The sequence below is a fragment of the Chenopodium album genome, chromosome 9 (genome assembly GCF_948465745.1).
Source record: "Chenopodium album chromosome 9, dcCheAlbu1.1, whole genome shotgun sequence".
Classification (NCBI taxonomy): Eukaryota; Viridiplantae; Streptophyta; class Magnoliopsida; order Caryophyllales; family Amaranthaceae; genus Chenopodium; species Chenopodium album.
The window spans coordinates 63,240,135-63,308,307 of NC_137842.1; the positions used below are offsets into that span (position 1 = coordinate 63,240,135).

Below are 68,173 nucleotides of genomic sequence, written 5' to 3' on the forward strand. Positions count from 1 at the left end.
TGTACCAAACCCCTATGGTGCTATAATAAAAAAAACGGAGGAAGTATTTAAGAAAAATAAGTCTTATATGATGTACTCCGTAACACACTTTAAAAGCAGTTGAAAGATATTTAGTAGTACTTCTCCGTCCCATAATACTTGAGACGCTGGGTAAACACATACTACTAGTTGGTCTATTAAAAACTGAAAAAAGGGTATACATAGCCCTTAGGGTCATATAAGTAGGGGTGAGCATTGCAACAAAAAAAAAAAATATAAGTAGGGGTGAGCATGGAAAGGGTACCTGTATTGTTAGTACCAACGGTTCGGGTACCCGATAATCAAAATCCCTAAAAATGATATCCATAACCCGGACCAATAAGTTCGGGTACCCGGATTTTCGGATTGGTTATCGGGTATCCAATAAGATATCCAATAATGATAATTAAACTTAATTATGTAGTTATTATGATATAATTTACCACTAATTAACAATAATATCATATGATTTTGACCAAATTATTAATAATATTACTAATCATTGATATTATAAAATAATTATAAAGTAAAATAAGAATTTAGATTTTAAAAAATAGATTTAAGTTGGGAAAAAAAGCAAAAAAATGCTTATTGGAACGAATCGGGTAACCGTTAATTTTAAAATGATACCCAATAACCATACCCGATAATTTGTTATCGGAACAGGTACCCAAAACGTTATGAATATCGGATCGGGTACCCTAATTTTCGGAATGGTTACGGATCGGTTTTTCGGGTAGTTTTGCTCGACCCTACATATAACCATTACATTTACACTTGAAAGTCGTAAAAAGGTTTTTTTTAAAAATCATAAATAAATAAACACTAATTACACTGATTTACGCGTATTTTTGTCATGAATTTCTAATTTTATACAATTTCCAAGTGCATATTTAATGCTTATATTAGGGGTGAGCAAAAAATACTGGTACCCTAAATAGGAGCCGGAACCTGTTAGGAACCGCAGTTCCGAAACCGGAACCTGTACAAGAGTTTCCGGTTCCGGTTCCGGGTAGCAAATTGGAGAACCAATTGTAACATGTTCCGGTTCAGGTTCTCAATTTTTTGGAACCGGAACCTGTAGGGTACCCTGTACCTGATAAAAGTATCACTTAATTTCAAATTATACACTAATTCTTACTCAATTTTTAAATAATAAATATCAAAATTACAAATATAAAAAAATATATATTGAATTTGTTAGACAACTACTATTAGTTTGTCTTATTTGCAAGTTGCAAACATTATAAATTAGTGACCAACCGGTTTTTTATTAAAAAAAATCCACAAAAAAGTTAGTGAGTATATTATAATACAGGGTACCCTGAATCGGAACCGAAACCTGTAGGTTCTGGTTCCGGTTCCCAATTTCCAGGATTCGTTCAACAGGTTCCGGTTCCCATTTTGAGGAACCTGTTGCAACAGATTTCGGTTCCGGTTCCTGGAATTTTTACAAGATACCCTGTTATGCTCACCCCTAGCTTATATATAGCCCTTATTTAATGCTTATATATAGCCCATAGTTAGGGGTGTTCAAACCCGGGTACCCGGAGATTCGGGTAGTTGTGAATTTGTCCTATGTCCTGACCCGAATATCTCGGGTACCCAGGTTCGGGGTACCCGAATTATTTGGGTCGGGACATAGGGTACCCGGATTTTATTTTATTTTTTTTTTTTTTTTTTTGTAAAAAAATAACTTTTTACTTAATTTTATGTATTTATCCTGCTGTAATTCAATGGAGAAAATAAATCAAGGAAACAAATACACTACGGATACCACGAATTCCATGAACAATGAAGAATATAGTCATAGACAAATGCAATACCACGAATTCAACGAAATAAACTACAGATTTAGTCCAATTACCACAATAATACTATCAATTGGATTACATAAATTCAAATCTACCACAAATTACAACAAAATTAAAAATACCACAGATTGAAGGCTTGAGTCGCTTGAACTCGCGTGAACTGAGGATTGAGTCGCTTGAACCCGCATGAACCCTAATTTGCAGTCACGAAGCACTACTATTACGGAGAGACAATGTCGATAATAGTCTTTCCCTTTCAAAAACCATCTGATCGCATTATAGTACTCCGTATTTCCTATTAATCTAACCATTTGATTGCATTACAGTTTACTTCGGAGCAGATCAGAAAGAGGAAGAGAGGAAGATCCGTGAAGACGAAGCAGATCAGAGAGAGGAAGAGAGATGAAGCAGAGAGAGGAAGAGAGAGAGCGGCAGAGGGGGGTGAGAAATGAAAACCCTAATGGGCTGGGCTAAAGTTTGAGGGTTTTTTTTTTTTTTTTTAAATATTAATTTATTTTCGGGAAACGGGTACCCGGGTATTACAAAATGCGGCCCATGTCCCGACCCGGATAACATGCATTTTTCCCGGGCCGGGTACCCGTCCCAAAAAAACAGTTTTTCCCCAAATTTCCCATCAGGTATTTACCGGGTCATCGGGAAATCGGGTCGGGACAATCGGGTCGGGTTTTTTTTTAACACCCCTACCCATAGGGCTACATATAGCATTACCATTAAAAATTTTGTTTATTGTACGGAGTATAAAAGATTCTCTTTTGAATTTTTATATTACAATAAAACAAGTGAGATGAGAGTGGGGTAGGTGAGGAGAGAGAAAACGTGGGAAAATATTTTTTATTAGTTGTCTCATTCCATATTTAGTAATTTGTCAAATATTGTTAGATGGGCGAAAATAAAAACTATGGCAAGTATTATGGGACGAAGGTAGTATAAGGATCTGTTCACATTTACTAAACTGAACTGAACTTATTAGAGGTGAACTGAATTGAACTAAGTAGAGATGAATAAATATTTTATGAGAGAAGGAAATTAGGAGCTGATGAACTTATCGAACTGATTGGAGTTGAACTGAACTGGTTAAAGCTGAACTGAACTGAACTGAACTGAAATTAAGCTGAAGTGAATAGACTCTAATTTAGTGGATTTTAAACTTTAAATAAGGAAAATAGGAGTACAACATTCCCCCCTAAAATATTACCAATTATAATATTATGTAGAGGTGAGCATAACACGGTACCTTGTTAAAAATACGGGAATCGGAACTGGAACCTGTTGCAATAGATTCCTCTAAATGAGAATCGAAACCGAAACCTGTTAATTTAGGGTACCATGTCTTTAATATAATCGGTACTTTTTCGCAAAATTATTTCAAAAAATTTTGAAGTGTTGAAAATTAACAATTTTTACAGCTTGCAAATACTCCCTCTGTTTTTTTAAAAACATTAAAAATATTTGTTTACCATATTTCATACATACTCCATATACGAAAAAAAAATATTTAAAATAAATAATTGGGCTTGAATTGATGTATGACTTGGGCTTTTATGATACTTTCATCAGGTTACAGACTTACAGGTTACCCTACAAGTTCTGGTTAAAAAAAAAAAATTGAGAACCTGAACGGGAACCTGTTGCAACAAGTTCTTTATTTTACTAGCGGAACCGGAACTTCTTGAATAGGTTTCGATTTCTTAAAAGATTTCGGTTTCGATTCAGTGTACTTGATTTTTTTCTCACCCCTATTATGATGTAAGCATTGTGACATTTACATTTTGAAAATAGAGGAAGTTTAATTTTTTAAAATGGTATTATGTACAACGTGTTTATATTCAATTCACGGGCGTAAAATGCATTGACTTGGTTGAGGATACCACTGCACGTATGTTTAATTTGATTATGGGATGGATCGGATGTGGAAACCACGTCTGTTTGATTATACCTAAACTATATATTCTGCGACAAGCTGACCTTATTATAAATAGTTGATCCAATTCTATCTACTAATTAAATTATATCCATCCGATCAAACACAATCTCTCATATAACAAGAGAATAAAAAATGAGTCGAGTCACAACACTCACAACGTGTATGGTGGTGTTATTGATAGCCATGGTAATAATACAGCCAATGCTTGCCACGGCCTTTCTCGGCGATTTAGCTGACGGTATTAGCTGTACGTTTACTGGTATATTCGGTGGTCGAAATTGCAGGAATCCACCACCATCAGCACCAGTTATTATACATCAACAACCACTAGAAGTAGGAGCAGTAGTATATGATCCATATGGCCCTGGAATTTATGCTGATGCAGTTTATCCAGGTGGACAAGTGGTCTACGGACGACAACCATAAATTGTATGAGAGGTTGTTATATACGCCGGGTGGCAGGTGCACGGTATACCCATGAACATTTTGTTCTCGTTTTGATTATTATTTTTATTTAATCATCAAATAATGAAGAGAAAAAATTAACTTTGGATTATTTGGGTGCACCGTACACCCGGTTGCGTAATATTTCATAATTGTATTGCTGCCTTTTTTTCCTGCTAAATTTATATTTCTGAATTTCACTTTATTTATCATCATGTAAAACTATTTACAAGTTTCTTGTTTCTTATTTTCATTCAACATTATGTACTCGTATGTTATAAATTAGTAGGATATTTTGTGAAAAACTACCTTTTAAACTTTGAATTTTGCGTAAAAACTACCCTAAAAACAAAATGTTGTAACTAACTACCTTATAAAGTATAAAATGTTGTAATTAACTACCTTATAAAGTATAAAATGTTGTAATTGACTACCTCCTACTGAAATAACACATTTGATTTTTATTTTCCGGTGTTGACCATGTCATGTGAGGGTCACATGACCCTTTAATGACTTAATTCCCCCCTTTCTCCCTAATTTTCCCGCTTTATACCAACTCTTTTCCTTAACGATACGATTATTCATATTTTATATTGTTTATTTGCAACCCCTTTAATAATTATATGGGCTGAATTGGTGTAAAGCGGGAAAATAGGGAAATTAAGTCATTAAAGGGTCACGTGACATGGTCAACGTCGGGAAATAAAAGTCAAATGTGTCATTCCGGTAGAAGGTAGTCAATTACAACGTTTTATATTTTCTAAGGTAGTTAATTACAACATTTTGTTTTTAGGGTAGTTTTTTTGCAAAATCTGGATTTTAAAAGGTAGTTTTTCACAAAAAATCCTATAAATTATAAAGCATATTACAAGTTTACGATGTCATTGACTATTAGCCTATTAGGCCCTTTTTGGTTGAAGGTATTTGGATGGAAAAGAAACGAAAGAAAATTGTTTTAATCATATTCCCATGTTTGGTTGAATAAATGACATAAAAATCTAAAGGAAAGGAAGAGAAGTGAGAGGAAAGTCTCTTAACAAAATTTTGGCTTTCCTTTCCTACCAAAATTGGAGGAATTTGACTGGAAAGAGAAAAACTAAAGTAATTTCCTTTCTCTTCCCTTCATTTCCTTTCATCAACCAAATATTATTGAAAAATAAAATCACCTTCCTCTCCCTTTTTTCCCTTTCTTTTCCCTTCCCATCCTTTCTCTTCTTTTCCTTTACTAATATTGAACCAAACAAAGCCTTACTTTATTTTTTGTCAATATGTTAATTTATTTGATGAATGATTACATTATATTTAGCATATAGTAAGTGTAAATAAAACGATAATGTGTACATACGAAAGAGGTTTTAAGGCCAATAACAAGTTAGAATAAGGCCGGAATATAATTAGCATCCCCAATCTCCTATATTAAATCATTGAAGCTACAGAAATCAGTACTTGTATCATTGATTCCTTGTAAACCTACCTCATGGTCTAAAACTCTATTTTTCCTTGACTTTAATTAATTCTTAGTTTTTCAATTTTCATCAATTTTCTTATTCCTTACTATTTCACAAATCATACAAGTCTCAAGTGACTCTCAATTGTACTAGGGGAAAACTTGATGTACGTACCCAAAGGATATGTACACTCCTTTTTCATTGGCTAAAATAAGACTTGTCAATCAAATTGGTCGAGTCGGGTTTGTGTCGGGTATGGTCACGATTCTTTGGATCAGGTCAATTCGAGTCACGGGTTAAGAAATGCTCAATCCTAATCCAAATCTTTGGGTTCACCTCTTAATTTTTCAACCGACCCGACCCGCTTTTTGTGGGTTTTGAAGTGTTTTTTTTTAACCCAAACCCATTTAAACCGCAAATTTTATTGCAAGCCAGGTCTACACATTTTTTTTCCCCTAGATTATTGGTTTAAAATTTTGAATAATAGTAATAAGTTTCAATTAGGTTCAATAAGTTCTAATAAATTCAATAAGGTCTAATAAGTTCTAATAAGTTCAATACGGAGTAAGGATCAGATTAAGAGCAAATTCAATGGTTGTAGCTAGGAACTTGCTTGTAATTTTAAATAGTCCCTAGCACTAGCTTGACCGCCATTGGAGCAAAAATATGCAATTAGCTTTGAAAAAACCACGTCAAAAAGAAAATGCTAAAGTCAATTAGTAATTAAGATAAAATAAATAATAAATTAATAATTTAAATAGTAATCTAATAGCTAGCCATTGGAGCTCAAACTAGCTAGAAAGATAATTAATAGCTTAAAAGTTTATAATTAACAATATTTCCAAACTTATTAGAGAGCCTGAATTGTCATTGGAGTTGCTCTAATAAGGTTCGGAAATATTGTTAATTATGTAGTATTAAATGACCCAAAAATAGGTTTCTTGCCAATAACTAGTTAACTACATGTAGAATTGCTAATTTTTTAGGAGTAATAGCTGACAAATTTTCTAAAATTTCTTATAAGCTTTTATAAATTCAGATAAGTTTTGGTCTAATAAGGAGAAAAATACAACCCTTAGTTAGTTTATTTGTTGAGTAATATTATTGAAACTAGTAATAGTAACAAGTAGTATTTTTAGAATTTCATTATTTTCCACTTTCCACATATTTATACAATTTATATATATTTCAATTAACCAACAGGATTAAATTGAAGAATTCTCTCTAAATGGTGATTAACAATAGTACAGTATTATTCCAACAATAAATTCCATAGTTTTTTTTTCCCTAAGCTTATACTTCCTCGTTTTTTTTCATCACTTTTGATATCACCAACTCTAGGCAATTTTTATAATGGAGAAAAAAAATAAAGAGAGCTCATGTGATATAAGAGAGATTAAAAATTAGCTAAAAAGGAAAGTGATGCATCTAAATTGAAACTTTCAATAATTATGAAAAACGATAACATTTAAAAAAAAAAACAGAAGAAGTAATTGTTATTGTTTGTCAATATAACTTAAACAAGTATTATGAAAGATGATATAACTTTCAGAACTAGTAGAGACTAAGATCTCAAAAACTCTTTAATTTTACTCTAATTTGATTATTTTCAAAGAAACATAACTGCCTAATTAATATTATCTTTTAATAGTACCAACAAGCTAAGCTAGGTCACACTAATTTACTAATTTAATCCCCACCCCACATTAATTAAATAAATAACATTACCTAATCTACCCTAGCCTTTTACTCGAGCCTGTTAAAGGACTAAGTTAACCAAAAGTTTAAGCTGATGGATGAAGCCTAAGATCGGTTTATATACTCTATCACGCCCTAACAATTAGTCTAAGGTGCACCCTTATGCACCTTAGATAGGTGTAACAACGCAGCCCAGAAGCCCAATTACACACAACCCAATTAAAAAAAACCCTAAAACTTAAAAACACGAAAAATGCAATACACCCACCCACACCCAATTTTTTATGGGGAACACGATTTAATATATAACAAGCAGAAAGAATGGCCTCACCCCACATATTATTAGGCATATCTGAACTGATAAGCATAACATTCATCATTTCTGTAAGTGTTTAATTTTTACATTTAGCTATTCCATTCTGTTCAGGAGAATAAGGGGCAGTGGTTTCATGAATAATCCCATTGGCTTCACAAAATTTTTTAAGTGGAGTCCCATCATACTCCCCACCCCTATCGGATCTTACCCTTTTTATTTTTAGGTCTAATTGTTTTTCGACTTCAGCCTTATAAATAAGAAATTTTTCCTCGGCTTCATCTTTTGAACCCAACAAAAAGACCCTAGTAAAACGAGAAAAGTCATCCACAAATATAATGTAGTAACATTTACCTCCCCTACTCACATAGTTCTTAAAGTCACCTAAGTCACTATGTATAAGTTCTAAAAGAGTAGAAGCACGAGCCACGAATTTTTTTAAATGATTTTTAGGGTGCTTAGCTTCTACACAAACTTCACATTTATCAAAAGAGGTATTGCTAAAATCAGGTATAAGACTAAGTTGTTTAAGCTTCTTTATAGATGCAACATTTACATGACCTAGTCTAACATGCCATAATGAAACAGACTCAACAATATAAACAGAAGTAGAAGTTTTATTATTGTCAGTTACAACATCAAGAACAAACAAACCACCATTACAAAATCCTTTACCAACAAAATCACCATTTCTAGTAAGTACAAGTTTATCAGATTCAAAAGTTAACTTGATACCAGCTTTGTTTAATAAAGCACCAGAAATGAGGTTTTTGCGAATATCAGGCACATGCAAAACATTATGCAAAGCAATGATTTTTCCAGAAGTAAGTTTTAGAAAAACCTTTCCTTTGCCAAGTACACTCATAGTGCTAGAGTTTCCCATGAAGACACATTCTCCTTCGGTCACTTTTTCATAGCTTTCGAACATCTCCTTGTTTGAGCAGATGTGACGGGTGGCACAGTATCTACGACCCATTCCATGACATTGCTTACAAGATTAACTTCGGAGACAACATCAACAATTATTTCTCCAGCAAGATTAGCTTGTGCTTGTGATTTGTTGTCTTTGGATTTTGCACCAGGTCCATGTCCATGTCTGCATTGTTTTGCTGCATGACTATATTTACCACAAGTAAAACAATTTCCTTTAAATTGTCTCTTACCTTTGAAGTGGTTATTATGCCTTCCACTATGGAGTTGTTTCGGACCCTTGCCTTTTGGTCCTTTGTTACCTGCATTCTTTGACTCAACAAGGCTAGCAGAATAGGAGGAATGATCAGTGGACTTCCCCTTTGTTTGGATTCGGTTTTGTTCTTCTATTTTGATGTGGAAAACAAGCTCTTGGAGGGTAAAGTCTTTTTGTTTGTGTTTCATAGAATGAACATAGGTTTCCCAAGAAGGAGGTAATTTTTCAAGAAGGCATTTGGCTTGGAAGAGTTCACATATTTTCATTCCCTCGGCAATAACATCAGCACATAAATGTTCATATTCGTGAACTTGATCAAGGACAGATTTATCACCAGACATACGAAAATTCAACCAATGACTACAAGCATACTTTTTTGTGGGAAATTCCCTGTTTCTCATGGTGAGAAACAAATTTGTTTCTCATAATGGCATTTTTGTGAATAAATCAACAACTTTTTCATTATTGTGGGCTCCACAATTGAATAAAGTTGAATAAAGTTGTTGGTTTATTTACGAAAATGCCATGTGAGAAACAAATTTTGTTTCTCACCATGAGAAACTGGGGCATCCTCCTTTTTTGTTCCAAAATCATCAGTACCATATTTAGACTTCAGAGCATCCCATATATCTTTTGCATTTTTTGACTTACTATAAATCATATATAAAGCTGCAGTCATATAATGCAATAACATCCCATGACATGTTTTATTATCCTTCTCAAAATCTCTAGTGGAATTAACAGGGGGTTTATCATTAAACAAACAACAATCAACACCAATTTGTTTTGTCAAAAAAAAAAAAAAAAACACCAATTTGACCCAATAAATATTCCATTTTGTCAGACCACATCTTATAGTTTTTGCCATCAAAGGGGTCTAACTTAGACATGTCGGGAAGGAAGGGGTTTGAAAGCATGGAATTATTAAGAGGGATAGCAGAAGGAATATTGGTACCATCCATAATAGCAAAATGACGGGAATATAAAAATAAAAATTCAACTTTAGAATGTAGGAACGAAAATTGATGATAATCGGAACAACTTATCTGAACCAAGTCGTGGCGTGAATAAACACTGCCCTAAAGTTGAATTTGCCCGTTACGTACACACGAACTCTTGGCAATCAACCTCCAGGGTTACACGACCTCTGCCTTGTTGGTGTAGTACAAAGAGACAGATTGAGAACACTATGATCAATGCCCAAAAACAAGAGATTTTATGTAGTATTTATTTTTGAGAAAGAAGAAGAGTAGTCTATATATTTTTAGTGTGTTAGAAATTATATACTACTTCCACTAAGTCTGATAAAAGGAAGGAAATAAGTCAACCATGCAAAGAATCAATTCTTTCCCATAATTATGCATATGATCTCAAGCAATATCAATTACCTGGCATAAATACGAGAATGACGATGGCAATTGTCCACTAATTGATACAATCATGCATGTGATATTGTAGACATCCATTTGTGTCTCCCCAAAACCAAACCCGGTGATGAGTGCCTTTCACGTCGAATCATAATCGAATGAAACGAAAGTGTGGAAAGGTCTAGTGTTGCGGAAAGTTTTATTTCTTTTCTCTTCTCCCTGTTTTTGAAAACTTTATTTTAAGAAAACAGCCAATCCAGTTTGGTTGGTCCATGATATGGGTTCAATAGTGGTGTAGTTGGATGGGGCTTGCAAAGACCTTTCCAACGATATATTATAATCCCAATTCCGATGAATGTTGAGGAAATTATGGCCAATTTACTAAACTGGGTCCGGTTTGAGCTTTATGTACGGCCCAATGATCTAGGGGAGGGCCTAATATAATTTATCATTCCTAATGCAATTAGGAATGTTTTTAGTCTTCTAGAACATTCTAGAAGGTTCTCATCATTTCTAATTCAATTAGGACTCTTCAGAGTTTTAATCAAGATCAAATAGCATTTTCGATGGAATTATATTATTTTATCTTCCAGTACGGGAAATTTATTAGATTTTTGAAAACGCGTTGAAAACCAGTTTGGCGTCCAACCCCAGGCCTTTGCGCCTGGAACCAGGATTGGCGCCAGGCGCCAGCCATTGGCGCTGGCGCCAACTAGCCAGGGCTGGCGCCAATGTGGTTTTTCGATCTTCAGACTCTGTTTTGTTAAATTATCTTTTTTGGATGATTTTCTCTATAAATATCGTATAAAAAACTCCGTTTTCGATCACCAACTCTCATCAAGATTTTCTTGATTATTCTCTCTCTCTCTCTTTTTCTAAACTAGCCTTTTCTCGAATACAAAATTCCGCATTCACAAGATCTAGAAACACCTAGCCATATTCGAAGTTGCCTTCGCCCTAGACGTGAAAGGTTTTAATTTCTGAGGGTTTGGTCCCAAATCTCTTTTTCAATTATTTAATTTAATTGTTTTGATTATTATTTTCCTTGAAGTTACTAACGCGTGTATTTTGTTATTAGAAAGAGGTACGAGGCATCCAAGTAAGTACTTTAATGGTTTTAATTGATTTTATGATGTAGATATCATGTTTATATTGTTATTATGATTCCTAGTATCATGTCTAGGGTAATTTTAATATTAAATATGATTGTTATGATGCCTTTTATTCTCTCCCTAATATTTATTCATGTTAGTATCATGTTAGGGCTAAAGATTTGATTTTTATTGTTTAGTGACATGCTAGGGTTTGTTATTAATCTTGTTTGTATCATGCCTAGGATCTTGCTATGTTTATTATGCCTTAATATTAACATGAACATGATAATTATTATAATTGTTATAATTTATGGTTATTATTTTGATGATGATTATTTTATTATGATGATTATAATTATTATTCATGATATTGATTATTTATTATGTTGCTTGATATTTATGTTATTGCTTGATCACACCTTTTATTGCATGTTTAAAGGGAATTGGTATTTGCAATCACGCTTAATAAGATATTTAATAATCTTGTTTAGGGTTAATTGTGATTATAATTCAAGTGATCGCCAATAATAGTTTATTTGTGCATTAAATTCAACCAACATAGATTAAACAGGTTTAGGTTAATCCTATTGATTGCATGTTAGTCAGAAAGCGCACATGAATACGATCAGAATAAAGTAGAGGCCTATTATTAGGGCAGGTTCAATCTCTTTTAGGTTGGATTTGTACCATCATCCCCGAACCCTTATTTGGTTCATGACCTTATGGAGTTGATGATCTCTTGGATCGTTAAGGGGTGTAACCTTCACCTCGTGAACGGTTTACAAGTTCCTAAAAAACTTGTTGGCGACTCTTTTGCTCTATCTTCTTCCCTTTTGGACGCCACCGTACTTTAGTGTATGATCACAGTGGGGTTCAAGCTAGTGGGATTTTAAAGGCTTGAAATTATTCCTTACAGATATCAATTAGTCAATCAAGCAATATTTAGTCTATCAATCATGCTACAAAATGGATAGATTAAATAAGGTAATTAGGAGATATTTTTGGTGGCCAGAGTCAACTAATTAATGCAAATTTGTAGTTGATCTTTTGAAGCAAAATAATATAGACTTGGAGTTATATAATGGGAGATAAGAAAATGTATTTAGACTTGAAGATTAATCATGGGAGATAGCTAATTATAATTAGTAACTCCAACACATTATGTACTCGTATGTTATAAATTATAAAGCATATTACAAGTTTACGATGTCATTGATTATTACTTTATTTTGGCCATTATTTAATTTACCTGATGAGCTGTCAACTCGGGTAAACGGGTCGGGTTTGAGTCGGGTTAGTGTGAGTCGGGTCAATACGGGTTAATGTCATAACATATGCGGGTCGGGTTCGGGTTGGGTTATGCTTGAGTCGGGTCACGCCGGGTCATGCATCTTATCGGGTTTGAGTCGGGTATAGGTCGGGTTTTATTCGGGTCGGATGAAAAATAGGTCGGGTACGGTTAAATTCGGGTCTTTACGGGTTTAAACGAGTTAGGGTCGTTCTCGGGTTCGAGTCGGGTTCGGTTCAAGTCAATTATTTACAGGTTATAATCAGGTCGGGTCATTCTCGGGTTCAAGTCGGGTTCGGTTCAAGTCAATAATTTGCGGGTTATAATCAAGTCGGGTCATTTCCAAGTCGGGTCATTCTCGGGTTCGAGTCGGGTTTGGTTCAAGTCAATAATTTGCAGAAAACATGTTTTGTCCCTGAAATTTGTCCCTAAAAACATGTTGTGAAACTAACCTCTTAAAATTCAAAGTGAAATATTGAAGGAATAGAGTTAGGATTCAATTTCCGTTCCAATACCAACATGAGATAACGACCTATACATATTGATTCAATAACAAGTCGGGTTGAATTTGGGTCGGGTCAATAACAAGTCAGGTTGATTCGGGTCGGGTTTGTAACAGGTCGGGTTGAAATTCGAGTCGGGTTTGTAGCAGGTCGGGTTGAATTCGGGTCGGGTTAGGAATATGTCGGGTTTTAACGGGTCAAAACAAGTTTGGGTCAATTTCGGTTTAGGTCGGGTTCGGTTCAGGTCAATAATTTACGGGTTACATTCGAATCGGGTCGTCTCTAGGTCAGTTAATGTTCGGGTTCGGGTCTCAAATACTCGGGTCTAAGGTTGTTTTCAGGTCAGGTTAGGTTGGGTTCGAGTCTCCATTTTTTTCGGGTTCAGATGGGTCAGTTAATAGGTCGGGTTAGGGTTCGGTATTTCGAGTCGGGTCAGCTTTTGACAGCTCTAAGATTACTATTAGCATATAATAAGTGTAAATCGATCGATAATGTGTACATACGAAAGAGGTTCTAAGGCTAATAGGAATTTAGAAAATGGAATATAATTAGCATCCCCAATCTCCTCTATTAAATCATTGAAGCTACACAAAATAGTACTCTAATCATTGATTTTTTGTAAACCTACCTCATGGTCCAAAACTCTAATTTTCCTGGATTTTTACTTAATTCTCAGTTTGTGTTCATCAATTTTCTTATTCCTTTCTATTTCACAAATCATACATGTACGGGATAGTGCTGACACCGTTAAGGTTTAGTTGTTAAATCACAGTATGCTGCTGATCATCTATTGATTAGCATATCGGATTAACATCCATAACGACCCTTTTATCGGTCACGTGGAAAGCTGCTCCATACCACGTAGGCACCTGCTGCCTACAAGGTCGGTTTTCCACCTATACTGATAGGTGGCACCAGCTTGGTTATCTTCCTATAAATACCCAAGCATACTTTCATTAAAAGGTACAATCTTTTCTCTCTCTCTCTCTCTCTCTCACTCTTTCATTCATTCTTCTCATCAGATTGCTAACTTTAACATCGCAGCGGTTATTCCTGGATAATCCCCTGGGTTAGCTAATTCGTGCTGATTGTGCAGGTTCTAAATTGGACGGTAAACCTTTATCAACCATAGGACTCACAGTACCGGAGCTCATCCGGAACTAAACATGGGCATCGTGCCGGGCTGTCGCAGGCTGTGCCTGGGTGGGGCTCGTGCCAGGCCGTGCCGTGCCGTGCTAAATTTTGGCACACCCCAGCCCATGGCACTGCACGGCCCACGTGCTTGGCGGGCCGTGCCGTGCCGGGCAACGGGCCAACCCGTAATATTTTTTATTTTTATTTTATTTTTAATATATATATATATATATATATATATATATATATATATATATATATATATATATATATATATATATATATATATATATATATATAATTCTCAATTTGCGTGTCGAAAATTGTTCGATTAAAGTTTTGACACGCATATGAGACATTTGCGTTATTTTTTTGCTAATTTCGAGGTTAATTTGGATCCTTAAGGACTAACATGACTCTCAAAACTTTGATCGAACAATTTTCGACACGCAAATCGAGACATTAAATGTTTAAAAGGGGTATTATAGTCTTTTCCTTAATTATTTTAACTTAGTGAAATAGTTTTTAACGATGTTAGTCATGGTTGGGAAAAAGACCAAACCACAGGTGTACCGTTGGAAACGCAAAATTAAATTTAAGAGTGTATCAATGGGAAAAATCAAAACCACGGGTGTACCAATGGGAATTTTCCTTTATTTATTAATTAAATAAGTTTGTATAAATGAAGGTGGGCATGGGTCGTGCCATGTGTCGGGCTGGTGGGCTGTGCCAGCATGCCAACCCACGGGCCGACGACCGTGCCGAATTTCAATTTTTTTGTTCACGGCACGGCCCACGGCCCACAAGTGGGCCGCCGTGCCCTACCCTGCTAGTGGTTGTGCCGTGCCGGAATCGTGTCGGGCCCGTGCCGGGACGACCCATGCCCACCTTTGTCCGGAACAATATCTTATGTGGGTACTAAAATAAGAAAAGTCGGTAAAACGTATCAAGCACCACATGCAAAATCAATTACGTATTTTGCAACTAGATGTATAACACTTAGGGGTGAGCAAAAATTCAGGGTACCCTTACTTGGAACCGGAACCTGTACGGAACCACAGGTTCTAGATACGGAACCTGTAAATCAGGTTCTGGCTCCGGGTGATAAAAATGGGAACCTGCTGCAACAAGTTTCGGTTCCGAGTAATAAAGTTTTGTACCTGGAACCTGTAGGGTATCCTGTTACTCTGTTAGTATAGGTTCCCTATAGCGATAGGGTACATGAAACCGGAACCTATTATTTAAGCCCAAGTATAAAAGCCCTATATCAAAATTGTATAAAAGTCGTCACCTACCTCTCTCCCTCCTCTTATTCATTTTTCATCTTACTCTTAATGGTTTAATTAATGATACATATTAATATAAGTATTTGTAATTTTATATTAAATATTCTAGTCAATCAAGTAACTATTAAGCTTACTTTGAAAGATAGGGTACCTTGTTCCGGAACCGGAACCGAAACCTGCAGGTTCCGGTTTAGGTTCTCAATCTTTAGGAACCTGTTGATGAGTAGGTTCCGGTTCCGATTCCTATTTTCAGGTCCCTGTCGCAACAAGTTGCGGTTCTTGGTCCTGAGATTTTTGCAGGGTATCCTGATACACTCACCCCTAATAACACTGCTACAACAAAAACCCTGCCAACACTTCCAACAAGACAAGATGCTAATTTGCTTACAAACCAGACAGATAAGTTTAATGCTTTGCTTAATTAGCTTCAAGAGTTAACGTGTTAAATTAAACTTGAATAATTTAATTAGTTATTAAAAGTTTAAAAGCCATCATGTAGAGCATGTTAATTATTCAGTGGCATACAAATATACACCTAACCCCATCCCCCTCGGCAACCCCACCAATCCACCACCACCTAAGTCCGACACTCTGGCGTCCCTCCTCCCACCAGCCTGGCCCAGATCCCCTCCCCAATCGCCGACTCCACCTTTTCCCGGCGACCTTTCCTCCAAAACCGGTGCCGGCGTGAAGGAAGGTCACCACTCCCCGGAATTTACCCATGATTCCTATCCCAACCCCCAAAAATTCGAAAACCACCCTTCTCCCTTAACTGTTACTTCCACAAAATCAGACAGTAAATCGACGCCGGTATTTTATAAACGGCCAAGATTAAACACTCCATTAAAATGCAAGGAGAACAACATGGTACGACTACGCATCTTGTCGTGGCGACTTCTCCAACGGTCAATAACGACTTTTTCCGAGTTGGGGAAAAGGAAGGGATGGTTTTTCGGGTGTGGGGGGCCGATTTTGATGGCTGGGTCGTGGTGAGGGAGGAATTATGGTGGTTTGGGGTGCGGGATGCTGGAGAATCGAAGGGATGTCGGCAGGCCATGGGGAGTGGGTAGGGTGCTCGTGAGCCCGTGAGGGTTATTGGCTGGGTTTCTTTTTTTTCAGTTTTTTTTTTAATTTTTTTCCACTTAATTTTTTTTTTCAATCAATTAAGTAGTGACATGTGTCTCTTTACCTGTAATAACAAGTTTGGTTATCGGTCAGGACCATTTTAAGCGAATACCCCCCAAAGTTAGGATTATTTAAAAATAATCCAAAGTTGGGATTATTTTGAGCGAACTGGCAAAAGTTGGGATTATTTTTGTCAATTTTATTATTATTTCACCTACCCCACTACCTTCATTTTTTAATATTTAATTTTGTTCAATTTCTCCTAAAACTCCACACATATAGAAATAGAGCAAGTATTTGAAAATGGAAGGAGTAGTTAATTTACTACTCCTCCATACTACTATACGTATAGCACTATAGCATACGATTACATAAAGTCGGATGAAAATAAGAAACATGGATGTAATTAAACAGTATTACATGAAAAGTAAAATGAAAAACTGAAATATAAAACTTAACAGAAAAAAGGCAACAATACAATTAGTTAATTATGGTTGTCCAACAACCACTTGATGATCAGCTGGAAAAACTACAGAACTATATTCATGATCAGTAGGATAACTTGTCCTACAGAACCATGTGTATAACCAGCAGGGTAACCTCCATAACCAGCAGGATAATCTGGCCTCCTGCTTGTATAATAACTGTAGTGGTGATCACGGTGTCGGATCGCAGTCATCACCAAAAGAAAAACCAAGTAAACCATCAAACGAATGGCCAATAATGCAGTTGTCGCGAACGGCCGTGACAAGCATTTACTGCTGACAAAATATGGCAAAAATGATTAAGAACACAGAAGAAATTAAACTAGCAGAATTCCATAAACTCCATTGATGAACTTCGAACTATTATAGTAAGGTTTATACGAAAAAGAAGAAGTTTGCAGAAGAAGAAAGATAGAGAGAGAAGTATTTACAGAGAGAATCTGTTATTGTAATTGAATGCAACTAACAACCAGAAAAGCTATTAATAGCTTTCATTACAAAAATAAGAATAGAAAATAAGTTTGTTATAACAAACTTTCTGACATGGCAACAAGTGCTGAGCTGGCATAGTCAGGTATCTATAATACCACTCTCAAGCTAGAGGGTGATAGAGTATCAATCAGACATAGCTTGGAACACATCTCCATATGATGAGCAAATGATAGAGGTTTACTAAACAAATCAGGTAACTGATCAGAACTTGGAACAAAGCAGAGTTTAATGAGGCCTTCAAGCACATTCTCTCTTGTAAAATGATAATCAATTTCGATATGTTTAGTCCATTCATGAAACATTGGATTTTTCCCAATGTGTATGGCAGCTTGATTATCACAGTTAAGCTTCACAGGCAACAAATCAGAAACACCAAGCTCCTGTAGTAACCTGACTAACCAGGTGATCTCTGAAGCAGCTGCAGACATAGCTCTGTATTCAGTTTTAGAGGATGATTTGGAGGTAGTTCTCTTCTTATACTTCCAGGAAATTGGAGAAGAACCAAACAGCATCAGAAAACCAGTTATAGATCTTTTGGTATTAGGACATGATGCCCAATCAGAGTCAGAATACCCCTGCAAAGTGAGCTGAGTAAAAGCATGGAGAAGAATGCCTTGGCCAACAGTGCCTACAACAAATCTCAGAACATGATGTAGAGCAGCCATGTGAGCAACCCTAGGCTGATGTAAGAATTGGCTTAATGTTTGAACAACATAGGACAAATCTGGCCTTGTGTGAGTGAGGAAATTCAATTTCCCAACTAGAAACCTATACAAGGCAGGATCTGGATAGAAAGGGCCAACATCATCAAGAAGTTTGAGGTTGACTGGAAGGGGAGACTTTGCTGTCTTGGATACATCCATAAAACAATCCTGAAGTAACTCTTTTGTGAACTTTTTTTGGGACAAAATAATCCCTTGAGAAGTATAAGTAACCTCAATTCCTAGAAAGTAATCGAGTCTTCCTAGATCCTTGATGCTAAAGACATTATGCAGATGGACTTTGAGCTCAAGGATTGTAGTGATATCATTGCGAGTTAAGATGATATCATCTACACAGACAGCTGCAATGGCAATATCAGAACCAGAAGTCTTCAATAATAGAGAGTAGTCATTCTTGGACTGCACAAAACCTTTGCCAATCAACTCAGATGTCAATCTTGCAAACCACTGTTTAGAGGCTTGCTTAAGCCCATAAAGAGATTTTTTGAGCTTGCAAACAAGACCATCTGGATTGGGAAAACCATCAGGGACTTTCATGTACACTTCCTCGGTCAAGGTGCCATGAAGAAAGGCATTATTAATGTCTAGTTGATGTAAATCCCAATGCTTGCAAGCAACCAAAGAGAGTAAACATCTGACTGTAGCCATTTTAACCACAGGAGAGAAAGTTTCCTCTAAATCAATCCCATATCTCTGAGTGAAACCCTTAGCCACAAGCCTAGCTTTGTACCTTTCAATACTCCCATCAGCTTTGAGCTTGATTTTGTACACCCATTTACAACCAATGGCCTTTTTACCCTTAGGTAATTTCACCAAATCCCAAGTATGATTATCCATGAGTGCTTTTATTTCTTAGTCCATAGTACTCACCCAGGCAGGATCTTGAGATGCTTCAAAATAGCTACATGGTTCAGTAACTGTAGTGCCAATTTGAGCAATAAGGGCCTTGTGAGGAGAAGAGAGATCATCAAAGATCACTAAATTGCACCAATGATGTGCCACACCAGTCACATAATCAATCATCCATGAGGGAGGCTTAACAAGTCTAGAAGACTGTCTGACTGGAACTGTATTGTTCTCAGAATCAAAATGTGAAACAGTATCAAATGTATCAGGGGTATGTGTTTGAGAAGGAGTAGTTTGAGGAGAATGAGGTTCAGGGGATGTACTAGGGCTGGTGTGAACTGGAGTGGAAATAGGAGTTGCATCAGGTGAATGCAATATAAATGGTTCAGGAACAGGACAATATGTGTCAAATGTGAGAGGTGTGATGGAAGGTAAGAACAATGGTTTAGGGGTGGAATTTGGTTTAGAAAAATGGAAAGGAAAGTGTTTTTCATGGAAGGTAACATCTCTAGAAACAAAGAATTTCTTGTTCTCTAGATCAAACAATTTGTAAGCCATTTGTCCTGGGGTTTAACCATCAAGAATGCAAGGAACAACCCTAGGTTAAAACTTAGATTTGTGAGTCTTAAGAGTTGAGGCATAGCATAGACATCTAAAAACTCTCAAATTATCTATAATAGGTTTTATCCCAAATAACCTTTCTTAGGGGCTAACAAAACCAACAGAACTCAAAGGCATTCTGTTAATAAGGTGTGTTGCAGCAAGTAAACACTCTCCCCAAAATTTTTCAGGGACCTTAGACTGAAAATATAAAGCTCTTGCAGTCTCTAAAAGATGTCTATGTTTTCTCTCTGCCACTCCATTTTGCTGAGGAGTATCAGGACAACTTTTTTGATGTATTATTCCATGTTTATGATAAAAAACTAACATATCACCTTCACAAAGCTCTTTAGCATTGTCAGACCTCACAGATTTTATACTAGTATTGAACTGATTCTATACTAATATAGCAAAATTCTCCATGATTCTAACTGCATCAGATTTATGTTTCATAAGAAAAGTCCATGTATTCCTTGTAAAACCATCAATAATGGTAAGAAACAAAGTAAAGCCATCATGTGTACTCAACTTGTAAGGACCCCAAGTATCTATATGCAGCAACTCAAAACTGACAGAGCTCTTAATATGACTCTTTGAAAAGGGAAGTCTTGTCTGCCTTGCCATAGGACATATCTAACAGATACTATCATGTTCTATATTACAAGAAAAATTATTCTTAACATGATGCAATTTAGTAAATGGAATATGACCTAGTCTCAAATGCCAGAGTTTGGCATCCTCTGAGCTAGAAACAGAAACCATACTAGATATAGGAGCTTTATTATGAAGTTGAGAATCATCACCTTCTGCAACAACATATAAACCAGACTCAAGCTTACCAAGAACCAGGGAAGAGTTCTTCATAGGATCCTGAATAACACAAGTATCTTGTGTGAACTTAATGTCACAACCAAGATCTGTGAACAACTTGTGTGTAGAAATCAAATTAAATTGAAAATCAGGGACATGTAACACATTTTTAAGCTCTATGCCATTCTGGAACTTAACAACTCCTATGTGTTCAACTACCACCTGTTTCCATTAGTCACAGTGATAGTGTTTGGATACTTAGTGTATTTTTTATAAGTATCTAACAAGTCCAAGGAAGAACACATATGGTCTGTTGCACCACTATCAATAATCCATCTAGTATTGAAACAAGTCAAGAGACAAGTACTTGCAACTAACATATGCAGAACTAGGGTGCAGAGAATCATGTTGCATAGCTATGGCACTACTATTGCTGTTGTTATTGCATGTATCCTGATCTCCCTTGTTCATAAGGCTAAGAAACTGATTGTACTACCCCATAGAAATATGTGCAGTCTCAAAAGAAGTGTCACCATCAGCAGCATCCTCATATCCATAAACAATAGCAACAACCTTTCTTCCTTTGTACTTGTTCTGTCCAAAATTTGCAGGATAACCATGTATCTTGAAGCATTTGTCTATAGTGTGTCCTGTCATCTTACAGTGATCACAAAATAGACTAGAATTCCTTCTCATGTTAGGCACAAAACCACCAGAATTTCCAGAAGAGAAATTGAGAGAAGGTCTCATCTGCCCTGAGTTCTGATATCTGACCTGACATGTGGGTCTAGGTTTAGAATAAGACTGATTATATCTTCTTCCATCAACTGCAAATGCCATATTATTACAGTTGTCCAACATAGTAGCCCGTCGTTGATGTTTTTCTTGCATCAAAAATCTATAAGCCATAGAAATATTAGGCAGAGGTTGCATCATCAGAATATTAGTTCTCACCCCAGCATACTTGCTATCTAGCTTCATCAACAACTGAACAAGTCTCTCTTCCTGTTGTTGTTTCATAATCTTATGAGATAATTGACATGAACAACCACTACATGTACAAACTGGTATACCACTAATTTCATCCCAAATAGCCTCGAGTTTAGTAAAAAACTCAGCAAAAGAACTAGATCCTTGAGACAACTCACTCAAAGACTGTTGCAAGCTATACAGTTGAGGACCAGAACACTGTGATTACCTTTCCTCAAGATCCTTCCAGATCTCCCTTGCATAAGTGAGATACAAAACACTCCTGGCTATGTTGTTATCAACATAATGTAAGATATAGCTTGTAATCAAGGCATTACAACGATCCCAAGCTGCAACCTCAGAACCAGAGACAGGTCTCAAAAGAGATCCACCAACAAAACACAATTTATTTTAGCAGAAAGAGCAATTATCATGCTTCTCTTCCACTCATTATATCCATCACCACAAAATTTGTCAGTAACTAGAGGATTAGCAAGGTTCTCTGAGGGATGAATAAAGTATACACTAGAAGGATCATTGGTGAGAACGAGAATTTGGTTCAGGCATTATGAATTAGGTTTCGCGAATCAAAGAAATCAATCAATCAATCGAAAGAGAATTAGACAAAATAGTTCAATCAACTTAGAAATTAAATCGCAATAGAATCAGATACTCAGTAAAGAAGATAAAACTTCAATCATTCGAAGAACAGAGAATCATCAACGACAATCAGATTATCAAGCAGAAAAATCGACGAATGCAGCAAAAATCGTGAAGAAATTCATAAAATCCGATCAACTGACCTTTTTAGAATCTGATACCATGACAAAATATGGCAAAAATGATTAAGAACACAGAAGAAACTAGCAGAATTCCATAAACTCCATTGATGAACTTCGAACTATTACAGTAAGCTAGGTTTATAGGAAGAAGAAGAAGTTTGCAGAAGAAGAAAGATAGAGAGAGAAGTATTTTGAGAGAGAATCTGTTATTGTAACTGAATGCAACTAACAACTAGAAAAGCTATTAATAGCTTTCATTACAAAAATAAGAATAGAAAATAAGTTTGTTATAACAAACTTTCTGACGTGGCAACAAGTGCTGAGCTGGCACAGTCAGGTATCTGTAATAGCTGCATTGCCATGGCTATCAACAATAGCACCACCAGTCCACCATACACTTTGTAACTTAACTCATTTTTTTAAATTTTGTTATTGAGAGATTGATCGTATGAAATTAATTAGTACAAATTGAATTGGATTAACCATTTAAAATAAGGTTAGCTGTTGTAGAATGTTAATAATTTAATTTAGATATAATCAAAGAGACGTGGTTTCTACTTACATCCATTTCATAATCAAATTAAACAGACGTGCAGTGTTTTTGTCGATCAAGTCAATGCATTAGGCATGCTTTCAATTTTCAAATAACATATTGCATTATCTTATGGGATCTCATTTGATTTATTACAATGGAAAATTTCTAAATATATACAAGTAGTGCGTATTACATTTGTATAATTTAAATAAATATGTGATTGAAGATATTAGCGATTAAATGAGAGTATTAGAGATCACATGCATGTGAAGAACTTTATTAAACACGAAAACATTATTTTTATTTACAATTTGACATTAGCAGTCCCAATTATGGTTTATCTTCTTTAAAAGGTCTCAACTATCGATAAATAATTATGAGTGGTCCTAAGATTCCTTCTCAAAATAGTCTCAATCAAATTATTAACCAATTTAACCGATTAATAGTGGCACTACGCATGCTTGTCCTGTTTTTGTTATTAGGCTTAGTTAAAATAAAAAAAAAATCCTCCACTTCTCTAAACTTCCACCCCTATGTTTAGGTCGTGTTCTTTATTTTTATCTTAAAACAATATTATTATTCGGTAAAACAACCACTAAATATTCAACACGTGACATTTTTACTTGTTTGTCGGGTCATAATATGCTAGGAACTTTAAGCAATGCCATCCCAAAGTTGGTATTATCATGAGTTAATTGATATAGTTGGGATTTGTAGACACCCAAATGTGTCTCCCCAAAACCAAACCCAGTGATGAGTACCTTTCACGTCGAATCATAATCGAATGAAGCGAAAGTGTGGAAAGTCTAGTGTTGCGGATAGTTTTAATTTCTTTTCTCTTCTCTCTGTTTTTGAAAACTTATTTTAAGAAAACAGTCAATCCAGTTTGGTTGGTCCATGATATGGGTCCAATAGTAGTGTAGTTGGATGGGGATTGACAAGAGCTTTCCAACGATATATTATAAGCCCAATTCCGATGAATATTGAGGAAGTTATGGCCAATTTACTAAACTGGGCCCGGTTTGAGCCTTATGCGAGGCCCAATGATCTAGGGGAGGGCCTAATACAATTTATCATTCCTAATGCAATTAGGAATGGTTTTAGTCTTCTAGAATCTTCTAGAAGGTTCTTTTCATTCTTAATTCAATTAGCATTGATAAATTGACTTTTGTTGACTTTTCAAAGTTTTAATTAAAATCAAAGAGCATTTTTGAGGAAAAGATACGATTTTATCCTTCAGTACGGCAAACTTATCTGGTTTTCGAAAACGCGTCAAAAACAGGCCTGGCGCCTGGAACCATGCTTGACGCCAGCCATTGGCGCCTGGTGCTAGCCATTGGCGCATGGCGCCAATTAGCTGGTGCTGGCGCCAGCTCTGTTTTGCGTGCGCCAACCTCATTTTGCGTGCGCCAAGTGCTCTATTTTGATATTTTATCTTTTTGGCTGATTTCTCTATAAATAATGACGTAAAAACTCCGTTTTCATTCACCAATTCACCTACAATCAGTTTTCATTCGCAATCATTAATTCTCTAATTCTCTCTTAATCATTCACCAATTCTCATCAAGTTTTCTTGATTATTTCATCCCTCTCTCTTTCTCTTTTCTAAACTTTGCTTTTACATACAAAATTCCGCATTTGCGAGATCTAGAAACACCTAGCCATATTCGAAGTTGCCTTCGCCCTAGACGTGAAAGGTTTAATTTCTGAGGGATTGGTCCCAAATCTCTATTTCAATTATTTAATTTAATTGTTTATATTATTATTTTCCTTGAAGTTACTAACGCGTGTATTTTGTTATTAGAAAGAGGTACGAGGCATCGAAGTTAGTGCTTTAATTGATTAATTGATATTATGATGTAGAAATCATGTTTAATTGTTATTATGATATTCCTAGTATCATGTCTAGGGTAATTTTAATATTAAATATGATTGTTACGATGCTTCTTCCTATGTTCTTTCTAATATTTATGATTGTTAGTATCATGTTAGGGTTAAAGATTTGATTTTTATTGTTTAGTGACATGCTAGGGTTTGTTATTAATCTTGTTAGTATCATGCCTAGGATCTTGCTATTATTATTATGGTTTAATATTAACATGAACATGATTATGATTATAATTGTTATGATTTATGATGATTATGAATATTATTATTATAATTTTATGATGATTATTTTAACATGATTATTATTATGATTATTATTTATTATTATCATGATTATTTCAATTATAATTTATTTTTATGATGATGATATTTATTATTTTATTATGTTGATTGATGCTTATTTATTTTTTATTTATTGCTTGATCACGCCTTTATGCATGTTTAAAGGGATTTTAATACTTGTAATCACGCTTATATAAGATAATTAATAATCTTGTTTGGGGTTAATTTGATTATAATTTCAAGTGATCGCCAATAATAGATTTGTTTGTGCATTAATATTCAACAAACATAGATAAACAGGTTTAGGGTTAATCCTACTGATTGCATGTTAGTCAGGAAGCGCACATGAATACGATCAGAATAAAGTAGAGGCCTATTATTAGGGCAAGTTCAATCTCTTTTAGGTTGGATTTGTACCTTCATCCCCGAACCCTTATTTGGTTCTAGACCTTATGGAGTTGACGATCTCTTGGATCGTTAAGGGGTGTAACCTTCACCTCGTGAACAGTTTACAAGTTTCTAAAACGGTTCAAGCTAGGGATTAACGCTTGAAATTTATTCCCCACAAGATCGTTTAAAGAAGATTGTCCATAGCTAGCTAGGACATGTGGTGTAAATTGTCCTTTTATTTATTACTAGTGTTTATGCACATGATGTGTGATTTTAATTAAATTTATAATTTTTAAAGGTCATCGGTAATAATTCTTCTTAAAGGACTGGCTATAGTGTGCGCGTTGGATTGTTGGAATCCCTAGTTTCAATAATAAAATATATATTAACCAGTTATCTTTTTCATGCGTGTGTACACATTATTAATCGATTTACGCTTATTTTATGCTAAAAATAATAATCTTATCATCATTCATGAAATAAATTAACAAAAAATAAATAGTAATCAATGAAATCATATTGTAAACTTGCCGTAATTAATATGCTGTATAGCAGTAAATTATAACATACATAATGTTAAATGAATATTAAAACATGTAAACAATATTACATGAAAAATAAAATGTAAATTCAAGAGAAAAATGGCAGCAATACAATTATGGTTGTCCAACAACCACTTGACCACCTGCGGGATAAACTCCGGCTGGATAAGCTACTTCGCCTGGATAAACTGCAGGAAAGTAGTGATCATATACCACTGGATTCACTACTTGTGGTTGTTGCTGTATAATTACCGGGGGTGGTGATGAATCTCTGTGGCAAGCTTGACCACCAAATATACCACTAAACGCACAGCTAATACCGTCGGCTAAGCCGGCCGTCACAAGCATTGGCTGCATTATTACCATGGCTATCAATAACACCACCATACACTTTCTCACTTGACTCATTTTCTTATTGTTCTTGTTATATCAACGATTGATTATATTGGATGAAGTTAATTAGTGGATCCAATTGAATTGGATCAACCATTTATATAATAAGGCCTGATAGTTTATGTAGAATATATAATCAAACAGACGTGGTTTCCACATCCATTTCATCATAATCAAATTAAACAGCTAGACGTGCAGTGGCTAATAAGCTAGCTATTCCTCATTTATCATAATTCATAATAATGCATGCTTTGAAATTTAATTTACAAGTATATTTGTGTGCCACTGAATAATTAAGATGGGTTTTTAATTAACTTTTTATAACTAATTAAATTATTCAATTTTAATTTAACACGTTAACTCTTGAAGCTAAGCGAAGGTTGGATGAACTTAAGTTACAAGATCAGAGTTGAAGCGTGCGAATTGAATGCCACAAATACAGGCACGTAAGAGACTGGTTAAGTTATACTCCATACTTGATTAAGGCCTTGTTCTTTATACTGCTCTGCTATTCTGAAATCTGTGTTGCTCTGCTCTGCCCTGCCCTGCTTAACAATAATACTTAATATTAAATTATTATAATAATAATAATTAATATTTAATAATAAAAATAATATTAATAATTAATATTTAAATAATAATTAATATTTAATATTTAATAATTATAATAATAAATCTATAACTATAACTAAAATAAAAACCGCTTACATTACTATTGTACACATGTCAATTTCTCATGAAAATATTTCCCTCCAAAATTGCTTATGACATCATTTTTATCATACTTTTCTCCAAAATTCAATATTGGGAAAATAATTTTTAATAAAATCCTCCACTTCTCTAAACCACTAATAGAAAAACGGCCATTTCCGACGGAAAAAATCCGTCGGAAAAACCCTGAAATCCGTCGGAACTGGTCGTCGGAAAAGCGTTTGTAGGAAAAACGACCTCTTCCGTTGTAAATACCGTCGAAAACACTTTTCCGACAAATTTTCCGCCGTAAGAGGTTTTCCAGCACCGGAAAAAATCCATCGGAAATTTTCGATCCGACGGGAATTCCGTCGGAAAATTATTTCACGAAATTAAAAAAAAAAATACGTCTCGCCACCACCGACACGACGTATCACCACCTCCAACCACCCAAAACGCCGCTGTCTACCCCACCCCACCCCCACCCAACTAACCGAACCACACCACCCAATACCCACCTTAACCGAAACACCACACCACATACCCTAACTGAACCAAACTTAACCCACCACCTTAACCCACTTCCTAGCCCTAACCTAGCTAACCACAACTATCACCTTAACCCACCCCACCTAACCCTAACCCTCCCAAACTAAACCTAGATCTAAAATCACCTACCACGGCCCACCTAAACCCTGATCTAAAACAACCCACCATGGCCCCCCCACTACTAGAATCCGGGCAAATAGCGACAATTTTTCTACGACAGCCAGCAAAACTGTCGTAATTTTTAAATTTTACCACGGTTTTTGTTTTTGTCGCAATATTACAACAGTTTTCTAGTCTGTCGCTGATTTACGACGGTTTTTGGCCAATAAACTGTCGTAATAGACATTAAAAATAATTGTAATTTTTTTTAATACTTGCGACAGCTTTAAACTGTCGCAGAGTACGACGGTTTTAGAAACCGTCGTAATCTGCGACAGTTTAAAGTTGTCGCAGAGTTGTTTTTACCCCAAATTAATCAAAGGCGGCTTTTTCACTTTCACTTCCATTCCACTAAAAAATTCCTTTGCTTGATATTCTTAAAGAAATACTCCATACTTCTTGTTAACTGCTTCAAGTTACCGAAAACCTCCAATTGCATGCACCACCACTTACTATTTGCCGTGCCGCCGCTCCACCGCCGCTCAATGTCTGCAGCACCACCACTTCGCTGAGCCACCATTACATTGAGGTAGGTTCGAATTTTATTTGTCATAGAGTAATTGAATTTTGATAATTTGTCAATCTAACCACATGAACCATTCGAAATATGAAGGAAACATAATTAAATTCATAGTTTTCATCTATTAAATTAATTTGCAATTTGAATTTAGGTGATTGAAAAAAAAAAAAATCAAAGTTCTAGTTTTAGGGATAAATTCAATCGATTGTTTGTATGTTAATATTTCAACCGAATTGCAGTAAGTTGAATCAAATTACCCTTAATTTTGTCGAATTTACATTTATTTCAATAGTAATAAAAATAATTTTAGCCAAATAATCTTACCTAAGTTCAATTTAGAACCCTAATCAGATAAAGAAAGAGGGGTAGGGGAAATTGATTACCACTGGATTATTGTGCTACATTAATTGTAAATAATTTGTAATATATTTTAGAAAATATTGATTCGCTTTGCTTTTCTTTTATAAAAGGGTTGGTTATGAGATCTTGTGATTGAAACTATGCAATGATAAAATCTGATTCTAGTAATGTATAAGACTAGTCATGGTTTTTACCATGCTTACAATGATGAGTAAGGAGTGTGTTTTTGTGGAATTGGTGTAGCTGATTGTGAAGAGAGAAGAGAAGGGAATCATAACATGTGGACTGTGGTACTGTTAAAGACGAGTGAGTTTTTTATTCTTTAATTTGTACATTGTTGTTGACGTATGACTTTTTTGCTAAATCATCTTGGAGGTTTGTGTCTCCAGATTTCCTCTTTCTGAAGCTTCCCTCACCTTCAGTGGTTAATTGAACTTGTATCCCCCATGAATGTGAATTGACTTCTCTATGTTTATAGACTCAGAGCTAAGGTGCATGATTAATCCAATGTTTCCCCTGCTAGAGTGATAATGCTTAATGGCTTATGATGCTAGAGTTTTTCTTACTGAGCACCTTATTTGTGCACTAACTTTGGCAAGTTCTCCTTTATCTGCTTCTGTAAAGGAGGCTTATGTCCTGCATTTGCATGCTTGTGCAACTCTTACATCACCTCAGGTTTCATTTTCAGTATCATGCCCTCTTTTTTCAGTTTTTTTTAAGACCTCCTTTATGTCAAAAACTTCTTTCTCTGTATGCACCAGTCCCTCCTCGTCTTGATCTGCAAGTAGATGTTCTATAGTCCGTGCTTTCGGAATTATAACTTTTGAGTGTTGTGTTTCCAACATTTTTCATCTTAGTATTACCATCTATTCAGGGCTCAAGCATCCCGAAGAATAAAAAACAAAGCTCTTCTTCAGAGGCAAAGAAGGAAAAGAAAAAGGTTTTACTTATATTGTTTTATTTTATATATTCTCTTTTATTTTTTTCTAACATTGGATGATGTAGTCAAGAAAAGCCTTTGTATTTATGGGGCTTTAACTTGTTTGCTTGCATCACGGTGGTTCTTTCTGAGGTATGGTCTGTAGTTGGATATATGTTAGAAGCATTGTTCCTAGCTCTTCTAGGGGCTCATCTCAAGAGTTGTGTTTCTCTAGATTTCCCTATTCTGACGTAATTAATGACTGGAGCTTTCTTCATTTGCTTTCCGAGTCTCCAAATGCTTCCTTATTATAGTACACTTTCCTGTAGTGACTGGATACTACTGAGAATTATTACATCTATTTCAGATTCTAGATGTTGTTAATTGAGTTTTCTCATTAGCAGCTTTAATAAAATGAAGTACTGAACTTCTATCTTGCATCCCGCAGTAATTTACTTCTATATCTGTTATGGAACTTAGTAATTAATGATCATGTCTCTGTCAAATTTACTAATTTCTCTTTATCAATAAGTTAATGTTTCTTGTTTGAAAGTAATAAACAGAAAACTTTGTGCCGGTTGCTTCATTTTAAAATTTTTGTTTTGTTTTAGTAATTAAATTTTTGAGGTAACACATTCTTTTTGCTAATTTAATTTTGCAGCAGAATAAAAGGAAGAAACCAGCAGAAATGGACAAGAAACTTGGTGTCAAGTGATTAAAACTTACTACTATCGTGAAATAAAAAATTATTGCTTCTGTCGCCATTATCTCATGGGAAGATGCCAAGAGGTGGTTATATATCGCTATGTGAGTTTTTTTTCTCCTGTTCAATTTTTATTTGAAATTAGATTGATAGATTATTTATTTTCACATTTGAATCATTAGCATGCAGCTACATGTTTTATTTTGTTTACTTGCATTTGGTGGGTTATATAATTTTTACTATCACAATTGATTTTAAGTTATATATTGTGTATCTTCTGTCTTGATCTGCAAGTGGATGCTCTATAGTCCATGCTTCCGGGCTTATAACTTTTCTATCAGTAACTGCTTATTTCTTAAGATCGTCATGATTTCCCTTAAATATCTGTTTAGGTTGTTTGTAAGATGTATATATACTATTATATTCTTTCACTAATTGTGGTTTGGGTTCTTGTTTTGGGCTAGAAACTTCTGCTGTAGACCCGTCCCAACCTTGTGAGCATGGGTATGAACTTAGATCAGATATGTACTAGATGTCTAGATGTGGCATTGACAGAAACTATTATGCACATGGCTGTTATGTGTCTTGAGAGCAGCCTTTTTTTTTTTTTTTTTTTTTTTTTGATAAGATTGAGAGCAGCCTTTTTGGTATCAGCTGTTCTTCTTCAATTAGATCAAAAAAGATATACTTATTTATATTTAATTAGATGAATTAATTGTGTATATTATTAACTACTAATATGTATGTATTTTACATTGTTTTGTAGTATTTAAAGCAAGTTTTCCTACATATTCTCAACAAATGATCGACGAGCTTAGGGAAAGGTGGATTTCATATGTTACGGATATTATCAACCAAATGACGACGACAATGATATATCTGAATTGTAGATCAATATAGTATTGGTATATCTAAGCATAATTTTTTTAAATCAACATTAATTAGAAATGTGTTTTGATATTTAACTCACGTATTTATTTGTATAGAACAAATTTTGGATGAATGATTCAATTTAATTGTGGTTGGATGTTTTAAATTATATATATGAAGCATATTTTGATGTCTTTCGTCGTATTTGGAAATATTTTTGTTAATTTTATTATACAGAAGTTTATATTGCACGCATACAAGATCATGAGTTTATTTTACATAGGAAATGTGGAATTTTTCTTACAGGATAAATTTACAAGATAAAATACAGGAATACAACATATACAGGTCTAAAAATGAAATACAAAAATAATGCAAATTATCAAAATACAGGATTAATACAAGATAAAATACGTACATGGGTAATTTGAATTATCAAATATATATATGGTTGGATTTTTTTTTTTTCAAAAAAAAGAAGCATTAAAGAATTGTTATCTAACTTAACCGTTCTCTATTGTAATGCATTATAGAACGGTTAAGTGGCCTAAACCGTTCTATTTTCCTTCCTTAGTGTACGATTTTAAGAAGGGAAAAGAGAACGGTTGTGAATAACAACCGTTCTCTATTTGTACATATATAAAACGCCTAAACGACCCGTTCTCTATACTTTATACATCGCTTAGCAGAAGAACGCCCCTAAGGCGATCTATAAAGCCTATAATAACAGTTCTCTAAGGCCTTTTTTGTAGTAGTGCTTTAACCCTAACATGATACTAACGATCATAAATATTAGGAAGAACATAAAAGGCATCATACTTTTAATCATACTTAATATTAAAGTTACCCTAGACATGATACTAGGAATATCATAATAACGACCTAAACATGATTTCTATATAACAACATCAATAAAAAACCATTATAATACTTACTTTGATGCCTCGTACCTCTTTCTAATAACAAAATACACGCGCTAGTAACTTCAAGGAAAATAATAAACAAAACAATTAAATTAAATAATTGAAATAAAGATTTGGGACCAAACCCTTAAACCTTTCACGTCTAGGGCGAAGGCAACTTCGAATATGGCTAGGTGTATCTAGATCTAATGAATGCGGAATTTTGTATTTGAGAAAAGGCTAGTTTAGAAAAGAGAGAGAGAGAGAGAGAAATGGTAGATTGTAGATGAATATTGGTGAGAATTGATGATAATTGATTAAAATTGGTGATTTGATGAAAATTGATGATGAAAATGGAGTTTTTACGAGATTATTTATAAAGAAAATCAACAAAAAAGATAAAACATCAAAACAGAGTTATGACGCATATAAAACAATGTTAGCGCCAACGCTGGCCATTGGCGCCAGACGCTGACCTTAGCGCCAGGCGCCAAGGCTAGCGCCAGGCGCTACAGCTGGCGTTTGGCGCTGACTCAGAAATTCACGCGTTTTCTTAAAATCAGATAGAAATTGTCGTACAAAAATGTTCTTTGATTTTAATTAAAACTCTGAAAAGTCAACAAAAGTCAATTTATCAATGCTAATTGAATTAGGAACGAAAAGAACCTTCCAGAAGAATCTAGAAGACTAAAACCATTCCTAATTGCATTAGAAATGATAAATCCATATTAGGCCCTCCTCTAGATCATTAGGCTGCATATAAGGCTCAAACCGGGCCCAGTTCAGTAATTTGGCCACAACTTCCTCAATATTCATCGGAATTGGACTTATAATATATCGTTGGAAAGCTCTTTTCAAGCCCCATCCAACTACACTATTATTGGACCCATATCATGGACCAACCAAACTGAATTGGCTGTTTTCTTAAAATAGGTTTTCAAAAACAGAGAGAAGAGAAAAGAAATTAAAACTATCCGCAACACTAAACTTTCCACACTTTCACTTCATTCGATTATGATTCGACGTGAAAGGTACTTATCACTGGGTTTGGTTTTGGGGAGACACAAATGGGTGTCTACAATGGTTGTCGTAGTTTGCGACGGTTTTTAGCTGTCGCAGATTAATTATTACGACAAAAAATAAAACTGTCGCTGAAATTAGTAAAACCGTCGTAAAAAAGGTTTACAACAGTCAAACTGTCGTAAAAATAAAATTTTACGACAACTGTGATTGCGACAAACGGTTTACGACAGTTGACTGTCGCAACTATTTTTTGCGACGGTTTTTACTATTTTGCGACAAATTTTGGCTGTCGCAAAATAGCTTATTTCTTGTAGTGCCCTAAACCCGACCCGCCCACCACGAAAAAAAATATAACATAACCAATTTTTTTTTTTTTTAAAAAAATCTACCACATCACAAAACCACTAGATCCCTATACCACGGCACCAAATCCACACCCACCGGCCAACAACCGAAAATATTAAAAAAAAAACAAATTAAAGACTCGAAAAACATACCTTGGTAACCGAAATTGGGTTTGAATTCTTGAATTTGGTATAAATTGCCCAAAATCGACCATGAAAAGATTAGATTTACACTTTTCATGGTTGAATTTGACAAAAAAAAAAACCATTAATTTCGACCATGAAAAACACCAAAGAGACAAGAAATGAGGAAAGAGCAGAAAGAAGGAGAAGATGATGGATAGGAAGAGAAGGAGTATGAGAGAGGAAGAGAAGAGGCGAAGGGAAAGAGAAATAGAAGGGGCAGAGGAGAGAGAAAGAGAAGGGGAGAAAGAGAGAAGGGGAGAAAGAGAAGGGGCGGAGGAGAGAGAGAGAGAAGAGGGGCGGATGAAATGAAGGGGAGAGAGAGAAGAGGGGCGAATGAAATGAAGGGGGAAATATATATATGTAACAGAATATATATATATATATATATATATATATATATATATATATATATATATATATATATATATATATATATATATATATATATATATATATATATATATATATATATATATATATATATATATATATATATATATATATATATAACGGAATATTTCGTCGGAAAGCCCATTTATTCCGACGGATTTTAACAATCTGTCGAAAATAACCGATGGAATTTCTTGTCTGTCGGAACCAGTCCGTCGAAAATCAGCCTATTTCTAGTAGTGAACTAACATCCATCCTCTATGTTTAGGTCGTGTTCTTTTCATCTAAAAAGATTATTATTATTCAAAATAATGGTAAACGGCCACTAAATATTCAACACGTGACATTTTACTTGTTTGCCGGGTCATAATATGCTAGGGACATTAAGAAATGTCATTCCAAAGTTGGTATTGTCATGAATTAATTGATATAGTTGGGATCGTTTAAAGAAGACTGTCCATAGCTCAAACAGGTGGTGTAAATTGTCCTTTATTTTTATTACTAGTGTTTTTGCACGCGTGATGTGTGATTTTAATTAATTTTATACTTCTTAAAGGCCATCAGTAATAATTTTTCTTAAAGGTCTGGCTATACCGTGCGCATTGAATTGGAATCCCTAGTTTTAATAAAATATTAACCTTGTTATCTTTTTTATGCGTGCGTGTGTACACATTATTGATCGATTTACGCTTATTTTATGCTAAAAATAATAATCTTATCATCATTCATCAAATAAATTAACAAAAAATAAATAGTATTCGATGAAATCATATTGTAAACTTGCCGTAATATAAAGGAAAAATTAGAAAAAAATAATCCCAACTTTCTTTAATTTTCATAGAATAATACCAACTTTCATTTATTTTGGAATAATCCGAACTTTGGGGGGTCTTCTTTTTCTTCAATCCCAAATTTCGGGTTCCGGTTTAGGTTCCCAATCTTTAGGAACCTGTTGAGTAGGTTCCGGTTCCGATTCCTATTTTCAGGTCCCTGTCGCAACAGGTTGCGGTTCTTGGTCCTGAGATTTTTGCAGGGTATCCTGCTACGCTCACCCCTAATAACACTGCTACAACAAAAACCCTGCCAACACTTCCAACAAGACAAGATGCTAATTTGCTTACAAACCAGACAAATAAGTTCAATGCTTTGCTTAATTAGCTTCTAGAGTTAACGTGTTAAATTAAACTTGAATAATTTAATTAGTTATTAAAAGTTTAAAAGCCATCATGTAGAGCATGTTAATTATTCAGTGGCATACAAATATACTTGTAAATTAAATTTCGAAGCATGCATTATTATGAATTATGATGGATGAGGAATAGCCGGTGTACGTCTAGCTGTTTAATTTGATTATGATGAAATGGATGTGGAAACCACGTCTGTTTGATTATATATTCTACATAAATTATCTGGCCTTATTATAAATGGTTGATCCAATTCAATTGGATCCACTAATTAACTTCATCCAATATAATCAATCTTTGATATAACAAGAACAATAAGAAAATGGAGTAAATACATATTGATATCCTATATCAACCAACAGCGTTGATATAAGGGCATTTTTGACTTATCACTCATTAAAGTGAGGACAAAACTGGAAAGTGAGTAACACCCCGTTGCAAGCCATCCGTTGCAAACCAATTGCAGACGTTAACTTTCCTAACGTCTGTTTAGCTGTTGCGGTCAATATCGTGGTTGACCTTTTGACAAACACTGCGTTTTACTCTCTTGCTCTCCAGTTCACTAATTTTCAAATTCGATTCTAGTGGCGATAACTTTGAAGTTGCTCTCCAGTTCACTAATTAACAAAATCGAAACCAAGGGCCGATTTTGGATCAGTTGGTGGTTAATTTCGGACTAAAAATGATTTTTTGTGTTAATTGGGTTCTAAAACTGTTTAATGGATGGTATTTAATTAGCTCATCTGTTAATTTGCATTTGGTCAGATTAGTTACTCATCCTGGACATTGGAAAAAGGCTTAATTACGGTACGAATTGCGGAAGATTTGCGCGAATTGGATGAAGTAGACATTTTGGTTCCAGGTAAATACTCCTATGTTGGTGGTGTGGGTAAAATCAACTGTAATTCCTATGGTGTTGGTAAAATGATGATTTGGCCATTCGTATCAATTAGAGGGTATAATATTGATTACATGAGTAAACAATTCTACAATGGTTTTCTAATATATTAATCAATACACTACAGGAAATTGTTATTGCCCAACTCTAACTCAGCAAATACTTGACATGTTTGATGTTTATTAAGGACTTTCTGTAAGAGCTGTGACGATGATACAGAGCAAGAGTGAGCACGAGTGGAGGTGATGACGTTAATCTCTCTCCTCATCCATTTGGGATCTCAACAAAAAGTGGAGGTGATGGCGTTAATCTCTCCGTCAACAATGTCCCGTTACAAGATTTAATTAAAAAATTCGATATATGGGGTCCACATCATCATCCCAACATTGAGCATGTGGAATTCAGCAAAAAGTTCCCAAATATTACAACAATGCCATTATATCAACATATTTTTGTTGATAGTGGATATCAATGGGGTGTGGCTCAAGAAAATGAGTCAAGTCACAAAGTGTATGGTGGTGTTATTGATAGCCATGGTAACAATTCAGCCAATGCTTGTCACGGCCTTTGTCGGCGGCTTAGCCGATAGTATTAGCTGTGATATATTTGGTGGTCGAGCTTGCCAGGGGGATCCACCACCAGCCCCAGTAATTGTACAGCAACAACCACAAGTGGTACCAGTAGTATATGATCCATATGGTCCTGCTTTTTATCCAGGTGGAGTTTATCCAGCCGGAGCTTATCCAGCAGGTGGTCAAGTGGTTGTTGGACAACCATAATTGTATTGCTGCCGTTTTCATTTCTCTTAAATTTATATTGGAGACTTTCATTTTATTTTTCATGCAATATTATTGTTTAGTGTTTACATGTTTTTATATTACGGCAAGTTTACAATATGATTTCATTGAATACTATTTATTTTTTGTTAATTTATTTGATGAATGATGATAAGATTATTATTTTTAGCATAAAATAAGCGTAAATCGATCAATAATGTGGACACACGCACGCATAAAAAAGATAACAAGGTTAATATTTTATTGAAACTAGGGATTTCAATGCGCACGGTATAGCCAGACCTTTAAGAAAAATTATTACCGATGGCCTTTAAAAAGTATAAAATTAATTAAAATCACACATCACGTGCATATAAACACTAGTAATAAAAAAAAGGACAATTTACACCACCTGTTTGAGCTATGGACAGTCTTCTTTAAACGATCCCAACTATATCAATTAATTCATGACAATACCAACTTTGGGATGACATTTCTTAATGTCCCTAGCATATTATGACCCAGCAAACAAGTAAAAATGTCACGTATTGAATATTTAGTGGTCGTTTACCATTATTTTGAATAATAATAATCTTTTTAGATGAAAAGAACACGACCTAAACATAGCGGATGGATGTTATTTCACTACTAGAAATAGTCTGATTTTCGACGGACTGGTTCCGACAGACAAGAAATTCCATCGGTTATTTTTGACAGATTGTTAAAATCCGTCGAAATAAATGGGCTTTTCGACGAAATATTCCGTTATATATATATTCTGTTACATATATATATATATCCCCCTTCATTTCATCCGCCCCTCTTATCTCTCTCCCCTTCATATCATCCGCCCCTCTTTTCTCTCTCTCTCCTCCGCCCTTTCTCTTTCTCCTCTTCTCTCTTTCTCCCCTTGTTGCCCTTGATGTTTTGATGATAACACAAGTCAAATAAGTGGACTAATGATTTATGTGAGTCTTGTGGTTTATTTATAAGTTGCGGGAAACACTCAAGGCAAAGGAACATGAGGAGCTAAAAATAAAAGAGAACAGTTGCAGAGTTCCTATGAAGGAACTAAAGCTTCGGAGCAGAAGCTAAGGAAAGAAGACTCGGAGCAGAGACTTCTTAGAGAAAATAAAGTCTGAAATATTTTCTATTTTAGGTTTTATGTAAGTGAAAATTAATTAGGGATTAATGCTTAGTGGAATGCGTTTAAAAAGATAAGTATTATTGGCTTGCTAAAAAATAGGATAGTTTGTTTGGAAAAATATTTTTTCTGATTCTATCTTTTAAAGTTGATATTTTTATTTTCAGAAAAATATCTTTGAAAAGCTAACTCCCTAATAAACTTGCGCAACTGACTGTTGATTCAGTCTTCACCACTTACGAATACACTGCTTCCTTGAGGCTCAACGTGCCCTGGTTTTTAGGACATGATTGAAATATTTGGAAGTGGTAGAGAGTAGTGGCGTTGATATGCAGCAATGGTGGCGTAAGTAGTGGGAGGTGTGGCGTTTTCACCAAGCAATGTTTTCTTATAAATATCGAAGTTATTTTCTGGATAACTTCACCTTGCTCAAATACTTTTATCTTTCTTTCTTGTTTTAAAAAAAGTCAAGAGTCGCATTCCACTTAAGTGTTTTTCTTAATTACTTTCACTAGAGTTTTATATTCGAGTTGTATTTTGGGAATTGGGAGTTTGAGTGAACTCTGAGAGAATTCAGTAGAGAAAGAGAGAGAAGAGAAGAGTGTCAAGTAGTGGGACTTGCTGCTGGGAACTTCAAGTTCATAGAGGAACTTGAAGATTGATTCTTTAGTTTGTAATAGGTTGTTTGCCCTGTTATAGTGAAGAATTTTTCCTAAAATCCCAAGTGGTCGTGGTTTTTCCTCTTGTTAGGGCCAAGAGGTTTTCCACGTAAAATCTCTCTGTGTTTACTTTGAGTTCCTGTAGCTTAGTTATATCAATTCCGCAAAAAGTTAGCTCAATTCTCACAAACTACAATTCACCCCCCTCTTGTAGTATTCTTCTAAAGTAACACCCCTTCTCTTTCTCTCTCCTCCGCCCCTTCTATTTCTCTTTCCCTTCGCCTTTTCTCTTCCTCTCTCCTCCTCCATCTCTTCCTATCCATCATCTTCTCCTTCTTTCTGCTCTTTCCTCATTTCTTGTCTCTTTGGTGTTTTTCATGGTCGAAATTAATGGTTTTTTTTTTTGTCAAATTCAACCATGAAAAGTGTAGATCTAAACTTTTCATGGTCGATTTTGGCCAATTTATACCAAATTCAAGAATTCTAACCCAATTTCGGTTACTAAGGTATGTTTTTCGAGTCTTTACTTTTTTTTTTTGTTTTTTTTTTTGTTTTTTTTTTATATTTTCGGTTGTTGGCCGGTGGGTGTGGAATTGGTGCCGTGGTATAGGGATCTAGTGCTTTTGTGATGTGGTGGCTTTTTTTTTTTAAAAAAAAACTTTTTTGGTTATGTTGTATTTTTTTCGTGGTGGGCGGGTCGGGTTTAGGGGGGTCGTGGTGGGTTGTTCTAGATCAGGGTTTAGGTGGGCCGTGGTAGGTGATTTTAGATCTAGGTTTAGTTTGGGAGGGTTAGGGTTAGGTGGGGTGGGTTAAGGTGATAGTTGTGGTTAGGTTAGGGCTAGGAAGTGGGTTAAGGTGGTGGGTTAAGTTTGGTTCAGTTAGGGTATGTGGTGTGGTGTTTCGGTTAAGGTGGGTATTAGATGGTGTGGTTCGGTTAGTTGGGTGGGGGTGGGGGTGGGGGTGGGGGTGGTTGGAGGTGGTGATACGTCGTGTCGGTGGTGGCGAGGCGTATTTTTTTTAAATTTCGTGAAATAATTTTCCGACGGAATTCCCGTCGGATCGGAAATTTCCGATGGATTTTTTCCGATGCTGGAAAACCTCTTACGTCGGAAAAGTGTTTTCGACGAAATTTACAACGGAAGAGGTCGTTTTTCCTACAAACGCTTTTCCGACGACTAGTTCCGACGGATTTCAGGGTTTTTCCGACGGATTTTTTCCGTCGGAAATGGCCGTTTTTCTATTAGTGGTTTAGAGAAGTGGAGGATTTTTTTTAACTAAGCCTAATAACGAAAACCAGACGACATGCATGCGTAGTGCCACTATTAATTAGTCAAATTGGTCAAAAATTTAATTGAGATTGTTCTAAAGTTACTCATAATTGTTTATCGATAGTTGAGACCTTTTAAACAAGATAAACCATGATTGGGACTGCTAATGTCAATAAGGGCCCCAAAATCCGAAACCCAAATACTGATATTTACAGTATTGTATTAATTCAATAAAAAAGAAATTAAATACTCTTATTGTCAGTTAATGAATTTATACCCTTAATAATCCACCCACATTAATATACTTCCTAGGAAATAGCTCCATTTTGGGGAAGTTTAATTTCCCAAATTAATTCTCTTAATGTAACCATATTCATTCGTATATTCTTCATTCCCCATCTTTGAAATCAATTTATTTCTATCTTTATATTTGATTTTCTGATTTTTCCTTCCCAAATTAATTCTCTAGAGATGATTTCCTCCATTAACGTTTTTCTTTGCAATCAGTTTTTAACTGGATTAAAATCAACGACTTTTCCTATAAATTATACTCCATATTACTAGTATTTCAATTGTTTTTCACATATCAATTTCATTAATCACTTTTTTGTATTTATTTCCATTATTTTTTCACCTTTTTTATGGGTTTTGACTTCGGACTTCGAAGATGAACTCAGAAACGAGTCTGCCATTATCCTAAAGTAGTAAAGTCATTGGTTAGTACTTTAATTTTTTTTTCCCAGAAATTTAAAGTTATTTAATATATGAATTATTCAATTTTACATGAGAAATTTCTGCAATATTAATCCATTCAAATTATAATACTGAATTTGATTTATGAATCATCAATATGTCAAATTAATATTTTGTTAATTAATCCTATTTTTGTTTTTATTATGATAAATGATCATGAATCATCAAATTGTATGTTAGTTGTTGCTGAATGCTCTTCATGAATTTTTAATAATTTTTTTTATATTTAAATTAAATATATATAAATCTATTATTCAATTGTACTGAATTTTTAATTTGTGCTATTAAAATTTATATGATGTTGTAGCCTTGTAGGTCTTGCTCATTCTACATTGTTGAATAATTAGTGCAATCGCCAATCGGGAATGTGGGGACTGAATTATAAATATTTGATGACTTTTGGATTATTTTGCTCTACTATTAGTCCTTAATAAAATTTCATATAATTAAATAAAGTATTTCGTAATTTTTTTTATTTTTGTATACCCAATTTTTTCCGTTAGTAAAGTCAATCGTTAGTCAATTAGGGCCCTGTTGAGGGTAAAAATACCCCATATACGTGGACCAGTCCCGTAGTGACACGTGGCCCAGTTATAGGGTGACACGTGTCACCACGGGAAGATGCCACGCATTCAGCTCAAGAGCACCCAAAGTTTCAGGCCAATCCCGTAGCGACACGTGGCCCAGTTAGAGGGTGACACGTGTCGTCACGAGAAGATGCCACGTGTTTAGGGCATATGTTCCCCTTAAATCAGCACGCAAAATGGGCCTAATAACGTCAGGGCCCAAATCCCGAGAGACATCAATGAAAGCCGCAAAACGGCGCCTCCAAAGTAACACGTGGCATTCACTGATTGCGCAGCCAATCACGTCACGTAAATCTAGGGTACAAACCCTAGAAAGGGGCACAAGTCCCACACCTATAAATAGCCCAATCATTTATGATGGGAGGGGTGGATTAAGACATTTACAAAAAACAGAGCATTAAATAGCTCCAACTTCTATCTACTTTCTCTCTCTAGCCTTTTCCGTTCCGATCACTAACTTGATCGTCGGAGGCGAATATTCCGTTAACCGGAATATTCGTTGTTTTGCAGGTTGGACCGTCTCGTTGCCAAGAGAGCGTGACCAGTATCCAAGGAAATCCAAAAAACACCCGAAACATTTGGCGCCGTCTGTGGGGATACTCGTACGTTATGGCGATAGACGGTCAGACACCTAATCCAGGCGAGGATGGACATGTAGAGGATATAATCCCTACAATCCATACCAGCGATCCGCTTATAGCCACATTTCAAGAAGCTGATGACCCTCCTGTTACCGCAGTCTCTCTTAAGGCCGCGCTTAACAAACTCAGAAAGGAGATTGAGAGCAATGGAGCCTCTACCTCTAGGCAGCCGCCCAGGAGAGAGGAACAGAGGGCTCCAAAGAAGACACACAGCAAAGCAGTTCATGCAACGGACGCTGGAAACACTCCCTTTCGAAGGCCGACTGGAAGGTCCCCAAGGGTACCACGGACAAATTTCTCTGATTTGTTGGCGAAAACACAGTCGGCTGGGGGGAGGGGTAGGCAGCCTCGAAGAGAGGAGCCTGAGCCGTCCAGACGATGGAAGGACGCAAGGGATTACCTTCGGCATAAGCAACGGGAGCGTGCCACCTACTCGGACACGGCCTCAACCCCAATTATGCCGGATGATTTTTCACATCATTCTCTCTCCCAACATACCAACACGGCCATCTCCAGCAGAAGTCAGGCGGTCCGCACCCCAACTCCTATTCCAGTTGTCCATACTCCAACTCCTATTCCAGTGCAATCACTTCAATATCAACCTCCTCAGGGGTTTAATGGCTTGATGCAGCCGAACCCCCAAGCCTTCGGACAATATGGGCCATACGGACAGGCTCCCTACCTGGCCGGACCGTCTGTGCAGCCAAAACCCATCGATTGGCAGATGCGTCTACTCACTCTGGGAGATAAGCCGCCTCCGTTTTCGCAAGATATTTTAACTGCCCCTCAGCCGCTAAAGATGAAGAGTGTACTTGTGGGAGCCTATGATGGCACGGGCAACCTAGAAGAACACACCACCTCGTACAGGAACCTGATGTACCTGCAAAGTGTAGATGATGCTACTTGGTGTAAATGCTTTCCGGCCACTTTGAAAGGTGTGGCGCAGGATTGGTTCAACAGTTTGCCAGCCGGATGTATCAATTGTTTTACTACTCTTAGTTTGCTGTTTGTGGGAAACTTTTCATACAACATACCGCCTCTAAAGACTAGCCTTAACTTGGCGACAATCGTCCAAGGGAAGAATGAAGGCCTACGCTCGTACGTTCAACGATTTAACCAAGAAAAAGCCCAAATTCATAATCTGCCGGACGAAATGGCTTACTCTGAATTTCTCCGGGGATTAAGGCACAATGGTTTTAAATTTGACTTGGTAAGAAAAAAGATTCAGACATACGCAGGTGTCTTGTAGGAAGCCGAAGCTTATATTGAAGCGGCGGACTTTTGTTCGCTCACGAAATCAGAAGCGCCGGCCAAGGGGGCTGAGAAAAAACTTTCTCAGCAAGACTCGGCCGGCCAAAAGAAAGAAGGAAAAAAGAGAAAGGAAGTCTGGGTGGCTGATGCCCTGCCATAGAAGTCCAAGAAGGTCAGGACGTACGAGCCTCAATTTGAATTCAACAAGGATTGTTATTCTATCTTGATGGAAATCAAGGATAAGTTTGAATTTGAAAAGCCACAGCCGCTGAGAGGCCCGGCTCAGTACAGGAACAAGAACAAGTACTGTCATTACCACTAGGACGTGGGACATGACACAAATGATTGTATCAACTTGAAGAGATTGCTGGACAAGCTAGCCGAGAAGGGCATGCTGAATTCTTATGTGATGAAGTCCAAATTCACTTACACACGGACAAACAACACGTCCGAGCAAAGACAGAAGAATGATAAGAATAAGGACAAGGAAGATGATGGGAATAGCACTGATTCAAGCTTTGTGGCCGTAATATCAGGGGGATTTGCCTCAGGCGGCCCAACTATGAAGGGGATCAAGCAGGACGCCCGGAACTTGGGAAAGGTGATGCAAATGGACTCAGTAAAGGACGAACCCTTCCCCGAAGTAATCATCAGTGAGGCCGATCGGGGGGAGGTCAAAGCCTTACACAATGATCCCATGGTATTCATTATGAAGATAGCCAATTTGAAGGTTGGACGAATATTGATTGACACGGGCAGCGCGGCTGATATCATCAGCCTGGCCACCTTGAAGAATCTAAGCTTCCCAGAGGATGCTCTCCAGGACATCACTCACCCGTTGGTCGGATTTGGGGGGAATATCATCCACCCGGTGGGGCGGATAGATTTACCCGTCCGCTTTGGGCAAAAAGGGGAAGGAAGAGACATGGTTGTCCGCTTCTTGGTTGTGAAAGAGCTGACTGGATATAATGTCATACTCGGCCGTCCTACACTGAATGCAGCCAAAGCAGTCATTGTACCTCACCTAATGTTGCTAAAGTTTGAGAGGACGGACGGGAAAATAGGGACAATCCAAGGAATTCAGAAGATGGCAAAGGAATGTAATCAGTTGGCGGTTAAGCCTACAGCGCGCGGACCAAAGGCGTCCGAGCCAAAAGAAGAAGGAACCTCACTCCCAACACACCAGGTCGGCCAGAAGCGTAAGGCGGCCAAGATAGAACAAGCATAGCATCTAATGACTGTCGGTCGGCCAGAAGAGTTACGACCCCAGCCGGCCGGCAGTCACCAAAATATAGTGCTTGACCCCGATCAACCAGGTCGGACGGTTAGTGTTGGCACTATAGCTTTGGGTGTGCTTGGGGATGAGTTAATTCAATTGCTGAGAGCTAGAGTTCAAAGATGTATTTGCATTTAATGTTGGCGAGATGCTAGGAATAAGCCCTGACCTGGCCATGCATAAGTTGGCTGTAAACCCAGCCATTAAGCCTGTCCGCCAGAAGAAGAGGAATCATGGAGAAGAGAAGAATCAGGCGGCCGCAGCTGAAGTAAAAAAGTTGTTGGACGCCGGTTTCATTCGGCAATGTTATTACCCAGACTGGGTGGCCAATGTGGTTCTTGTGAAGAAGCCAAATGGAACTTGGAGAATGTGTGTGGATTACACCGACCTGAACAAGGCATGCCCTAAGGATAACTTTCCCTTGCCCAAAATCGATCGCCTGGTTGATTCAACGGTCGGGCATGCCCTGATGAGTTTTATGGACACATACTCCGAATTCCATCAAATTCCATTATGGGAAGAAGATCAAGAGAAAACAGCATTCGTAACTGAGCAGGGGTTGTACAGTTACAAAGTTATGTCATTCGACCTTAAGAATGCCCCATCTACCTTTCAACGACTCGTTAATACAGTCTTCAGAGATCAGCTCGGCCGGAATATGGAGGCGTACATTGATAACATGATTGTCAAGTCAAAAGAACCGGCCGACCATCTGAAGGATCTGCGAGAAACTTTTACCGAACTCAGGCGGCATAAGATGATGTTAAATCCAAAGAAATGTGTCTTTGGTGTTGAGTTCGGTAAATTTCTCGGATTTTTAATTGAACGGCGTGGAATTGAAGCCAACCCTGAAAAGATCCAAGCCGTCATGGACATGAAGTCACCAAGGACAATTAAAGAAGTACAAAGATTGACCGGCTGTTTAGCAGCACTTGGTAGATTTCTGTCATGATCAGGGGATAAGTGTCGTTATTTCTTTCAAACCATAAAAAAGAAATCCATGTTTGAGTGGACATAGGAGGCCGAGGAAGCATTCGTACAGCTAAAAGGCCACCTTCATACATTGCCTCGGCTTGACAGTCCACTCAAGAGTGAGAAGCTATTTATCTATCTTGCCATCTCTGAACACTCTCTAAGTGTCGTCCTGCTTGCTGAACGGGACAGCCACCAGATCCTAGTCTACTTTATCAGCCATGTACTTAACAACGCTGAGCTGAGGTATCCCCTTATTGAAAAATTTGGCTTGGCATTATACATGGCATCGAAAAAGCTGCGGCCGTTTACAACTCTAGAGGCAAGTGGTCGTATGCTTAATTGGGCCTTGGAAATGAGAGGCTTTGACATTGCATTTGAGCCAAGAAAAGCAATCAAGGGACAAGCCTTTGCTGATTTTTTAGCTGAGATGACTCGGCCGGATCTTCAGCTGGCCGGAGACCGGATTTGGAAGGTGTTCGTGGATGGTAGTGCAACAGCTACTGGTTGTGGTGTAGGTGTCATATGTCAGTCTCCTGAGGGAGATAAGTTTGAGTACGCTCTGAGATTCCAGTTTCAAGCCTCTAATAATGAGGCCGAGTACGAAGCCCTCCTGGCCGGCCTTAGAATGTGTAAGGCGGCAGGAGCAACAAAAAATGATGTAAGCTCGGGCTCCTTACTCGTAGTCGGCCAGGTGAATGGAGACTTCGAGGCAAGGGAGCCGGCTATGATGAAATACTTGAAGATTGTAAAGGAGGAGGCTAAGGGCTTAGATCATTTTGCTCTACAACAGGTTCCTCGTTCGTCTAATCATCAGGCGGACGCCTTCTCTAAATTAGCATCCTCAGCATCATGTGATACCCCCAGGTCGGTATTTTTGGAGGTAAAAGAAAGGAGGAGTATTGATGCTGAGCCGGTACATATCATTGATAGAAGCTCCACTTGGATGGACGGGATCATATCTTATCTAAAGGATGGATTACTCCCGGCCGATCCTAAAGAGAGCTGGCTGATGAAAAAGAGAGCGGCCTGGTTTGAAATGAAGCAAGGAAAGTTGTTTAAAAAGGCATTTTTGAATCCGTACCTGAAGTGTATCACTCCTGAGAAAGGGCATGATGTCCTGGACGATCTTCACCAGGGGCAGTGCGGCTCTCATATTGGAGGACGAGCCTTGGCTGAAAAGGCTGCCCATCTGGGCTATTACTGGCCGAGTTTAAAGTCGGACGCCATGAAAATGGTAAAGAAGTGTGACAAGTGCCAGAGATTTGCAACCTTGATCCACCGACCCGCTGTAGGCGTCGCTCGAAGTGCGCCTACGTTAAAAGCATGTTGTGAATATGCTTGGCACTCATAGGAAGTGGGAATTGACATAATACGATTAGGGACAAGGAAAGTAGGGAGCCGCCAACAAGTTTTTAAGGAACTTGTAAACCGTTCACGGATCATAAAAGGCAACCACGAATAAAGGGACAACGAAGGCAACAACGATTGACCCGTGAAGGTTACACCCCATTTATAATCCATGAGATTACTAACTCCATATGGTTCGGAACCACGAAAAGGAGGATCGGGGATGATGGTACGAAGTGAGTCATGGAGTCACATTCGCCCGTATTGGCCTCTACTCGATTCTTATAGTGAAAAATGTTTCCTGCGGTCTCAAAGGCATACAAACAAAAATTCAATTTGCTCCAAACTATTATTATGCTAAATTGGTTGAATATTAATGCAACATATAATTCTAAAATATTTGTGATCACTTGATTTAATAACAAGATTAAAAAGGATCCTAAACCGGTTGTCCAAATTATCTTATTAGGCGTGATTTTCAATTACATATTCCCTTTAAACATGCAATATGGTGATCATAAAATATAATAAAATAAACATTAATATTGGAAGAAATTTAACAATAATAGCGTTAGTCAAATCAAATAATAAATAACCTAATCATGATACTAACAATATAAAAATAAAATAAGAGTAATTAAACTAATTAATTACTCACATTCTGCGCGCTCCTTTAAATTGCTACATCATGAATAAACTGTTGGTAACTTCAATAAAAATATAAAGAAAATGAAAATTAAATTAAATTAAAGTTGATTTGGTCCAAACCCTCAGTCAATTATACCTTTCACGCCTTGGTTTAAGCATAGAACTTTGGGTATTGTATGAACTCCTTGGAGTGCTTAAGGAAGAAATGATAGATGAGGGAGGCTAGTGTTTAGGATAAAGAGGGAGAAAAGAATTATTTGATGATTAAACTTGTTGATGATTGAAAAAATGGGTGATATGACCTCTATTTATAGAGAAAAAAGAAGGGTCGAAAAATTAAGATAACATCCGAATTAAATCGGAATAAAACTCGATAGACTGCAGTTTTTGCGGTTTTAGTTTTTATCATATCTTTTGATCCAGAAATCGGAATAAGATTAATAAGATATAATTGGAAAGATCTTGAAGTCTACTTTCTAACCCAATTAAAATCAGATTAAAATATTTTATAGAACAAATATATAGCCGAAATAGTGAGACGGTGTCAGTTTTGGATAGAGTTTGACATTTTATTCATATCTTTTCCGTTATAGCTCGGAATTGATATTATAATATATCATTGGAAATATAATTTCAAGGGCTATCCAACCATATAAAATTCAGATAAAAAATATGAGGCACAAAATTCATATCTGTCTATCTTTAAACGTCTTTCAATTCGGATAGGATTAGGACTTTCAAAAAAAGGAGTTTTATTTAATTTCAAACTCTTTAATCTTATCTTTTCAAAAAGGATAATTAAGATATTTTAGAAACTTCTAGAATCTTATAATTAATCCTAATTGGTTTAGGAATTGGATTAAATAATTTGGACCCTCCACATGATCATTGGGTCGTAGGTAAGGTGGGCTTAGGTTCGGTTTGGGCTAGTTTAATATTTTGGCCATAACTTATTCGTTATAACTCGGATTTGGGCTTATAATATATCGTTGGAAAGCTCTTTTAAAGCCCCATCCAACTATTAAATCATTGGATCCAGATTATGGACCAAAATAAACTGGATTAAACGTTTTATAAAAAGGACACGAAATGAATGATTTTAAAGGATACGAAATGAGTTATTTTGGGTTTAAAGGCACGAAAAGAGGAAAATAAGTTATGTTTTGGGGAAATGGGATAGGATTGGGTTGGTTTACGAAATGGAAATATGGATTTAAGCACTCCAAAGATTAAATACTCAACCCGACCAATAATGGCGGTGAAAGGTTGTTCATCATCGGGTTTGGTTTTGGGGAGACATTTTTAGGTGTCTACACCCGCCAACAGTCTTTCGGCCATCCGTAGCCCGCTCCCCTTTTCCAAATGGGGGATGGATATTTTAGGTCCGTACACACCAGCATCCGGTCAAAGGCGTTATGTGTTTGTAGCAGTAGACTACTTCACAAAGTGGGTGGAGGCCGAGGCTGTCCGGGGCATTAAGTGGACGGATGTTTCAGCCTTCATATGGAAGAGTATCATTACACGCTTTGGCGTTCCTCAGTCTATGGTGTTCGACAACGGACCCCAGTTCGAGACGCCTCAACTCAAAGAATGGTTGGAGGACCAGGGCATAGCTCATTGCTTTGCTTCGGTCGGCCGACCACAAGCCAATGGTCAGGTAGAGGCATACAACAAGTTAATCTCCAATGGAATTAAGCGCAAGCTTGAAAGGGTAGGCGACTTATGGGCTGATGAGTTGGTTAATGTGCTATGGTCCATACGAACCACGGCCAAGAGTTCCACTGGAGAAACTCCATTCTTCTTGGTCTATGCGCCGAGGCTGTCCTCCCAATTGAAATGTATTAGCCCACCCTTAGGGTGATGCTATATGATGAAACGGCTAATTGGGAAGCCATGAAGACCGCCCTAGACTTCCTTCCTGAAGCTAGGGGCAACGCGGTGCTTAGACACGAAATCTATCGTCTACGGATGACAAGGGCATACAATCGCCGAGTGTCAAAGCGGCCAATAAAATTGGGAGATCTGGTCCTAAGGAAGATGGAGGCTGTGGGACGAGCAAATGAGGATGGAAAGCTGACCCCAAACTGGGAAGGGCCGTATCGAGTCAAGGAGGAAGTCCGAGATGGGACTTACCGTCTTGAAGCCATGAACGACCGACTTATTCCGCGTACATGGAACACTGACAATTTGAAGAAATATTATGTTTAAGTGTAAGTACTTAGCCAAAAGCTGTATATACAGCTAGGTCTGTTGACCGAGCAATGTAAGCCGTACGGCCACAACAATGTAATTTTGACAAATTAAATTAATGAAAAGTCAAACATTGTTATATTATTTTCCATTCTATTTATGCTTATTTGCACGGTCATAGTCTACACATAAATGCCGCGTGAAATTTGTGATTAGGTTGCTTGGAACACAGCAACCCGGTTGCAGAATAAAGTAAATTAAATAAAATAAAAACGAGCGACTTGACCCTGAGTCGCATGTATACGTCCGTCCCTCACTGAGGCGGACAGAAAAGGTAAGGTACCCTATGAAACCCATCTAATGGGGCAAGGGCATACCTAGGCGTTCCAGCCCAACCAAACTTAGAAATTTTAAGTTGAGATCATACTTTGAAATTTTTTTAGCGCGTCCGAGCGATAGTTTCAACGGACAAACTCACATAAAGCTAATTGAACGGTCAAATAATTTGTTGATTCGGCATATCACCTAGTCCAAGGGCAATCATTGTTATGATTTGATTAACTTACTAGTAGTCATACCCCCCAAGGTATAAATTCTACCAAGTCAATCAAACCACTTAAAATATGGACTAGGCGAACGCCGAATAAAGGGGCATACCCCCTAAATTGTACGAGGATACAAAAACGTGTAAAAAGTACGTGTACGAAAAAGCAAAATTTGCAAAGTATGAAGCAAAATAGAAAAGCTGGATTAAGACCGCTCAAAAGGCGGTAAAGTGTTTCACATAAAACCGCTCCAAAAGGCGGCAGGAAAAGTCAAAAATATATATATATAAATAGAAATTGCCTAAAGGCAGAAAAAGCTGAAAATCAGGGGGCGACTGGGGTTGGAGCAGGATCCTGGACTTGGGCGGGATCTTGAGAAGCGACAAGGGATGCGTCCTCAGCTGGCGCATCTTTGCTCTCCACTTCACCATCATTGTCGGCCGCCACTACTTCATTTTCCTCATCCTCTGAGGTTGTTGGTGTGGCGTCCAGCTCTGGAGAAGGCTGTCCAGCCTTCTTAGCTTCTTCATAAGTCATTGACTAAAAGTAGGACTTGCAAAGGAAACCATTGAATGAAACCAATTTGATCAAAAGAAAGCTAGACAAAAATCAAGGTTTTGAATAGCAAAGTGCTTCATACTTTTACTAGAGGATTGGTAAAAGATAGTATAGATGGTATTGATTATTTTTGGTATAATGAGTACGGAATCGATGAGACTTTTGGGTACTTGCAACAAGGAATGCATACAGAGAAGTGTTATGACCTTACCAAGGATGGAATGAGAAAAGATCAACATGATTCTAAAGTTGAGTTAAGTGGAGTTACGGGGGCGTAACTCGTTTTCTTTAAGGGGGGTAGAGTGCGATAGAATTACGCGCTTTTTCCTTAATTTTGACATTCTAAAGTGCTTTTTCGTCAGTTTTACACTGATTTAGTTGATAAGTTTGATTATTTTACACACTAAGATGTGTAAGTTTATTACCAAAGTTGACTCTTACACTAATGCTAGTGTGAGTTTGTTAGATAGTCTAATAGTTTACACATTATTTTGTGTAAGTTTGTTAGTAAAGTTGTTATCTTACACATTATTTTGTGTAAGTAGGTCAGCAAGTTGGTTACTTTACACACTAGTTTGTGTGTGAATGAATAGATGAGGTAGAAAGGAAGTATCACAAAAGTACAGCAACTAAAAGTATTAAAAAAGTTTTTGAGATTTTAAGTATTTATTTGCCTTTAAACGAGTTTTTAAAGTTTTCGTACCTAAGTTTCGAGGACGAAACTTCTTTTAAGGGGGGTAGACTGTAATACCCCGTATTTTTATGTATTTTTATAAAGTATTTAAGTATTAATAAAATGTATTGTCAAGGGCTTAATTAAATATTTTAAAGGGTGAAAGTATTTTAAATATAAAGTTTTATAAAAGTAAAATAAGTTTTGGGCCAAACGTTTATTAATTATTGGGCAATGTAAATTATTCCTACATACTCTTATTGGGATAACCCATTCCAAAACCCATAACTTAAGCCCTATTCCATAACTCAAGCCCACATTTTTATAAGCCCAAACTTAACCCTACACTTTTTACTCTATAAATACCCCATGAATCCCCAAAAATTTCCCACACAAAAAGGTTAGTCTTATTTTCTCTCTCCTTTGTTTTATTAATTTGTGTAATTATAATTATTGATTTATTGGTTTTGATTTTATTAAATTGTATTTTGAAGATTGAACTTTATAATTTTCAGATTTTGTAAATTTTATAACCTAGGGTTTTTAATTATTGAAAATCATGATTTTAGGGTTTTTATGAATAATTGATTTAGGGCTTTTATAATAATGATGTTTTGAAATTTTGGTGATTATAACTACTTATTAGTTTAACTTAATTCCAGATTAATTTTGAACACGCAAAATTCATGTTTCAATAATTAGATTTCCGTTCGTTAATATTAATCTCGTTTTAATCCCGATCAGGTTTCAAACTCCTCCGATTTTGATAAAATAGTAGTGTTTTTCGAGTAGAAACAACGTTTTAAGAAAGAATCACTACCTTTGGTAATGTGCACCACCCTCTCGTGGCCAAATTCAGCCTCTAAATACGATTTTCGAGCAGTTTTTGATTTTTAACGAAGTTTTTTTTTATGCTTTAAATTTAATCTTTGAGTTTAAAAGGGGTAAGGGATAATTTAATGTTTCTATGGATAATTTAAGTATAAAGATGTATTTTGATGAAGTTTTAAAGGATTTTTGATTAGTTTAAAATGTTGGAATTTTATTTAAAGTAGTATAATTGTGATTTTTAATAAAAGGGTGTGATTATCCATTAAAAAGGAGTTTAATTAGGGGTTTTTAAATAATTTTCAGATTATTATAAGTTATTTAAAGTGAGTTTAAGTTGCTGGAAATTGTGTATACAAGGGTAATAAATATAGTATTATTGTCCCTTTATGTAGGAGACTTGGTTCGAGAATTGTTGTAGAGTACTCGATTATTTTAAGAGCTTATTTGAGGTACGTTCGCGTACTTAGCATATTTTGATGATGTAGAATCATGCTAGGTTTAATTTCAATCAATTACAAGTAGTATCATGCTTTTATGTATTGAATCGTGAATTATTGGTGTTGGTGATTGAATTGTGAAGCATGAATTATTTGTGAAGGTTTATGGATTGGAAAAATTATATTTTGGCATGATTATATGGACTACATATTTATTTATGGCATGATAGAGAGCATGTTTAATTAAACTAATTGTTTAATTATGTTTGGAATATTGAAAAGAAATTTTATTATGGTTCATATAATTTTTATTGATGCTTTAAGCATGAGAAAGGAGCTATATAAGTGTCTATGTACACAAGGAATAAATTGTATGTTGGTGCCTTTGTGCACTTAAGGTGTTTTAACACCGAGGTATAGGATTGTTGGCGCTTTATGCGTTTAAGATGTCTTCGACACTGAGGTAGAATTAAAAAGGGTTCAACATTAAATATTATGTGGTCACTAATGATTCAAGAATTAAATTGGTATATTTGTTTGATTGAATAATTATTGTTGATTGACTTATTATGCCTTGAGAGTCATCACCAAGTCTAATAATGTGTAAATAACGTAAAGTGAAAGAGATTACGCACCAAAACTCTTGGAACGTATATACCTTGAGTATGAACATATGGGGGGAGTTATGTGACTTTATATTTGATCATAACTTCTAACGGAGTACAGGACGCTGTATATTCCTTTTTATTATTATGCGCTGGAATTCCGCCACCTATGTGTATCACAGGTTTGTTGCTGGCACGGTTAGCTCCCGTGTCAGTTAACCCCAATTTATTTGGGATAGGTTTAGTTGGAAACTCGTTCGATGCGTAATCAACGCTAAATGAACTATTTAGTGTCTAGTTAGAGTGTCTTGTTGATTGTTGTGTGTGCTTGTAAACAGGTGCAATGAGGTAAGTTTGTGTGATGATATGAGAATGCATGTTAGTGTGTTTAATTACGCTTATGTACTCAGCTTTGCTGATTGTGTGTGTTGTTTGTGTCTGGCCATGTCTTTATTTTGGCCCTACGATGATCCATTTTAATGGGGAGTAGTGGGGGCAAGTAGAGATACACTTTTCAGGTATTGAAGCATGTTCATGACGGGGCATGAGTGAAGAGAGAATCATGCTAGCTTCCATTAGGATATGATGTGTTTTATGCATTGAATATTTTATTATATTACTTTATGGACTAACACAAAGGTTTGGTTGTTTCGGTTTTGAATAAGGGCCTTAAATGGTTCCAAGTTGTAGTGGATTTTATTTGACTTTGGGTTTGTTGATTTTCAACTTTACTTTCGTTGGTTTGGTTTTTAAATTGGGTTATTTAAATAGTTTTGGTTTTCAAGTCTTCCGCTGTGTATCTTTGATAGTTGCCTTAGCCGTTTTCACGGTGGCGGTAATGTCTTAGATATTCCTATTTAAAGTTTTATACAGGGCCAAACAAGTATTTTAAAATAAAGGAATTTCTAGGGTGTTACAACTTACCCTTATCGTCCGATTTCTCGGACCTGTCATGATCCAGCATGGCGGCCGGATCTATGGACTTGGAGGCCCCGCTATCACTCAGTCGGGGTTGTTCTCCTTTGGACTGCTTAGAGGCAGTCCGCGACGTGGTCTTGGCCGCAGTAGTGGAAGGGGTCTTGGATGCGACCGTCTTCCTTTGCTTGGACGCCCTACCGTCCTTGTCCGTCTTGGATGCAGGGGACGACTGCTTCCTTTTGGACCTAAGGGTCGGAGTTGACAGTTGAAGAGGCAAAAGTTAGCGAAAAGAGATCAAGATAATACAATTGATTGGCCGTGTCTAGTTAGGAAGAAGATCTCTTCTGTAATGCCTACACGGACGAAAAGAAGAAATGGAGATGGGTATACTTACTCCTTTAGATTGCTCGTACAGCTTCTGACGAGCCTTGTAGCAAGCCAAGTCGATCTCCGACATGTTTACATCCCCTTTCTGCTCTGAGTCAAGCATCTTGTACGCCTCAGCTGAAAAAGAAAAGGAAAAAGTGTTAGAAAACCCTTCAACGTTAAATAACCTGTGTATGTGTAAAAATATGCATCCATGCGTCCACCTTGGGGCAAGTTCTTGTATAGGCCATAGGCGGACATGAACGTGGGATCCCGCAGCCAACTAGATAAGGGGACCAAGTTGCTTGGAACGCGCTCAGTTTTGCCGTTCCTTTTCACCCTCTTGACTTTGAAGTATTCAAGCTGGTGCTCTTGGCTGGGGTGGACGGGAGGCTTATCAGGCTTGAGGTCCCTGCGTCCAAGCTGAATTGGTTCAGCATTGAACCGATTCATCCGCAGATTGAATTCAACATCTTTTGTCTTGATGCGGTAGAATCGGTGCTTCCAGTCGAACGCCATTTGGAGTCCCTACTGGTACTCAGAATAAGTCAGTCGTCCGTTTCAGCGTCCAGCTTGGTCAGTGAGTGCATCTCACTGAAAACTGCAAAGTCCGGCTTGAAGCCTTTGCAGATGCACGTCACCAAATACCCGAAAATGTTTAACCAGCTGTTCGGCATCAGCTGGAAAAGAGCAACGTCGTATTCGTCCAGAATGGTGCGGACGAAGGGGTGGAGAGGAAAGCGCAGTCCGACGTCTAGATCCGCCCTGTAGACGCTAAAAGACCTTTGGCGCGGCCTCTCTTCCTCCCAGGCAGCCACAACATGTGACTTCCTTGGGGGCTGAATTTCAAACCCCTCCCCAAGGTGGAGGAATGCCTTGTACTCCTCAAAGTTGTCATTTAGGTAGCCCAAGGCTGTGCTACCCACCGTACAAGCGTACGGGTCCTTAAAGTTATCGGCGTTGGCGACCTCTTCCTCGGCCGCCGCCTCGCCCTGGGCCGCTTTCTCGACCTCTCCCTCCTCTTGTTGAGGAGCGCTCCCAAACTCAGAAGACAGCACTCTGTCCAGTTCGGCTGCCTCCGCTGAGCTGCGGCTCCTAGAGCTCTGGCCGCCCCTGGCAGAGATAATGTCTTCTAGAGGCCTTTTGCCTTTGTCTTTGGCATCGGCCGCCTGACTCCCAGTAGGAGGTGCTCTGCGAGGGGGCAGGTCGGACGGTTCATTAATTGAGACCCCAGTTCTTGGCCTATCCGACCTGCCATATCGGAGATAGAGTTCTGAGGGAGTAGGGACGGACGGATCAGCGTCCGCCCGAGAAGAGGAAGGAGGTCCTTCACAGAGTACCAACTCGGCCCCATCCATGACCGAGTTGGCATATTGGGGGAACCTCAACCCCGGAGTATGCCCGGACGTACCTCCTGCAATAGAAGCGCCCTGAGTTCTTTTGCGCTCCTCGAAAGAGGAAGTTACTTCCACGGCCGAGCAGTGAGTGCCCGTGGAAGCGGTCGTAGGAGTAGAAGAAGGGGTCTCTAAATTAGCATTATTAGGGTCATAAGGAGGCCTAGGGTTCACCAGACTACCGTCTGGATTTCTGGTCGCATGACGATCATACGTCTGCATCGTCCTTGCCATGTTCAACTGCAGGGACAGAGAAGAATGGGTGGAAGTGAGTTGGTACGCACTAGAAATGGACCCACTCCATGAAGGAGACAACTCGTCTCCGTCCACTCTAGACTCCTCAGTCCCAGGCGAACGGCCGGCCTCATGAGGAGAAACGGACGAAGCCGAGTGTTGAGCCAGATTTTAAATGAAGAATAAAGAAATGAAAATACAAGAAAAAGAAAATAGGGCCTACCTCTGTACATGTAGAAAACTTGAAAGTCTTGAAGGTTGACCGGAAAACTCAACGAATGTGCCCGGAAAACTCAAAGGCACGGCGGAGCTCTCGAACATTCAAAGGAAAATACACTTTCTCTCTCTAGAAGCTCTGACTTCTCTCTAGAAAATGCAAAGTTCCAAAGTGCGAAAATGAGGTCAAACCCCTTGTATATATAGGCAAAATTTATGGGGGTAAGACAGTAAATTCATCTTTCCTGCCTAACAAAATTGAACGGTTATAATTTGAAAATTTAACCTAGAATTTGGAGGGGCAAAGAGCAACGCCGTTAGAATAGGCGGAAAAGAAGACGACCTAATAAACGGCACGTCCAAAAATAAGCTGATGGAGCTAAAGCTCCCTCCGCAATGGCAAGACGGCCGCAACTCCCAAAAGCGAGATGGCCTACCGTTGTCCGCGCCATTCGTATAGATAGGCGTTCACTCTAAATTATCAGGCGGACAGAAATCTGTCAAAACCCTAATACACTTGTACGCCCCAAGGCTATTTGAGGTCAGAGGAGTCGGCCTGTAAGCGTACGAGCCACCCCCTCTGAGGGGCAAATGTTGAGGGTAAAAATACCCCATATACGTGGACTAGTCCCGTAGTGACACGTGGCCCAGTTATAAGGTGACACGTGTCACCACGGGAAGATGCCACGCATTCAGCTCAAGAGCATTCAAAGTTTCAGGCCAATCCCGTAGCGACACGTGGCCCAGTTAGAGGGTGACACGTGTCGTCACGAGAAGATGCCACGTGTTTAGGGCATATGTTCCCCTTAAATCAGCACGCAAAAGGGACCTAATAACGTCAGGGCCCAAATCCCGAGAGACATCAATGAAAGCCGCAAAAGGGCGCCTCCAAAGTAACACGTGGCATTCACTGATTGCGCAGCCAATCACGTCACGTAAATCTAGGGTACAAACCCTAGAAAGGGGCACGAGTCCCACCCCTATAAATACCCCAATCATTTATAATGGGAGGGGTGGATTAAGACATTTACAAAAAACAGAGCATTAAATAGCTCCAACTTCTATCTACTTTCTCTCTCTAGCCTTTTCCGTTCCGATCACTAACTTGATCGTCGGAGGCGAATATTCCGTTAACCGGAATATTCGTTGTTTTGCAGGTTGGACCGTCTCGTTGCCAGGAGAGCGTGACCAGTATCCGAGGAAATCCAAAAAACACCCGAAACAGGCCTCATTTTTTAATCCGCCCCTAGGCCACCTAAATCTCATAAACGGGCCTGATGTCAATCAAATTGTAAAAAAATAATACTCTCATGTTTCATAAAGTTCTTCACATGTGATCTCTTATGCTCTTATTTAGTTATTAAAATCTTTAATCACATATGATCTCTTATGCTCTTATTTAGTAATTAAAATCTTTAATCACATATTTGTTTAAATTATACAAATATCATCCGCACTACTTGTATATATTTAGAAAATTTGCATCCTAATGAATCTAATGAGATCCCATAAGATAATGACATAATGCATTGACTTGATCGACAAAACCAATGCACTTCTGTTTACTTTGATTATGAAATGGATGTACGTAGAAACCATGTCTCTTTAATTATATCTAAATTAAATTATAAATATTCTACAACAGCTTGTACTAATTAATTTCATCCGATCAATCTCTCATATAACAATTTTTTTTTTTTTTTTAAATGAGTCAAGTTACAAAGTGTATGGTGGTGCTATTGTTGATAGTCATGGTAATGCAGCCAATGCTTCTCACGGCCGTTCTCGACAACAGCATTGGCGGTTCATCTGGTGGTTTACTTTATAATTCAATACTAGATTAGCACTCGTGCGATGTACGGTTTAGAATAAAAAATTCAATACGATATAAAATAATTATTTCACAAAATAAGCGTTTTGGAAAAAGAAATATCACTAATACGTTTTTGGTTAATTGATGTTCACACTTTAATTATTTTATTAAAAATTATTGGGAAATTCTCAATGGTAACACTAAACTTTTTAATTTTCTTAGTGGTAAATTGCAAAAATTCTTATTATCATTGATAAACTTTAATTTATTATAATTTTCAATGGTGAACTTAATGGAGCAATTTAGTTAATATTAAACCACGGTTAACATCTTTTTAGTTAAAATCATAAACCATGGTTAGTTTTATTATTTTTTTAATAATTAACTTAAATTTAAAAATTAAAAAAAAAAACCACCCCCTTCCCCGAACAACATTCACCACGCCGGCGCCGGCAACCCACCTCATGCCCCAACCCATTCCGACGCCCAACCACCTCCCTGACTGGCGCCTCGGCCTCCCCAGCCCGCCGCGCCTATCCCCTATCCCTGAAACCCACCTCCCTTTTCCCCGAAAACCCTAGAAACCACCCTCGAAATCCCCCATCCGACTAATACCCCACCATCAAAAACGTTAATCAGGCTTTTCCCACCTTCGAAACCGATTGGTTTCAAAAACCACGACCTTCGTCTCGAAGCAGCGTCGTTGAATTTCGCCACAAAGACCGATGATTTTGTCCTGATTTTCGCCGGTGATTTTCGATGGTGGTTTGGGTCGTGGGTTTGGGTCCGATTTGGCGAAGGAGAGGGAATTGGGAAATCAGGGAAGGGGAGTCCGATAGGAGAGGGGTTCCAGGTGTGGTTGCGGATTTCAGGGATAAGGAATGAAAGGCTGGCGAATTTCGGGAGTGGGGGATGAGCGGCTGGCGGTTTCCAGAGGTGAGGGATGAAAGGTTGGTGGTTTTCGAGGGTGGAGGGTGAGCGGCTAGTGGTTTTCGGGGGTGGGGGGATGAGCGGCTGGCGGTTTTCAGAGATGAGGGATGGTCGCCGGCGTTAAGGGGTTTGGGTGCCGGCAACGGTGGGTGGAGTCGGCAATGAAGTGCGGTGGCGCTGGCGGAGGGGAGGGAGCTGGGGTTGGCTGGGGCACCAGTGGGTGGGGTTGGGTTTTTTTTTTTAAATAAAAATAATTTAATTATTTACAAAAATATAAAAACTAATTAACTATGGTTAATATGTTTAAATTAAAATAAGTATTATCTTTGGTAATCAAAACTTAGGTTTACCAAAGACAATAAAATTTTTTGTAATTCACCACTGAGAAAAGTAAAAAGTATGGTGTTACCAAAGAGAATTTCCCAAAATTATTTTCCCAATATTGAATTTTGGAGAAAAGTATGATAAAAATGATGTCATAAGCAATTTTGGAGGGAAATATTTTCATGAGAAATTGACATGTGTACAATAGTAATGTAAGCGGTTTTTATTTTAGTTATAGTTATAGATTTATTATTATAATTATTAAATATTAAATATTAATTATTATTTAAATATTAATTATTAATATTATTTTTATTATTAAATATTAATTATTAATATTATTTTTATTATTAAATATTAATTATTATTATTATAATAATTTAATATTAAGTATTATTGTTAAGCAGGGCAGGGCAAAGCAGAGCAACACAGATTTCAGAATAGCAGAGCAGTATAAAGAACAAGGCCATAATCAAGTATGGAGTATAACTTAACCAGTCTCTTACGTGCCTGTATTTGTGGCATTCAATTCGCACGCTTCAACTCTGATCTTGTAACTTAAGTTCATCCAACCTTCGCTTAGCTTCAAGAGTTAACGTGTTAAATTAAAATTGAATAATTTAATTAGTTATAAAAAGTTAATTAAAAACCCATCTTAATTATTCAGTGGCACACAAATATACTTGTAAATTAAATTTCAAAGCATGCATTATTATGAATTATGATAAATGAGGAATAGCTAGCTTAGCCACTGCACGTCTAGCTGTATAATTTGATTATGATGAAATGGATGTGGAAACCACGTCTGTTTGATTATATATTCTACATAAATTATCTGGCCTTATTATAAATGGTTGATCCAATTCAATTGGATCCACTAATTAACTTCATCCAATATAATCAATCTTTGATATAACAAGAAGAAAAAGAAAATGAGTCAAGTGACAAAGTGTATGGTGGTGTTATTGATAGCCATGGTAACAATTCAGCCAATGCTTGTCACGGCCTTTGTCGGCGGCTTAGCCGATAGCATTAGCTGTGGTATATTTGGTGTTCGAGCTTGCCAGGGGGATCCACCACCAGCCCCAGTAATTGTACAGCAACAACCACAAGTGGTACCAGTAGTATATGATCCATATGGTCCTGCTTTTTATCCAGGTGGAGTTTATCCAGCCGGAGCTTATCCAGCAGGTGGTCAAGTGGTTGTTGGACAACCATAATTGTATTGCTGCCGTTTTCATTTCTCTTAAATTTATATTGGAGACTTTCATTTTATTTTTCATGCAATATTGTTTAGTGTTTAATTTACATGTTTTTATATTACGGCAAGTTCACAATATGATTTCATTGAATACTATTTATTTTTTGTTAATTTATTTGATGAATGATGATAAGATTATTATTTTTAGCATAAAATAAGCGTAAATCGATCAATAATGTGTAAAAATATAACAGATTAATATAAATTTTATTATTGAAACTAGGGATTTCAACAATCTCACACGCACGATATAGTCAATCCTTTAAAAAGAATTATTACCATGGCCTTTAAGAAGTATAAATTTAATTAAAATCACACATCACGTGCATAAACACTAGTAATAAATAAAAGGACAATTTACACCACCTGTCCTAAGCTCCTAGCTATGGACAGTCTTTCTTTGAATGATCCCAACTATATCAATTAACTCATGATAATGCAACTATGGGATGTCATTTCGTAAAGTCCCTAGCATATTATGACCCAACAAACAAGTAAAAATGTCACGTGTTGAATATTTAGTGACTGTTTTACTGAATAATAATATTGTTTAAGATGAAAATAAAGAACACGACCTAAACATAGGGGGTGGAAGTTTAGAGAAGTGGAGGATTTTTATTTATTTATTTAACTAAGCCTAATAACGAAAACAGGACATGCATGCATAGTGCCACTACTAACCGGTTAAATTGGTTAAAAATTCGATTGATACTATTTTGAGAAGGACTCTTAGGACCACTTGAAGGAATTGTGTCTTCGATAAGTGCAATTACTAGATATATCAAGGATCACTATTATGGAGATAATAAGTTCATTCTATTGGGGCGTCATCCTCTGTTGCTAGACTATGAGAGATGATCTTTGGGCTAGTCAAATAATCCAAAGCCCTTTAGAATGGATCCTATAAGGTCACACACAAGGGTAATGGGTTAAGCAAGTTAGAGGCCCATTAATGGGCCTCATGAGCATTTAATTAGTCATAAGTGTGATTGGGCTAAATGTAGTTTGATCGGGATTAGGGATTGGGCTTTGATATGGACTATTATTTAGAGATATGATCTATAAATAATAGTCATGCCTAGGGTTGATTAATCAAGTCACAATTAACTTACAGTGAATTGTGAATCTAAGCAACCAACATCCAAAGCCCTCACCTCTCTCAAACTCTCGGCCCTCTCTCTCCCCTCTCACCCACGGCCGGCCACCCTAGTGGTCCTCGTGGTGTTGCGCGGTGGTTCTTGGCTAGTACGTTGTTCATACATCTCCGTAGAAGGTCAATTGAAGGTTTCAATTGCAACTAACTAGCATTAGTGGAGGTCTTAATCCATGCCCATGGACCAAGTAGAGGAATCACGCTTGAGGTTCTTTATCTCCCCTTGTTCTTGCTCGATCGCACGTGGAATCACGCTTCAAAGGTACAATTATGTGTTCTTTATGTGTTATGCAATGATCCTAGGTTTAGGTACTTTATGAATATGATTCATGTTATTTCCGCTGCGTAGTACCTATAAACTCCTACAGTGGTATCAGTTAGCCTATTGCATTTACGCATATTGCCAATAATTCTTTGATAGTCCACAATTTTAATTCAATTAGGAGGGAGAATAATTAATTATGGTTCAATCTTTATATTAAATGGAGATTTAATTTTTGGGATATGATTAAATATGATTTAATTGCTCAATTTGTTCTAGCAAAATCCAAATTAAGCCCTAGTTTTTCGAAAATTTTGATTGAAATAAAGCCCTAAAATTTTGATTTTGTGTGCTTAATTTTGATGATTTTCGAATATTTATGCTTTATAATTTTAATTAGATTGATTTGATACATAAAATATGATTTTTGTATAATCAATAATTTGATTTAAAAGTTAAATTAAATTTGAATTAATTTTGTGAAGAACCCTAGATTTGAAATTGAATTGTGAATTTGATTTCAAAATTGAATTAGGCATAAATGTTATGTTTTAATTCAAAAGACCTAATTAATTTAATTTTGCAAAAGTTGTTCAATTAAATTAAACTCTCAAAAAAAAGGAAAATAATTAATTTTTGGGAGGGGGGGCATCCGTGGCTGGGTGGACAAACCACCACGAGGTGGGCCACGGCGGCTGCCCAGGAGGTCGAAGAGAAGGGGAAGGAGGGCGCAGGCTGGAGGACAGGTGGCAGCGGCGAGTCATAGCAACGAGCGGCAGCAGCAAGTGCAACAGTTGCACTGCCGCTAGCTGCTGCCAGCGACTTGCTGCAGCCAACAGACGCAAGTGGCTGGGCTCCGGCCTAGCTGCGGCGACGCGCGACAGCCCCACTCAGCAGCACCAGCTCTCGACTGGAACAGTTCCAGCTAGAGTGCTGGTGGCGCCATGGCTGGGCTTTGCCCCTGGCTGTGTTCGTGCGTTGGTTGGGGATCTCCTTGACTGACGCACGCTGCTTCTCTGTTGCTGCGTTGGCTGGGATCTTCCTGGCTGACGTGGCAGCATATTAATTTTTTTTAAAAAAAAATAAAATAAAATGTTTTTTATTATCTTGTTTTTCAAATATATTTCAAGATAAAATCTGATTTTATTTTGAGATAATATCAAATTTCAAAAGTTGTTTTTAATAATTATCCTTAATTAAAGTTATTAATTTTGGATAGGATTTGTTAGAATATTCTGAGCATATTCCAAAAAGATAAAGATTGATTTAAATAATGTGATTATCCCATAATTATTTTGGATATGATTGATTTAAAATTTTGTGATTTGCTAGTAATTAGGATAGAATTTCCTAACTTTGTTAGGATAATCTTTGAGGATAAATATGATTTATCTTTTAAGATTAAAATAAGATTTGATTCTATCTCATGACTAATTTAGAATATATGATATTTTATTAATGATCATGAATAATATATGATATTATCTAATTACATTAATTAAAATATGAGATATTTAGAAGCCATGTTTCCTTTATTGTGAACATTCGATGTTGTAATTTAGGAAAGCGTGATGAGTGATTTATTATATGGCACTTTATAATATATGATATTGTTTATTGCTATATATAGACTAGTATGACCCATAGATTCTAAATACGATCTGCGCATCGTGATGTATTTTTGTAATCTAAATACGATCTGCGTGCCGTTAAGTATTGTTGTAATTTATTTTATTTTATTTAAGTTGTAGATAGAATAGAATAGTATTACAGGTTGCAGTTGATCCAAAAGCCAATAAAGTGAAGGCCCAAAGGAGCAAGATGGATGAGTGATGTACACATTCTATACCATATTTTACCCTCATTTTATAGCTATGTTCGTATGATTTCTAAGCTCTACGGAGCTATTTCTCGCTAATATTTTCCTCTCTAGTGTGGCTTGGTCTATTTGATTGATTTTATAGGCATATGAAGATTTCCGGATGATTTGGACTAGTTTTGGATAGCCACGAAAGCTTATTAAGATGGAGGAGAATTTTACCCGTGTCCGCCCTGGAGGGCAACATTGCCCTGGTAGCCAGGGCGAAGAAGGAAATTAAGGAAGGAGAAGAGAAGAGTAAAGTAGTACATAGATGTATCTTACCCCCGTCGCCCTGGCAGGGCAAGGTTGCCCGGGCAGACCGGGCAAGTGAAGTTATCAACATTATAAGCTCCGAAAGTCAGATTTTCTACTTGATGCTTCTCGCGCCCGACCGGGCGGCTTTGCCCGGTCAGACCGGGCGGAGTGTCGAAGACCGCATTTTCCTATTTTTTTCGGGTTTTCTTAATTAAGGGATATAAATACCCTTTGTAAACCCCGACTTAAGATACTTAGTTATTATTTTCTAGCTTTTAAACATTCATTTGAACCCTAATATTCTCTCTAGATCTAGATTACATTTCACTTTCAAGTTTTAATCTTTATTCATCAACAATTGGTACTTTTCTTCATTCAAGCAATTGGTATTCATCTTTAATTCTTCTTTTACTTTTAATTGCTTATTAATCATGTTTTCTTCATTGAATATTGTCTTTGCTTTCATTAATATGTGTGAGTAGTTTCTTTATTCCAAGATCTAGCGGAACCCGAATATGATTAATGCATGATTTAATTCTTTAAATTCTCTAATAATAATTGTAATTGATATGCTTAATTGATTGTGCTTATGCCAATACTAGATTAGGGATAATTGGTATTGTTATTAGTCCTTTGTTTTAATCGCAACGGGGGTTGGGTTTTGACGGATTTGAATAAATCAATTAAGGGTTTGAAGTTCATCACGGGAGTAGTTGAATGGATGATTAGGAAGTTAGAGTAATGTGCTCAAGGTCTTTAATTTACACGATTCCACGGAAGTAGGCTTGATTGTGATTAGAGAAGCCATTGATAACTCGGGAGAGACCATTGGTATTATTCATGGATTACTTTTCCTCTTTAATCAATTGAATTATGTGTTAGGGGTAGAACGACTATTGCATTAATTATATTCGCGGTGAAGCTTGATCTTGGATGTTTTTAGCATTGAATTGTGCATTTTATTAGATTTTATCGTTTTAGTTAGTTCTTTAGATATTGATTCCCACTTATTTGATTTGGTTACTTGCTTAGTAATTGCTTGAGTCTATTTAATTAGTTGAACCATAGTCTCTTGGGATCCGACCCTTGCTTGCCCGTTTACATAGTAGTGGTCTAGTTAGGTTTATTTTTGTTAGGTACGCGACACGCCTATCAAATTTTGGCGCCGTTGCCGGGGACTAACGGTTTCATTCTAGTTATTTGTGATTCGTTTTACTAAGCATATATTTTGTTGCTTCGGCTATTGTTCCTTGTGTCTTTGATCTCCCGTTTTAGTTTCTTTGTTGCATGCAAACTCGAAGTTCAGGTTCAGATGATTTAACACCTTTTGATTCTGAGATCGAAGCTATTGCACGTAGACGAAGAGGTAGAAGAAGGAAAAATCAAAATACAAGAAACATGGTTGACCCAGGAACAAAATCTCTTTTGGAGTATGGTATTCCGGATACAACAACCGGATTTCTCTCCAGTATTGTTAGACCACCTGTCACCGCTCAGAGTTTTGAGTTGAAGCCCCAATTCATACAGTTCATCTCCAATGATTCTTTTGCGGGCTCATCAAATGATTGTCCTGTGACTCACATTGATAGTTTCTTGGAGAAGTGTGACACTATGAAGCTCAACGGTGTCACTGATGATGCTATTAGACTACGCCTTTTCCCTTTTTCACTAAGGGATAGGGCAAGGGAGTGGCTACGAGATGAAGGTATTGGTTCCTTTGATACGTGGGACAAGCTTGCTAAGGCCTTCCTAGTAAAATTCTTGGGGCAAGAGAAAACCGCGAAATTAAGGAACGAGCTATCTACCTTTCATCAATCTAATGACGAGTCTTTATATGAGGCATGGAGAAGGTTTAAGCGATTGCAGAGACAATGCCCTCACCATGGTATTCCAGAATGGATGTTGATCCAAACATTCTATAATGGTTTGACCCATGAGTTTCGCATATATATTGATGCTGCGTCTGGAGGTTCTATCATGACAAAGAACCCAACCGATGCAAAGGATTTGATTGAGAAGATGGCGGCTAATGATAATTATCATCCAAGGGGACGAAATGCTATCAACACAGGTAATAAACATGATGTTGATGCTTTAACCATGTTGACTAGTTCTGTGCAGGCGCTAACTCATAAAGTCAATCAACTCCAAGCTGAGCCCCCTCGACCCTCGATGGAAACTTGTCAGATGTGTGGATTGCAAGGCCATACTGCACGGGAGTGTCAACCTAATTATGATGGAGTGACAATTGAGCAAGCTAATGCTTTTTATACCACAACCTCCACAAGGCCATTTGATGAAGGGTGGAGAAATCATCAAGGGCTCTCATATATGAACAATCAGGCTCAAGTGAATCCTCAACCACCACCTGTTTTTCAAGTAAGGGCACCTTTCAATCATCAATCCACACAACTACCACCACCCCAAACCTCAAAATTTGATCTTGAATCAATTATAAAGGCTTTTACTACCTCCCAAATTCAACAACAAGAGCTTATATCAAGGCAATTTGAGCTACAAGCAAAGCAAAATGAGTACTTTGAAAACTCAATCCAATTGCTCACCGCTCAAAATAAGAGGATAGAGACTCATCTTTCTCAACTTTCACAGCAAGTGAGTCATCTAACAACTCTTCAAGATCAAGCAAAAGTCCAGACGAAACAATGCAATGCAATTTTCGTGAAGAGTGATGAATTTTTTACGGGTGGATTAGAAGAGAAAGTGTGCAATGTGGAGTCAAGAACTGAGAAGAATGAGAGAGAAGGTCCCAAATATGTTGCTCCACAAGCATATGAGGAGTCGATGCCTTTCCCGCAAAGATTATCAAAAGCTGTGCTCGATAAGCATTTTGGGAAGTATTCCGAGACTCTTAAGAAGGTATATGCTACCATTCCTTTTTCCGATCTTGTAGTTCAAATGCCTCAATTTGCAAATTTTGTGAAAGGAATTCTAGATCATGATCATAATGATAAGAAATTAGAAAGTGTGGTAGTTAAGAAGAAATGTTCTGATCTTTTACATGATAGCTTACCACCTAAATTGCATGATCCTGGTAGTTTTACTATCCCTTGTATGATAAACGAAACATATTTTGATAGGGTCTTGTGTGATTTAGGTGCTAGTGTTAATTTAATGCCTTCTTCAGTGTACGACAAATTAGGTTTGAAAAACCTTAAACCCTCTCCTATATCTCTTCATATGGCTGATAGAACTGTTAGACTCCCTAAGGGTGTAGTTGAAGATGTATTAGTTGGGATTGGTGAACTTGTTTTTCCTGTTGACTTTGTTGTAGTGGATATGAAAGAAGACCATAAGATCCCACTCATCTTTGGTCGCCCTTTTCTTGCTACAAGTCAAGCGTTAATAGATGTTCCTAAAGGACAAGTGACCATTAGAGCTCAGGATAAACAAGTTGTGTTTAAGCTTTTCAATGACCATAATTTTACTTTTGATGGTGGTACTTGTTTGAGAATCGATGCTACTAACCCTTTGGTTAATAAGTGTGTTTCTAATAGAAATCATGTACGCAAAAAAGACAATATTCCACCACATGATGGGTTTAGCTACATCAAAATAAGCTCGGATACAAAGCACATCAACTCTAATTTGAAGGAGTCGTTTGGAGGTGGATATATTGATGAGAAATATCACAGAGTATCTTCTTCGTGTGGTGACCCAGGTTGAGCTACTAAAGAGGGGTCGAGCTAAAGACCTTAAACAAGCGCTAAATGGGAGGCAACCCATTCCGTTTTTTTTATTTATTTTATTTTCCCTTTATTTTTTTTATTTATTATTATTTTTTTTAGTGCCTTGGGGTTATGATGCAATGTTATTTTAAGGGCGGTCCCAGCTTCGCCCTTAGGTATGATCCCTCCTCTGTCACTAGGGCCGAGTTTTCTTTTTCCCTTGCTTGTTCTTATTCGATAT

At 37.0% G+C, this 68,173-nt stretch overlaps 1 protein-coding gene, 1 long non-coding RNA gene and 1 other non-coding gene across 3 annotated transcripts; 2 read left to right on the forward strand and 1 right to left on the reverse strand.

Annotated features, from left to right (window-relative positions):
* Positions 1-28,198: 28,198 nt before the first annotated feature.
* On the forward strand, positions 28,199-31,182 carry LOC145560104 (uncharacterized). The gene is made up of 5 exons (XR_014093083.1): positions 28,199-28,325; positions 28,920-28,982; positions 29,551-29,616; positions 30,257-30,402; positions 31,065-31,182. It is a non-coding gene; the product is annotated as an uncharacterized LOC145560104 (long non-coding RNA).
* Positions 31,183-65,644: 34,462 nt separating this feature from the next.
* On the forward strand, positions 65,645-67,930 carry LOC145557907 (uncharacterized). Its single transcript, XM_081619085.1, has 3 exons — positions 65,645-67,298; positions 67,392-67,662; positions 67,762-67,930. The coding sequence occupies exons 1-3, from the start codon at positions 65,645-65,647 to the stop codon at positions 67,928-67,930; spliced, it is 2,094 nt and encodes a 697-aa protein (XP_081475211.1).
* On the reverse strand, positions 66,029-66,135 carry LOC145560909 (small nucleolar RNA R71). The gene has a single exon (XR_014093502.1). It is a non-coding gene; the product is annotated as a small nucleolar RNA R71 (small nucleolar RNA).
* Positions 67,931-68,173: the final 243 nt, after the last annotated feature.

What these genes read in the sequence shown, in the direction of transcription:
- LOC145557907 (XM_081619085.1), top strand. Translation starts at nt 65,645, where the DNA reads ATGGTTGACCCAGGAACAAAATCTCTTTTGGAGTATGGTATTCCGGAT. An exon ending in ACCTAAATTGCATGATCCTG is followed by an intron (nt 67,299 to 67,391) that starts GTAGTTTTACTA and finishes TGCCTTCTTCAG; the next exon opens with TGTACGACAAATTAGGTTTG. An exon ending in GCTCAGGATAAACAAGTTGT is followed by an intron (nt 67,663 to 67,761) that starts GTTTAAGCTTTT and finishes TGTTTCTAATAG; the next exon opens with AAATCATGTACGCAAAAAAG.